Consider the following 72,089-nt stretch of genomic DNA (forward strand, 5'->3'; position numbering starts at 1 on the left):
TGCAAGGTTCCCCTCCCCAAAGGTCTCCCTTAGTCACCTCCCATGAAGTTTGGCCGTTTCTTGCTTATCTACTCCTGACCCACCAGTAAAATGAGTGCCCTCATTGCACTTCCATAGCTTTTGTTAGGTCCATATACACCCATCTTATTACATCCAGGAGTTTCTCTTGTTCGGTAGTTTCCAAACCCATTCAGCTAGCTTAACCCCAGGCCAAGACCTGGACAGTCATCAGCCTGCAGCCACAGCAAAGTGGGGATAGCCTGAATGACAAAAAATAGTCAGCAGAAGAGGGTATCTTTTGATACACACAGAACATCAGACCGAGTTTCAGAAAACTTGCTTAAGAAGGATGCAAATACCTGTTTTAACAAGTATGGCAATATATTTTTAGACCCTATCCTTGTTTTAAAAGAGTAAGAATCTCATTTGTACTATGCTCACGAGAACACTCCCCACTGATGGGATAAACAGCCTACAGAGGAATGATGCAGATGTCCTTGCTTACTGAAAGGTGAGGATAAAAGCAATGTGCTCCATTGCTTTATTCATGATGCATCACTGCCTTCACGAATAATAGTCTATGTGATTTAGTAATTAAATATCCTTTACTACTTCCCACCTTGTGTAATCAGATTTAGTTTTAGGACTATAGTGCTCAGGAAGACCTCCTGACCCATCAAATCCACCCAGCATGATTACAGACAGCCTTTTAATAAATATCTCATCTAGAAAGGGCCACACTGACATACCCTGCATCACAAAGCACTTTGGTGCCTTAGAAATTAAGATCTTTAGTGTAAAAGATCACAAAAGGAGGAGGGCAGGAACAATCAAGTGTATCAGCAATCCCCATGTCACTAGAATGGCAGATAACTTTTTTTAGGTGAATATGCTCTGATGAGCCTGGGTAACAGATGACACATGATGATACAGAGAAAGATAAAAATAACTTGGTCAACACAACAGTAAAAAATACAATCTCATCAGAATGATGAGCATTTCCATCAATTTTGTATCCATGTAGGTGACTACACAATGGTATAATAATACTGTGGAAAGTTATAGTATGTGCCCAAAAATGCAGAAGTAAAATTGTGTGAGGATTTTTAACTTACAAATTCTTTTCTTTTAAATTTACTACATGATCTTTTCACTGTTTCTTTTAGGTTTTACTTTTTCTTTAAAATTATGAAGTTCGGCTTTCTGTTGAAGGACATTAAACTCTTTAGTCCTCAGATATGGTATATTTATAAAGGTAAAAATTATTTCAGAAATCCTAACCCTTGTAGGGAAACATTGCAAACATTATTTGACAATATATTTGTGTTTTCAAAAGGAATCCAGGAGTTAGTTATTTGCAGTGTTTTTGAAGTACGTATAAAATATGGACACCAGCTAAACTATAAAAATATTATGTACTAATTTTTTCTAAATTTCTCTCACCTCTTCATAAAAACAATTTTTATTGGAAGCAATAGTTATGTTGTCATTATGCTTATAGAAGAGTTAGATTTGTATCAGTATGTCAGGCATATAGTGGAGGACAGTAGATGGTAACATCATAAAAGAGCATGAGAAAGGGGTATAGCTTTCTAAGAAATATGTTCTTTTTGATTGGATTTCAATGGTGCTTTGTTGCCTGCACATATCAGTTCAGGTTTATAAAGCAGTTGCTTTGCTGTAGATTGTAACTTAAAAGCACAAAGCAACAATTATTAATAATTAGGTTAATATAAATCATTAAATATAAATTGTTAGTTTCAGTAGTGTTTATTAAAATTACAAAACACCTTTCCAAATACTTATACATATCAGATCATTTCTTATCACAGTAGAAATACAATTCCTCCAAGTGGATTGTTAGGACCAGGAACTTTTCAATACTCAAAACCAGCAATGCAGTTTCTTAATAGTTTTGCAATAGATAGACAATAAATGTTAACCATAAGGAAGAGGATTATGGCATATTAATGTATAATGGTATTATATACTGTATATTGTTTAATGTTCCTTCAAGTAGATGCTTCTCTGGGCATTTCAGAGACTATCTTGCCACATCTCACTTTAATTATACATTTTAATTGCTCTGAAGAGTTTTCAATTAGATATATTTTGTGTAAAAAATTATTCAGCTCCCAATTTTCTCATGTAAGTATTCTGCAATTGTTTTCACCATTGTTTATCCTTATCTTGCAAATATTTACTTAGGCATGGGACCAACTGTATAGTGTCTGTTTCCTGAGTTTGTTGCTGAGGTTTTCTTCTCTTTTGGAATAGACTTCTAATGCTTTTTTTTGCTATTTAACTTTAAATGTTTTCAAATAACTCATTTAAGAATGACAGATGAATATCCTATTTATCTTTGAAATTATATAAAATAAATTATGAAAAATATTGTACAGAATTACTTGTAGTATTACTTGGTTGGCATCACTTTAATTTGAAATCCAGACCTATCATCTGCCTTTAGGAAAAGAAAAATTAAATGTTTAGTTCTGTGAGTTCATAGAATATATCCAAGTCTCTCACAAGTTTTCTGCAAAATATCTTAAGAAGCAAAATAAGAAGTATTCTACTGTACAGGTTTCCTCTCAGCCCCAAAAGGTGGGTTGAAATATCTGCAAATCCATGCAGTCACAGCTGATACAGTTAAAGAAAAAAATCAGAAGAATAAGCTAAAGAAATCTTAGTTGTGAATTTGAAGGTCAAGTTCATTACATCTGATGTAGCTTTAGAAACATACCAAACCTACCCATCCTGTTCAATCACAGTCTTCCAAATCTTTAATAACAAAAGCATGTAAAAGTCACCAAACATTATATTCAGAAGTGTCTGTGTTCTCTAAATCATGATTGTCTTTTAGCCATGGCAAAGTTTCTCGTAGACAGTCACACCTTGAGCATGATTCTCTGAGAATAATGATACCAGAAAGTGTAAGGGTTTATTTCTACATAGACATATTGGAAACTGGCAGTACAAACTGGCTATTGTAGCAAGGAATGACAAATTTTCTCAAGGGTCAGAAATCAGATAGTGAAGGTTTCCTGCAAATTGTGACTGGATCAAGTGTTAGTTTATGCCTCCCAGCACAAGTTATATGCAGTACAAATATTTAGATTCCAGAGAACTATTAAGCTTAATTTCATCTTTTGAGGTATGCTTTTCAAGAACATCGTATCTTTGGTGTTTTAGGAAAATCAACAGCCATATGTAGGAGAAGACTATGTAGATATAGATGGTATATAGATACATTACTTAGTTATTTTGAGAAAGAAAAGAAAGAAAACATTATTTGGTAACAGTCAAACTTCTAAAAAATCTAAAAAAAAAAAAGTTTCAACAAAAAAGATTCAGTCACTGAATATTTGTATTTTTCTAAAAACAAGTCTGTGTGAATTATGAAAAGCAAGGAATGCATTTGAAATCTCATTTATTTTACGGGTTTTGTCTGCTTATATTTACTTGCAATTAAAGTTTGATACCAAAATATCAGCATAAGACATCACAGTAAGAAGAAAAACTGGACAATTAGCCCTGCTAGAAGCATCTGTTCTCTCTGATCACACAATACAGTTTAATTTCAGTTATAGATTTGGCCAAGTTTAAATGCTTATGATTACAACATAAACAACCCAGACATCTCCATAACAAGTTTTAGTTTTGGTAGGTTTGATCAAACTTTCACCACAAATAGAAAGAATGTGAAAATACTGCAACTTGTTCTTTCTAAATTATTTTCATTCAAATCACCAACATTTTTGAGAAGTGGACCAGGAAGCAAGGGATCACAGAAGCGTCCTTCATCTAGTATTAAAGAGGCAAATAACAAATGAACTCACTACTGTCATTTTATACAACTTGTATTACTATATGCTCTTGGTCCTTGATGAGGGTGTCTCTACAGACCTCTGCAAGTGTGGAATCCCAGTTACAACAACCTATAGAGCATCGATTCATTTTTAAGGTATTATTTAATGTAACTCTGATAATTCCTATGGCATCATATTAGCAAGATCTTTCTTAGCATGAAGAAAAACTTGAATTATTTCCCTCTCCCATCAAACCTTTTTGTCTCTCTGCCCAGATGTGAAACATTTTCAATATATCTTCTTTCTTGTCAAAATTCCATTCAGATCAAAAGAAGCTTTGGGAAAGTAAGAAGCCATATGAAGAGATGGTCTGTTTTCTCCTTTGATAAAGTTGTTTCTTAGCAGCAGTGAGCAAAAAGAAAGGATGAGAGGGTAGTAAAGTAAATGTATGAATGAGAAAGCCTGAACAGAAAAGACTATATCGACTTCCCTTTTTTAACAAAAGGAATTCTCTCAGAGGTGTATTTTAACTCAGCTATACAAATACACAGGCTTGAGAGCCAGAAAGCAGCAGACCAACACATACAATTTGAGCATCAACAGAGACTACGTTGGCCACAGAAAGGTGTCATTTAGAATACAAAGTAAGATGAGTTCTGTCTCACTTAGTGAGCCTGTTTTAGGTCCAAAATACTACGTGTGTGCATAGCATTTTTGCTCACAATCTGTAAAAAGTTGGGAATTTTAACTTCACTAAAAATGTCAGGCTGTAATCCATACCTGGTTGTATTATCAAATACATTCAAAAACAGAGCAGAGAGAGGCATGAGGAAAACCCTCCCAGCTAATGATATGAAAAGCTGCTGGCCATATGATTATAGGATAACTCAGATGATTGGAAAGGACCTCAGAAGATTTCCAGTACAAGCCCCTGCTCCAAGCAGGGTCAGCTGTGGTATCAGACTAGTCTACTCACAGCTTTTCCAGTTAGGTCTTGAAAGCATTTAGCTCTTGAAAGCGTTCAATGGTGGAGAGTGCATAGCCTTTCTGGGCAACCTGTTCCAGTCCTTGAAATTCTTTTCTGTTGTTTCAGGGTGGACCTTCTCTAGTTTCTGCTGTGTCCATGGTCTTGTGTTCTCCCATCACATGCTGCTGTAAAATGACTGACTGTAGAGGTATCTAGGAGAATGAGCAAAGAATGGTGCATCGCCAAAAAAAGATACGTGATGCTTTCATGCTATATCTTGGCTAACAACTGAAAGACATTTTCTTTTTCTTGGTAGTCTGAGCTTACTTTGAAACTTTCTGTTCAGGACTGAGCAGAGAAACCATCTGCCACAAGTACACTCAAAACAAAACATCTGCAGAAAAGCAGTTATTTTAAGACGTCTCTATATATTCTTTTGGAAGGCGAGTTGTAGGTTGTCCAAGGCTAGAAAGGTACAAACCTAAGTTATTTTCTTTCATAAAATGTGCTAACTTTATTAAGAAGTGTATTAAAGCGATATTAATTTTAATTTTTTGTTAGAAAGGACTTGATTAATAGGCACAGATAGTGCTTCTAAAGATTCTAGAGATTCTAAAACTCTTCAAGCTGATGCTCTGCAGTGGCTCTAACTTTTTCTTCTTTTCTTCTGAGGTTTATAAGTTTGCAAGAAATGTTGTGCCAAGCAAAACTTGGTGGAGATTCAGTTAATCCTTTTATCTGGGAGGAGAGAAGCACCATTCATTGGATCCAGTGAGGAACTTGCCTTTCTTGACCCTACCCAGCAGATCAGACTCTGACATAATTATTCCTTTTGGATTTTACTCTTCTGTCCAGTTTGGATCTCCAAAACTATTCATAACTTCTACTGCATTTGGCTTTTGCATGTTTTCAGTGCTATGGAGTGTGGAAGTGGACTGAGGACAGATTCCATTTGAGATTAGCCCTGCATGGACTGTCAGGAAGCAGCCAGTGTGAGGTTGCTCTGCAAGAAAATACAAAGGTGACAGCAGGGCAGGCAGAGGCAGGCTCCTCACGAACAAGGGGTATGGTCCCATAGTGCCTGAGCATGGTGAACAGAGCAGGTCTGATGGTAGTAACTGGTTTCATCCACGGTCCAGCGACCAGCAGACATGTCTGTAGTGACAAAAGAGGTCCAAGGTCAAGCCAGAACATTAAGAAGATTGGTGGTACAGTGCAACACTCATGCTCTGGAGATCAGGCAGGGACTAAGGCAGAGGGTCAGACATCACATGCAGCTCTCGGGCCATGGGGTGACAGTGTACCGGGGTAAAGTCCCCAGATGAGTCTGGTTGTGGTAACTGGAGCCTGTGGATGTGCTTACGGACCAGCAATTGACAAGGAATGTTTGATAATTACGTCACAATCTTTGTTACTAGTAGCTCATATACTTCATAAAAGATTCTTCTAAAAAAGTATTTTCGTAGTTTGCATCTAGGAATTTCATGCCATATGGTTCCATCAAAATATTACTGAAATGAAGTTAATCATATTTGCCGTTCCTTCCGTTCAAGTAAGCCAGTTATTCCTGCAAAGGAGGACATTGAGTCTCATCAAATTAATGCCTGACATTTATTATACTCTCATCTTTTACATATGAGCACCCCAATTACTTAATTAATGCTAATATCTTTGAAAGTTTGAAGCAAAATAGTCTCATACTTCCATTTTTATTTCCCCTGTTTGAAATATAGGTGCTGTACTGCAGACCTCTGCCTCGAGGTCAGGCCTATCTTCCTGTAACTCCTGAAATTAAACAGTAAAAATGTTTCTTTAACTGCCTCTTAAACACCTTACAGTAAACCCTGAAATCTGACCTGAAATCTGACTGATTTATCTAACTGCTTATTAAGCTATTCTTTCCCTGTTCTGTCACTGTTTCTATTCCCTTGTCACTACTAATTGTTTAAAATATTGGGTTGTGAATATTCTTCTTTATGTGAACAGTGAAGCAAAAAAAAAAAAGGCATTAAACTTTTTAAGAAAAAAAGTATTGGCCTTTATCATTGTGGGAAAAAACCAATACCTCATCGCTCTAATGAAAAGCTATCTATAATTCTGATTGATAGCTTCTGACAAAGGTTCTTAAATTAGAAACAATTCCCTCTTGGTCCAAAGTAACACCACATGAAGCATTACCAAATGAGATTTTAGCTTTACTATATTAATGAATTCAGTAGGTATATAAATTTTTAAATAAGTAACTTATACTGGTTTAAAGATGATCAAAAATAGCACCTGTTATATTTTCAATATACTATTAATTTTTCCAGTGTTTCCAGTAAGACACAATTCCTCCTGCTTTTATTGCAAATATATAAATCAGATGCAGGGACCTAATCTTTTGAAGGACTCCAAAGTAATCAAAACAAAAGGTGTTTGTAATGAGCTCTGAAATAAAACTGAAAATGTATCCTCATCCCTGGGAAGTGTGAATGGAAGAAAGTAGAAATCAAAACATTATTAACTGGGACTAAAGGACAGCGTGCATATAATCTGCATGCAAGTTAACACTGAACAGATGGAAAATGCAACACAGACTGAGATGTCTCCAAAACAACATAGAAGAGTTTGCATATGGCCATACTTAGACACGACTAAAATCACATACTGTCTCACTATAATATTAAGGGTTAATCAACTTAGTTAACAGTACTCCACTGTATACTATACAGCTTGCATTAAACCAGAGTAGTAATTTTCCATGTGAAATAAACTATCAGAATTGTACATAAAGCTAATTTTATTACTTCCCACTTATTCTTATGCATTAGCTAAATAAATATAAATATTAAGGAAAATGTTATAGCTAATAAGACATCTACAGGAAACAAATAAAATGTGCTCTACTCTGTGAACAATATTTAAAAGGATATCAGTTTCATAATGTGATCATTAAAAGAATAAAAGTCAAAAAGCAACATTTTGATGATACCAGGGTTTTTGTGGCTTAGAATTCCCAAGGTAATCTTTCAGTGGTTGCTTCAACAGAAGCATACACTGCAAATTAATTTTCAGCCTCTTGAAAAAGGGCAGAAACAGAGAAAGAAGAAAACCATTCTATTCTGAAACACTCTCTACAAATACATCCCGTTTTCTGACGGTTGCTGTACATCACTGAGGGTGTGGCAAAATTTAGATGTTCCAGAGCTACTCTCCTCCACATCTTTCATGGCTGGTATAAAAATGGCTAGTTGCCAAGATAATGTAAATTTCATGGAGATATCTAGTCTGACTTCCTTCTTTCTTTTTCATCATAGGAAAATGTAATTTGGGCCACAGAAAGAATATATATAAAAAAATCCTTTATCTTGCAGTAAATCCTGTTATCTAAGAATATGTGTTTTTTTGAAAATGTAAAATAAATACACTTTCAGTTTATAAGAGAGTACAATTTCCTTTCTCGTAGTGGAAAGGAGCACATCCAATCCACCCTCTTACATATGACAATCTTTATTAGTTTTATTTTTCTAGTGAAGACCTAATTTACTGGGCCCTAAAGCTATAGATGCTCATGAAGCCCTCTCTATTTTGTTGGGTAGGCTGTGAACAAACAATTTTTTTCTGTGTGATTCTCTAACATAATTTCAACTAAAATAGTTTCAAGACTCAGCAAGCAAGCAAACTGTCTCAATAGAAAACCAAGTCTATAATTCTAACACAAACAGTTGCAGATTTGGATAAATAGACATGTAAGCAGTTATCAGAGCACTCCCAATAATACATTTTTAATACTCTAAAAATAGATTGCAGAAAGGAATCAACATAGTCCCTCAGGCTATAAAAAGCTTCAAGTGACTTTTATCTTACATCCTGTTAGACTATTAAAAATTTGCAATTGTAACTATATTAATATTTCAAGGCTTCTCACCTTACACAAACCCTCAAACACGTCGATACATGAGGAAAATACATAATAATCATAAAGAAGAGTGAAAATGTTAAATTCTCTCTGTGACTTTCTGATCATCTATTTTTTGTAGTCTATTTTTAAATAGAGAAATAGTTATGATTTTATGGCATTTTTTACAGTGTTTAAGTATGGAAGACACATTGTAAAATCTGTTGATGTGAATTTAGTGCAAACATTAGCAAGATAGGTAAGCATTTAAAACTTATCAGCATTGCTTGGATGGTTTTATGTTTGTGAATTCATTTTGGAAGTATCAATGGAGGTATGAGGTAATATGACAAATATGCTGTTCTTAATTCTGTGCAAGGATGTGACAAATTGGGTAACAAGATGAGCCACACTTAAAACCTGATATTCTGTGTGTGACATCAATAATTTTGAAGTCTTGTACATATCAAGCTATCCTTGTCACTGCTCAAAGTTTCTCGCATGTAGTGAGTGCTGCAATACACAACATGCTATGCAGACAAGTAATTCTTCATTGTCACTAATGTCTTAACACTCTCCTAGACTGTCAGAAATGAATAGGAATCCAACGTCAGCTAAAATTAGTGTTTCCTGATGGCTTGGAGGAGAGGGAAACTGCAAAAGATTAGTCCTGTCTCTGCAAATGGAATGAAAATCTGATGTTAACTCAACTGCTGGAGCCAAATTCCCTTAATTCAGAAGAAACGTATTTGACTACAGTAAAATCCAAAGTCAGGGATGTCTTTAGTTCTGAACCCCAAGAGAAAGAAATTGCATATATGAAGGGGCAGATTTTTTGAATGGTTGAGGTTTTCTTTACATATCCAAATGAATGATCAGATTGCAGAACAGACTAGTACATCAGGTGCTAAATTATTTTGAAAAATCTGACATGGTGGTCTTAATGGGTGCTGAGTAGTAGGAAAATTGACTGTATTTAACTGTCTGAAAGTTTTGCTGAGCTTTTAAAAAATCTGCTTCGGCCGTGAGCCTTTAACAGTCTGGAAACAAAGCATTGTTTGATCCATATTGCACTTTGTCCCTGAATTAAAAACGTAACAAATGTTTGTATAAAAGCTAAATTATTTATCCCTCTTTTAAGAATATTTTAAAATACCGATGAGGTTCTTGTGAAGAACAAATAGACATTCCTAAAGAATAGCTTACTGAAAAAAAACCTAATTCAAATAAATTAAAAATAAATGTGAAAATCAAACATTTTCAAATCCCACAAGAACTTATCATATTGAATTCACAGTTTGCCTTATACTTGACAGTTGTGTATAGGAATAAAAGGGACTTCCATTCACTTTTAATCATGTGGAAGATGTGAGAAGTACAGTGTAAAGTATAGCTAGAATGACTTTGCAATTTAAAAAACAATAAGTGAAAATTTAGTATATTTGGAGTGATGGCTTAATGCAAATCAGAGCAGCGCCACTGTTATTACCACCAAATACTAAGATAAAACAGAATATGCCTTTGGCACCATTGATTTCTTGTCTTTCTTACAGTTCTTGGCTATCCAAATCTCATACTGGTTGCACTGAGAATTTTAAGTTTGTAATGAGTATGTCTTTATCCAATTTGTAATCTTATTAAATTCTGATTCTGCTGGCATACAAGAGAAAATACAGTAACATAAATATTTACTGTTAATGTATATTAGAAAATAAGCTTTTTATCGAAGGTGCATACAAAACAAACCATACATTTTTTCTTGTATGTTTATTAAAACACTAGTTGTTTCTTATGCAAAACAGCAGCATAAACCTAACTACATAAATAAAAATCTGTATAGAAAGAAAGGAAGTTAAAGGTAAAATGTTGAATTTCTTCACAAGATGTTTTCCAGAATTAATGAATTTAAGAAGAAAATTTTGCATTGTTTATTCCTGTATGTAATCTCTAAGCTAGAGATGGAAAACCAAGGTGGCCCTCTTTTCTTCAGAGTGAATTTAAACTGATAACCTCTTTATCATGCTACTGTTGCTGCTGTAGTAACAACGTAAGGATACGGGCAAGGCAAAGCTCACAAGCAGCAGTGACGCTTCTTTTGTTACGTTCACTGTTATAGCCAGAGAAAATCAGACAAGGGTTCAGGCAAACAAATCCTTCTTCAGGTCAGTGAAAAGAAGAAACAAACGTAAAAATGAAAAGCAAATTTGGAAAAACCAATTGGAATTTAATTAGGTATGTATCAGACTATTTCTGAAAGATAAGGCAGCTGGTACCTGTGAAGTGGAAAACATTTTTTTTGGGGGGTGACCTCTGTTTCTGAAAGAATCCATTTCTGAGAGCTGATAATGTATCAACCTCCTAGGGGAAGGAGAGACACAAGTAGTTTATGGCCTTTACAACATAGAGAAGAGCAGGGAGGAGGGAAAGATCGCAACATATCATAAAACTAGTATCTATAATCTAGTTTTAGACATTAAGTGAAACTATGGAACTTAACACTTGAGGGACAAGTTTGTACAGCAGAAGGCTGCCAACTATATGGTCCTAATTACTAATATTTTTCAATGACTTGTTGTTCTTAAATCCTGGTCTACTTTCACATTTCATAATGCAACTACTGATTGTAGGACATTCCATATTAGGTACCTATAATCCAGGTAGACCTTGAGTCTTAATGCAAAGGACTTTCAGAAAAAATCGTTGACAAAATACTTCATAAAAGGCTTTTAAAGAAATGTGTGAAAGGATTAAAAGTACCAGTATGTCCAACAATTATTTATAGAGTAGAAAACAGGAAATTAAATGAAGTATTCAGCCCTCAGAACAAAGGGTGGTCAGCAGTGGAGTTCTGCAGGGAATTGTGCTAGTTAGTATAATCTTAAATATCCATGAAGAGAGCAAGCAGTAAGGTACAAAAATCTGTTAATACCACCAGGTTATTCAGGACATGAAATGCAAAGGTTGTTTGTAAAATTGCAGGAGGGAAATTGAGAGGCAATATGATGTCAGCTGAAACTCTGTAGACGCATATAAAGGAAAGCGGTGTGAAAGAGTAAATGGGAAGCTGAAATACTGGGGCATACACTAATTTCTCACTATATGGCCATATGCCTCCTTCCCAAGGCAGAGACATATCCTCAGTGAGTTTTGGGATTGGGAGCCCTGATGAATGACCATGGAGAGGTCTCTCTTGCCAAGAGGGAGACCAACTCCTAGGCTTTGCCAGAATGGCCATGCTGAGGAGTCAATTGGGATGATTGTTTTGGGGGAAGGTGTCCCCACAATGTCAGACACATGTCTTTATTAGTAATTGTGCGTGTTCATTTGGGTGCATATTGGTTGCCCAGTTTCACTAGCTACTATGGTAGTATGATGGCACCTAGTACACCAGATGAAGCATATTAAGTGACTTCTAGTCCAAAACTGCCCAGTAATATAATTTGAAGTGGGTAGAAAAGAATAATGGAAAAAAGCAAATGATAACGTGCCATTAAAATCAGGGTCTTGGTAACTTTTAAAGTTCCTGTTGGGTAAAAAAGTAGACAAATTCTTGTGATTAGCAATATGTCTTCTGATATGTACGGTCATTGTGGTGGGTTGACCCTGGCCAGCAGCTCAGTTGTTGGCTTATTCCCTGCTCAGTGGGATGGGGAAAAAGAATTGGAAGAGCAAAAGCAAGAAAAGTTGTGGATCAAGATAAAAAACAGTTTAGTAGGTGAAGCAAAGCTCATATGCAAGCAAAGCAGAATATGGAATTTACTCGCTCCTTCCCATTGGCAGGCAGATGTTCAGCTACCTCCAAGAAAGCAGGCTTCATCATGTGACAGTTACTTGGGAAAACAATATTCTAAAGTCCCTCGCTCCTTTCTCCCAGCTATTATTGCTGAGCATGATATTGTATGGTATGGAGTTTCCCTTTGTTAAGATCAGGTCAGCTGGCCCAGCCATGTCCACTCCCCATTTTTTGCACACCCCCAGCCTGCTTGCTAAGGGAACAGAGTGGGAAAAAGAGAAATCCTCAATATTGTGTTAGCACTGCTCAGCAACAGGCAACACACTGCTGTGTTATCACCACTAGGTTCATCACAAATCCAACCCAGACCCAGTAGAGCCAGTAAAAACAGTGAGTACAAGATAATGAATAATAATCAGAAGCCTATTTTTAAAGATGCTTTTACTAAAAATATTATAAAGCAAACAAAACATATCAAGAAAAGGTTTTCCAACTAAGACTAGTAAAAAAGTAATTTTTGAGAAACGTACCATGGAATAAACTCCTTTGTATTACAGTTTCGAAGGTAACAAAGGGACCTAACAGTGAAATTCTAATCTTCATGAACTCCTTTCCATTTTCTTTTCTGGTTCTGCACACAGTGATAGTTCTTGAATGTTCTTTGTTGCCACACAGAAGGAGGAAATAAACTGTCCCCGTTTCACTGTAAAGAAAATGCAGAAAATAGTATGGACCTTTAATTGCAGGAAGACATAGGATTTTGATTAGATGTAAAGAAAACTTTAAAGTTAACTGTACTTAAAGATTGGCAAATTGTCTGAGAAAAGTGTTCAATGACTATCATTGCAAATTTTTAAGGTAGGGATGGACAATCATCTGTTAAAAAGAGATGGTATGATTGTGCCGGCCCTAGGTCATTTGCTCTTTCCTCTGTGCTCTTAGATTCACTTACTTTTTATTGTTCATGTTTTTACTACTAGTGCTCTACAGGACTGCTTCTCCCCTTAGTTCAGATAAAGGACTATCACTGCCAGGAGGTAAAACCAAGACAAACACACCAAAAAAAAAAAAAAAAGAAAAAAGATTTCCACTATCTTTGAAGTACATAGTTAAAAAATAGAATAAGTAATCAAACACAAAGCTGCCTAAGTTTGACACATGTTATTTCACTGTATTTCATGCTGTTTACTTTTAGGTTTTTATTCCTACATTTCGTGTTCCATGTTACTTCAAATAGCTGTCATTTTCCTTTTGTGCCATATTTCCAAGGTCTATCAGTGGTTTAATTTATCCATTGAGAGGATAACAAGTGAGCTTTTTCAGATCACAACAGTAATGTAAACACACTTTCTCGACTTTCAAATAGGTGTTTGATTTGCAAGTGTCAAGAAAAAGGTAAAAAGATCACAAACAGTGTAATCCTTGCAATGGGAGGTCATGAACAATGTGTTCAATAAATCAATACAAATGCATTTGTGAGTAATTAAGGTCTGGAACCTTGGTTTCCTTAGTCTGTTTTCCAGTGCTGTGTTGACAGATGTAAAGTTGAGCATAACAATGACATGGCTATGTCAACTGGTCAGTTCTACTAAGGTTCATAAAGAATTTCAGAGGCATCTACTCACATCAAAACAGAAACTGCTAAAGTTGTGACATTAGCTGTAACAGTGCAGTATGCTGTATATTTTTTTAAGTACGAGGTTGAAGACCTTAGCTGGAGTAACAGAAAAGTGTTAATAGATTATTACTTCACTTGTCGCCTTTTAAATTTCTCTTCTCCTGTGCTGAAATCCTTTACTAACCCATGCTCTTGACATATGTTTCCTTTTTGCTGCCCGGTGGAGATACTATCTCTATATCCAAGAAGCAGGGGCAAAACAGAATACAGAGTGGCAGAGAGGAGGAAACAGTTATTACCGCTGCAGTTTTTTGAGCAGACCAGAGGTACAGCAGTTATCATGGGACAGCAAGGGTGCACAGAAAATGCATTCAAGATCACGTGAGGCTGCTTGCAAACTGTCCAACCATGGTTTCAGGATGCTGAGGGTACACATTTTGGTACTGACTGGTACAAATGTCATTGATGCTTTGGAAGTCTCTTTCCCAACAGAGGTCCATGGGAGAGGTACTGCTGTCCAGGTGTGGGGCTGTAGGGAACACCTGGTGCTGGTAACCTCTGATGTGGGAGATGTGCTTTGACTGAAGCACCGAGTCACTCACTGAAGGAACTGAAGAGGTGAGCAGGCTGTGTGTCATTGTGGAGAATGAAGAGGAGACTGACTGGGTCTTCAGAAAACTGGCAGAGATGACAGCCTGAGCCATACAAAGCAACAAAGGAGTAAGTCAGAGGCCATGGTCAAACAAGCAGTGGAGGTACACTCTCAAGATGGAGAAAGCTGGAATCTTCTGACTTCTGGCTCCTGCTTCACCTGCAGATCTGCATCTTCAGAACAGATACTGCTAAGGACAAGCAAGACCCATCAGAAGATGCATCTGAGCCAGCTTAGGCAGCCCAGTGTCCATATGAAGAGGAAAATTTGAAATATATTTATAGGAGAGTCTCTGCTGTGGTGGATGGAAGGACCTCTGCTGATCTGACCTGAGAGCTCAGGAGGTTTGTTACTTGCTGAGGCCAAGATCTGGAATGGCCTGCCTTTGGAGTCTTTCCCTTTGCTTCTAAGTGTGGGAAACAACGATGTTGCGAGGGATAACTTGGAGCATACCAAGAGTGATTACAGAGCTCTGGGGGCAAGGTGAAAGGGTGCTAAAGGGGAGGAAGGTGGTGTCTTCTCAGTCCTCACAGTGAGGAGGAAATGCTTGGACAGAAGTGGAGCTGTCAGAGCAAGACCTTGCTGAATGCCATGTGTTGCAAATAGGACTTCAGCTTCTTGTGATGATGGGACCCTGTTTGAAAAGCAAGGACTACTGAGCTGTGCTAGGGTAGATCTGATCAAAGGGGCAAGACTACTTTTACAAACAGGCTTGCTAACGTAGTGAGGAGGGCTTTAATGTAGATTGAGGGAGGGTTACCATAACTTGAAGAGTAGTGAGGACCCAAGGGGCAGAGCAGATATGTCCAGGGGAGACCATGCTAGAAGAGGCTTTCATACTCCCACTGTGAAAGCAGCATGACTTAAAAGATTATCATAAATGCCTCTACACAGGATGGGGAACAAACAAGAGGAAGTAGAGATGTGTGTGGAGCTGCAGAGTTTTGACTTCATTGCGATTATAGAAGCATGGTAGGATAGCTCTCATGATTGGAGTACTACAAAGGGGAATACAGGTTTTTCCAGCAAGATAGGGTGGAAAGCAAGGGAGAGGTGTGCAAAAGGATTTTGACTTTGCTCTGTGCAAAGGATTGACTTGCATACATGGAACAAGTGAAGAAACAGTAGAGAGCTTGTGTGTAAAGAGCAGAGAACAGACCAGGAAAGTTATGCTGTAGTAAGTGTCTGCTACAGACCTCCTGACCAAGAAGAGAAGGTAAGTGAAGCCTTTTATAAGCAGCTGGAGAAAGCCTCACAATCATAGGTCTTGATACTCATGAGTCACTTTAACCACCCCAATATTTTCTAGAAGAGCAATACAGCAGAGTGCAAGAAATGTAGATTTCTGGAATGTACAGAAGACAGTTTTTGATGTAGGTAATCAGTGAACCAGAAAACAAATACTTTGTTGGAGTAGTTACTCGCAAACAAGGAATAACTGGCTGAAGACATTAGCATTGAGGACAACCTTGGCTGCAGTGACTGTGAGACTATGAAGTTTAAGATAGAGAGAAGTAAGTAACGCATACAGCTGAATTACAGCCTTGGACTTGAGAAAAGCAGATGTTCACCTCTTCATGAGCCTGCTTAGTAAGATCCCCTGGGGAAACCTGCCTGGAGGTCAAAGGTCCCAGGAAAGCTGTGACAGCTTCCTCAGAGGAGGCTTCAGGGAATGCTTCAATGACAGCCTTTTTAGAGTGCAAGAATGGTCCATTCCAATCAGCAGAAGGTTGAGCAAGCACAGAAGGCAGCCATCATGGATGAACATGAAACATCTAACTGAAGTCAGACACAAAAAAGGAAATACATAGAGGGTGGAAGCAGAGACAGCCTGCTTACAAGGAATAAAAAAGGTATTACCTGCACATGTAGTAATGCAGCTAAAAAAGCTAAAGCTCAGCTGGAGTTGAAAACAGTGAGGGAGGTGAAGGACAACAAGATATTATTTTGTATAAACATTTGTAGTTTAAAGGAAGGCTAAGAAGGAATTGTTCAATGGGGCAGGGGATCAGGGGACCTAGTGACTAGGGATATGGAGTACATCACCTTTGCCCCAGGTTTCATTGGTAATGAGATACCATTTGAGTTAAGATAGGCCACAAACATTGCAATAAACCCATATCAATTAGTTGTCAACAGCTCACCTCTCACAGTGTCCATTATGGGTCACAAGTTCTCCCACTTGTCTCAGCTATGATGGGCACTAGTTGTTGTAGCCAGAGTCCAACTCAGTCAGCCTCACACAGAGCACCAATTGTTGCAGCACAAACTAGCCAGCTGCTACAAGGCTTTAACTGTTGCTCAGATTCTACGGTCTGTGCTATATCTCCTTCCTCCAGAAGTCAGACCACACTGCTGCCCCTCCACCCAACCACCTCTTCCCCAATCCTCAGGGCTATTTAACCACTTAGCAGGAACGAGCTACAGCTGCACATCATCCATGTCAATCAACCCACTGCTGTCGAGGCAAGGACATAGCTGCATGTTAGCAGTGCTGATCAACTCACTGCCTTCATTCTTCTACAGTATTTAACTATATATACTGTATATAAACTGTATATAAACTGTATATAAACTATACAGTTTACCAGTGAAATATTAACATATTTACTCAGGCATCCCAGATCCTTGAACCCACTAGCAGAGTCCATACGAGTGAAGCAGAACTCATAGTAGAGGAAGAGTCTGGGATCACTTAAGCCAGCTAGAAATTCAAGAGTCCTTGAAACTGGATGGGGTGCCTGCCACGGTGCTGAAAGGGCTGGCTGATAGCATTGCAAGGGTGCTCTCTATCACCTTCTCATGGTCACAACAGTTGAGAGAAGTGCTTAGTGACTGGAAAAAGACAAGTGTCATGCCCATCTTAAAGACAGGCAAGCAGGAAGGTCCAGTTAGAAGGCTGATAAGCCTCACCTCAGTCCCTGGGAAGATTATGGAGCAAGTCCTCTTAGAAGCCATTTCCAAATATGTGAAGGACCAGAGTGTGATTAGCATCAGCAAGCACAGGTTTACAAAGGGCAAATCATGCTTGAACAGCCTTGTGGCTTTTTGTGATAAGATGCCTAGTATGACTGACAAAAGGATGGTAGTGGATGTTGTATACTTTGATTCTATTTAGCAAAGCCTTTGACACAGTCTCCTATAGTGTCCTTGTCACCAAACTGGCGAGATATGGGGTGGCTTGGTTAGATGGTTAGATGGGTAGAAAATAGGCTGAGAACTGCCAGTCTCAAACTATGATCATTGCCAAGTCCATCTGATAGCCAGTAACTAGTGGCATCATCAGGGATTAATAAGGGGACCAACACTGTTTAAAATCACTGGTAAAGCCTGAATGATGGGACAAAGTGCATTTGCAGCAAATTTATGGATGACACCAAACTGTGGGGAGTCGTAACTATGCTGGAGAACACAGAGACCTGGGCAGACTGGAGAAATGGCCTGATAAAAATCTCATGCAGTGCAGTGAAAGAAAATGCAATCTTACATCCAGAGTGGAATAATCCCATGCAACAGTACAAGCTGGGGGCCAACTAGCAAGCAGCTCTGCACAAAAGGATCTGAGGGCTGTGTTGAATAACAAGATGAACATGAATCAGCAATGCACCCTTGCAGAAAAAGTCCAGCAGCTCCTGGGCTGTATTAGTAAGAGTGTAGCCAGCAGGTCCAGGAAAGTGGTGCCTCCACTATATTCAGCACCTATCAGACTATATCTGGAGTTCTGTGTCTAGTTTTGGGCTCACCAGTACAAGGAAGACACTGACATCCTAAAGTGAATCCCGTGTGGGCCACCAAGATGGTTAGGGGGTTGGAGCACATGATGCGTGAGGGCAGGCTGACAAAATAGTGTTTTTTCCTCCTGGAGATGAGAAGGCTGAAGTCTAAAGACCTTAGTGCTGTCTAAAGCTACTTGTGAGGATACAGAGAAAATGAAGGGAGACTCTTCTCAGACAGTGATAGGGCATGAGGAAACAGGCACAAGTTGGAACATGGAAAATTCTGATTAGATACAAGGATTATTTTTTGTTTTCCACAAGGTGGGTAGGATGAAGGAACAGGCTGTCCAGGGAGGCTGCAGTAACTGTCACTGGAGTTGTTCAAGACTCGACTAGGCATGGCCTTGACCAACATGATCTAATGAGACTTGCTTTGAGCAGTGGGTTTGGTGAGACTGCTCTCTGGGCCTCCCTTCCAACCAAGATAATTGCATGATTCTACAGTCCTGTGAAAAGCAGATGAAAGCAAGAAACTCTCTTCAGTTGCCTTTTATAGGGGAAGAAGTAACATATAACAAAAGCACAAAAAGAAGAGAATGGAACAGTGTAAGTGAAATAGGCAGTAAGGTTAGTACCAGGCGGGAGTTGTTAACTGATGGTCTTCCCATTCTTTGCATTGCAATATATGCATGTGATGGATATAATTCAAGGCACTTGGACCTACAGGAAAATATTTAAGCCATGGACTGGTTTCTTGCAAAATGGCAGTATAAAGCAGGATTTAACATTCCAGATGACTGGGGGGTGGTAATGTGCTACTTCTTAAATAAAAGTGCACTGCAGAAAGAGCGAGCTCCGTGGGAAAGTGAGAGAAGGTAAATACCTGTCAGGTATCATGATTCTAACATTTCATCCTTGCTTATGCTTAAATGGTATCCTGATTTGGCTTTCAGTTTCAAGCAATTTTTGTTGCTTCATTGTTTTAGCTTTGCTTGTATTTTTCTCATGCCTTTGTATTTTAAAGAAGGAATAAATACAGAATTCAATTACAAAATTGGCATCCTAAGTATTCAGTTCCAATTATCTAAAGTCTGATCTTCTTCAGTAAGGAACAATATTTTTCCTTAGCTTTCGCTCTGCAAGTTTGTTCTGGAACCTCAGCGTCAAGTCCTATCCTTTCTTGAACCTTAAACCTTGTCAGTGATTTAAAGAAGCTGTTCCTCCATTTACTCTGTGACCATTGAATGCATTTGCAGAATAAGTGGTTCTGTCCATTACTGGAATTTACTAAGATATCCCCTTGATGCAAAGAGGGAGCTGAATTCATATCACCACCTCTCAGCCTCAAGGTATAAGAGTCAACAGATAAGAGGTCTGTCAGTCTGGCTAGCTATTCATTTTACACATAGTTTTTCACATTGTGCTACAGTGTTGAAAAGCACTCATCAGGGCTAATGCAAACAAACAGCCAGCAGTGAGAATAGCAAAAAATGGATGAGTAGCTATCCCAGGTCAGACCAAGCATTTTTCTAGCCAAATAGTCTATCTCCATCAGTCATCAGAAACAGATGACAAGGAAAAAAAGCTAAAACCAAGATAGGCACATAGTACAACTTCCCCTCAGCGCAGAAACTGCTGAAGACAGTGTGTGAGTCAGGGACTTCCTGAGCCAAAGCCAGAACTTTAATTGGTAAGCTTTAGGAAGGAGTAAACAATATTAAAAACCTATCCTGCTTTCATCAGAGGACACAGAGAGACCTGGTGCAGTGATCCTTCACATGACAGCCTGTTTAGTCAGACAAACAACTACAATGTAATTAAGAAAAGTTAGAACTAGTGTAAAAGTCATAATTTTTTAAAAAAGGAAACTTTCACTTCTTCCTGAGATGTTTTTGTTGAATTATTGAAATATATATGAAGCTGAACACCTGACTAATTTGTCTAGTGCTAAAACCTCAGTGAAACTTGTTTGCAAGTAGTACCCTAAATAGACAATCCCTTTCATTTAATTACAGAGAATTATGACTTTTATACCATTAAGCTTTCTACATAACAAAGGTCCCTTTCTTATTTGCTTTCTTCCTTTAAAGGTATTTCTGTCTTGGTTTTTCTTTGACTTTTCTTCCTTTCTCATATATATTGTGGTTATTCAGAAAAAGAGTAAAAATAGATTTTGTAACAGAATAAAAATAAATTCTGTAGGGTGTTTACAACCACAGAGCAAATCTAAAGAACTCGCTACCAGTCGGCAAATGTGATCTCAGTGCCAGCCAAGGAATATTTCAAACACTTTCACAGTGCAAGTCAAATTGTTCAGCTTGTTCTGATAACGCTGCCAGTTGGGGTTTTTTTTTTGATTTTAAGTCTGAGTGTAAATGCTACTTTGTGGTACCTTTTGCTGATTGATTGCAGGTTACCACAAGACTCTTATTTTTGTCTTTGTGTAAGGTTTCTGTTCTATAAAGCTGTGCACTGAAAATCTTAAGTTTCTCACACTATCGTTACAGGCTATTTTGCCCATCCTGAAGATTAGGTTAGTTCTTTAAGCTTAAATGGCTCAGCACCAGTTGCTCACCAAGCCAGTCTTCCCCCGCTCCAGGTTTTAAGGGGAAGGAAAAAAAGGGAAAAGATTCCAAAGTTACTGTGGATGGCAAGTTTGTTTTCAGACTGGTAGTGTAACTTCCCCGTTGTTTCTAATCACTGCACTGTCACCAGAATCGTCTGTTGTAATGGGCTTAGTCAAAACAGTGCATGCTTCCCTGGCGTTATTCAGTTACCCTCTCTCGGCTTGCCCTCACCATCGTACATGTGGCCACTGAATATGTTGTTTAAGACTGCTGCTTTGTTCCAACTGGACAGGTTTCTAAAAGTTGAAATTGGTTTTTGAAAGTCTCTATTTCAGTATTACATTTTCTTCTTCTCATACGTTTACACTGGTAAAGTGTACTCCATATTGACTTCATTCTATAAATTGTATGCATTGATGTTCCTGTTTTAGACTTTATACCAACTTGTTTTATATTTGCCACTGGGTTAAAAAAAAATATTTTACTCAGTTTTGATTTAGACATTAATTTAAACTTATGATTTAGCTAGCACATGTAATAGCTTTAGAAGTCTGGAAATATATTTATATATATACAATAGATTTATTAATCCTACATCATATTTTATAATCCTCCCCTAGGCTTATAAATCTTACCTTCTATATGTAATTCCTATGATTAATTTACAAATCATCCCAATAAATCCTAAATTAAAATGAATAGATTTGTAAATCCTTTCTTTGTAAGAAGGGAACAAGTAGATGATTTGTAAGTGAGGTCTTCAAAGCTTGACAGTTACAATTAAATCTGTATCCAGTCTTATTCATCTTTCTTCTCTGCCTTCCCAACTTTGCCTGTAAATCCTGATCATCTGTGTCTTTCATGAAATTAAGCTTTATTTAAACAAGACAGATATTCTGTAAGCCTTCACATGCTTCGATTGACTTAACCACATCACTGTAATCACACCAGCTTCAAGACCTCCAAACCTGAAATGTACTGAAGAAAACAGATTGAACCAGAGACCCAAGAGAGCACGCAGGATGTTTCAGGAAGTGGTGCTGGAAATTTAGTTGACAGCATTTTCTTTGGAAAAACAGCAACTGCAGCATGCTCCATCATGATGTTTGATTATTCAATGACATTCCAGGATTCTTTTTTAATGGCTCCTCAGAGTATTATTCCTCAAAAACTTAAGAGCTTTTGTGCCAGCAATTCTGGCTTTACAGGCAGTTAAGAGTCGCTTTATTTCTAAACTCAAAAGCAAATGTCTTACTTCTGCTGTAAGTTACAAAGTAGATGAGAAACAGGGAAGACAGTCTCTGTTCGTGTCTCTGAAAGCCTCAAATGTATTATCCGTATTACTTTAATAGGTTCTTTGGGTCCATACACTTGTATAATATTGCCTAAGCACGTAGAAAATCCCCCAGTATGCAACTAACAGACCTGCACAGCTCCAAAGCAAATGAAACAAGTTTATTTGAAACCCTGTCTGTTGGTTTTTTTGTTTTTGTTTTTGTTTTTGTTTTTTTAATATGTATTTTAAATATGTATTAAGTGGCAAAGACCCCTTTCTTATTTTGTCAACATTTTTGCAGTCAAGGTTGTGTTTGAGTCTTTCAGCTTGTCATGCAGGGAGTGGGAACATTAATATTTCAATGGTTCTCTTAAATCCTCCTTCCAGCCAATATAACAAATGTGGTTGCTAAACAACTTCTCCCAAGAAGGGTTGTCCATTACATTTTTCTCTACAAGTGCATAGCATTATTAAGCATTTTAAGACTTTCATTCAGCCCTTACTCCCCTCAAAATTCAACCAATACCCTGCCCATCCCACATCCAAGTTTCACTTTCACCTTTTGTAAACGGCTCCTTGTAGTACCACTGCCGGACTGCAGGGAGACGGGTGAAATTCCACTTTTTCTTCTTGCAAGGCCACACACACCTATAGTCTGCCCCACACAGATCCCTATATATCCCCTCATATGGTTTTTTTGCCTGCATCCCTGATTTCTGAGACTCTGTGAGAAGCAATGTGAGGAGCTGAAGGAGGCAGGGTAGTAGCTAACGTTCTGGAGAAAAAGAGTTTAGTGGGTTAAGGACTTCCCTTGCAGAAATGAAAGACTATGAGAAAGGTGTAACTTCTGTTTATTAACTTCTTTTGAGGGAGAGATAAATTTCAGTTCAGAAATGCCTGTATTTGTGCTTATACGTGAATTCATGTGTAGGAGGTATGTCAGGGAAGTCTGCGGAGTGCCTCCACTTGAAGAACCTCCCCAGTCTGAAGTCCATTACCTATTAAGCCAAAGTAATTAATTTTTCAATATTTGACAGTAACAATTTGACTAAAAACTGTTCTAGAAACTTCAGCTGGCTACAGAAGGACAAGGAAGTCTAAATACCAGTGTCTTGAAAATTAAGCATACAAAAAGATTATTTCACTCCTGCCTTAACCAACAGGTAGCTTTGAAGTCTTCTGGGTATCTCCATAATTCCTAATTTCTCAATAATGAGCAATAGAAACCTTAATTTTCAGACTGAGAATTCAGGTAAAGCAAATGGACATCTCTAAACTCGTACTGCAAGTACTGTCCGGCACTTTGGGAAAAGAAATAATTGAGGGCTGTTCCCTCCTGCCTCGCCTTTTACATTTAGATGTAGTCACTTTATTTCAGCAACAAGCTGCTGGTTCACCAGAGGCAGATCATGGACAAAGTTTCAATCAGAAGTGAGTTTTGAATAGGTGATGCCCTCAGCCATTCTGATACCTGGCAATGCAAAATAACTCTGTTGCTAGCTATACTTTCAAAGGCAAAGATGTGTGTATTATTTCTTTACATATATGCAAACACATGTCACAAGTACACATATTATATATTTATGTTAGTATGGGTTTTGTATGTATTTATGTATGTGTGTATATATACACATAATAACACATAAAAACGAATAGTATAGATTGTATTATACTGTACTAATATATATATAATAGTATGCACGTATATGAAAATATATATACTTATGCATGCCTATACATACTATTGCATACTGAAACTTGATTCTCCCACAACATTAGAGAGAGGCTATTATCTATTCATTGGTAACACTGGCTAGTCTTAACAGCTCATCAGGGAGATGGTATTTTCTCTGGGTCTTCATATGTTGAATACAAATGAGAGGAATGGCTAGACAATATGTTTTACCCAAATTGTACTGCTCTGTATTCTCCCTTGCCTTTCCTAATCAGTTTCGAATCTCCTGTATGACTTCTTAATTATACAGCTACACATTTCTATCCTCTCTCATACCTTCTCTTCCTCTTCTTGCTAAGCTGCCTTCAAAGATACTTGTGATGGGGGTGTTCTTTGTAAGTCTGCCTGTCTCTTTGCAGTCTGCAAGTAGGGATGGAATGAAGCTTTACCAGTAAGCCAGCTTCCCTGCGAAGGGGTTGGCAAAACCATGTCCAAAAAAAGGAAATAAAAAATGAAATCCTAGAGCTACAAACATAAGATTAAATCTATTTAAATGTTTTTGAAAGATAGAAGCAGCTAAAATAGAAACCAAGAACTAGGTTTAAAAGCTTGCCTGGAATTTCAGTAAAAAGCCTGTATTAGCCACAAGGAAAGAATTGCAGGCCAGGAGAAGAGTAATGGGTTCAAAGAAAAGAACACTTTGTTTCTTTTTACATAAAACAGAAAGAAAATATTTTATAGTCCACTTTTCCTAACAATGCCAAAGAAAAGCTAAAAGAATATATAAATTTAAGTATCGTGTAAAAATAAGTATTATTTTTTCAATACTTAATTACTTATATAACACCGACTGTCATCCACTGATGGCTACCTTAACATCTTGGCAATAGATAAGGGACAATATTTTTATTATGGTATAATTATAGCTCCAGACTAAACACAAGAAGTGCTGGATTTCTTATAGCACAATTCTCCTATCTTTTTTCTATCGTTTTGGTTAACACATTTGCAACTAGAAAAGCCTAAAAGCCCAATTCTGGCCTGAACAAAGATGGCATCTTTATCATCATGTCTGAAATTTTGTAGTAGCGGTTTGCCAGATCTTTTGGGTGCCATTACATTTACAAATGGTGCCCCAATTCAATGGCAAAAAGCTAAATTCATTTGAATCTTGTGAAGTACCTTATTTCTAATACTGCATGGTTTGCGCCAAAAGCATCCCAACCTTAACCTCTGTCCCCCAGAGCCACCAAAGCCACAGATATTGGCCCAGTTCAATTTTAAAATGAAATTACTGTTACTGTAACCACAACTCATAGCTTATTTTAAGGCTCTATGTCCCTGTCCTTGTTACTAAACTTTGTATTTTTTATAATTGTTTCAATTCGGCCTATAATATTAATGGTGAAGTGGGAGAGCCTAATTTCTCATATTCTAATGATTTTGTATCTGCTTTGACAGCGGACAGATATGCACTTTGCTAAGAGAAAAGATAATACATAAACCCCCCCAGTCTGTTATGGAAAAGAATACAGCTGACAGAAGAATATTTTTACAATACATTTGAAAATCTAGCCCTCTTTCTCCATCTTCTAGCTCTCAGTATTTTGCTTTTATACAAAATCAGGAATTAAAAAATGATATCAACCATCCTAAACTTTTTTTTTTTTTTTAATTTTCAGTCTGGCAAATATTAGTGCAGTAGAAGTAAGCTCTGCACTAAGCATTACAGAAAACAATATTTGAAAACATTCCAAGGAAATGAAAGACATTCATTAGCCTATACAATTTATAGACACAAGTTCAAAAGTTCATTGTAAACAGTAGCAAACAAGGAGTAGTTAAATAAACACTTGCAAAAAACCATATTTTTAAATTAAACCGGGTGGAAAATAAGCAGGAAATAATTAATTTGCTAGAAACAGAAAGCAGATTGGAATTCTTCAGGGTTTTTTTGAGGAGAGTGGGAGCACCGTTGGCAGCAATAGGGGTTTTCTGACATTATTTTGATACAATGAGGAACTGAATTCAGCTGCTGTTGCCTGTTCCACAATAATGTGTAGCTCTGAGGTAACTATCAGGGCCCTGGGCTCAACCTCCCTCCTGTGGATTTGGCTGCTGGAGCTTAGGGCCAGCAAAAAGGCAGTGCAGCTGAGGGCTGCCCTCTTCCTGATCATCTCCGGGGAGAGTGTTTCCAACCCTATTGAGCTTCCCAGATGCTCCTGACCTGTTCCCAGGGAGGTGCCTGATGTGAGGAGTTGGAGCTGCCTGTGGTGCCCCCCACGGCCTGCATTGCTCTTTGACTGGGATGGAGGGATGGGATGGTGGGACAGATCCTGACCATGCCCCTGCCAGGGGAGCCCCTGGCCCATACAACACTCTGACATGCTCCTGCTCTTGTGTAGCATCACTTCATGACCTTGGGTAAAACTGCTACACACTTTAAAGGGAAGAGAGGTTAAAGCTAAAAGTAAACAAAGGTTATGTCTTAATAGAAACCACTGTTGTGTGTGAAGGAATTTCCATCTTTTGTACCAATCATTTGAAACAGGCTTCCTTCAATTAAATGTATAACCTCGTTAAAGTGTCAAACATTATCTTCCCCAGAATGAATAAACTGCTTAATACCTCTATACAGGCAAAATTCTGATCTTTGCAAAAAAATTCACTTGCAGGTACTGCTCTGCTTCTCTGGGATGCTCGATCAGAAATGTGCTGGGGGAACCAAGAGAGAGAGATCTGGGGAGAGGGTTAACACAACCAGAAACAAAGCAATGAAGCCTTCCTTGAAACCTGGAATGAGGCCATGAAGCTCCTGAACCATTTGGTTTCTCCTGCACTCTTTTTAACAGCCTCTTTCTGAATACTTGTATGAAGAAAGGAAAAGTGCATTGAGAACCATATGGAGCCTGCATTTCCCCAGCCATTTTCAGCTCAGTTAGGCACTTTATCTGCTTAGTCCTTTCGTATCTCATTAATCTCAATCCATTCCTAAATCTGCTTCCACCCTGCTCGCTGCTAGAGCAGTCTTACCACTTTTATGTTGGCTGCTCTGGATACCCTTTATAAATACTTCTGCGTTTTGTGTTCTCCATGTTGATTGTTGGCTTGTTTTCTGTATGTATCTACTAATGTCAGTGAAGCAAAAGAAAGGTGTTTAAAGAAGCAAACTGAGATGGTAGTTCCCTGTTGCTTTCCTCAGAAACTAAAATATTCTGCTTGTCTTACTGAGCAGCAGGGCAGACTAGACATATTTTCAGGTGGAGAACCTTTGATAACAAAGAAAAGGTGTCACACTACATTTATAGAAATTTACATACACTGAAGTGAAAACTGTCATTTTGTTGTGGCACAAAACCCTAACACTGTCTTTATGAATCCTTCTGTCACAGGCAGGAGTTTGTATTACTTCAGAATATTATTAATAAATTCAAATTTAAACTGCCCAGTAATAAATCACAATTCTTAAAAGTCTCAGGAGTATTTGCAATTATCTTTCAAATCAAGCAGACCTTCAGACTACTTTACACCACTGCTTAGCTTACAAAATTGAGTGTTCCATAAAAAATATAGCACTTCAGCATTTCATTCAACCGTGAATCCATGAGACACAATTGTAGTGTATATTTATATTCTCATATAAAAATAAAATGGAGAATCCATTCAGTGCTTTAAAGCTCCAGTCACAAATGAATAAAAGAGGAATAAAAGTAACTAGAGAGCAAAACACTAAACTCACCTCATTTTCTCAGGAAGGCAGTTTCCTAAAAATGGGAACATATAGATAAACAAGAATGATTACTATTACACCTACAGCTATGCTGGACATCATGTACCAGTCTCTGTCTAGGAAGTTTAAAGTCCTGGCACTAGCCAAGGAACTGTGGTTTAACTGATTTGTCAAGTATTAAACCACAAAGACCAAATGAGTGGAAAGACTTCACTTTATTACATTCTTACTGCTGAGGTGGCAGCAAGCCGTGAAGCAACCTGACTGGCTGAATCTAAGGTTTTGTTATTGTAAATAGGAAAATAGTTGGGTCACGTTCTAATTACCTCCTTTTAATATACCCAGAGATGGCACTTTCCTTTCCTATGATGATTCTTTAATTCCTGCCATTTCTTAAAAAAAAACCCAGAAAACTGGTCTGTTTGTCACCAAAAAAAAAAAAAAAAAAAAAAAAAAAATCACAACACAGATCCATCCCTGTTCCTACTGTTGCTGGCAATGATGTGGACAAAACAGAAATCTGTAAAATGAGCTTGGCTGTGGCATGCTATTATAGTAATAAATGTGATGTAAGTGAGAGTACTTTATCCTTCATTTGTAGTAAAAATGCTTCTAAGAAATAGTTAAGGGAGACATAAATCAACATGATTCTAAACTATACCTATGAAAAACTTCTAATCAGCTTAAAAAAAAACCCACACACTAAAATAATCCTTATCAGCCAACCTGTTTGTTAAACTCATTTGTTAGATTGTGTACCTTGGTGAATTACCTGTGGATTCCTCAGGAAAGTTCTGTTTATTCTTCTGGTTTATCTCATTTAGAGTATTAAAAGAAAGAAAAAAAACCACTCAGCAAACAAAGACAGAACTTACAAAAAGTTTAGAGTTCTCCAGCTAGCAAAGATGCTACAGCTATTGTAGTTGAAAGGCTTGTTAAATAACAGACCCAAATGTTTACTTGAGCTTTTGCTTTATATAGCCAACATGATTAGAAAAATAAAACCCAAGACTATCTTAATCATGTCACACGTGGTTACTTGGTTTGCATTTGTTTTTCCTTCCATTCGAACATTAATTACTCCAGAGAAAATGTAGCTTCCAGTACAAGGTAGAACAGTTCAATTATTTAATAGCATTGCTGATACTGACACAAGGACCAGAAGATATAATTTTTTTGTATTTCTTTAAATTATTACCTAACCTTGATAGAACTGTGTGTATTAGGGTTCAAACAGAGAATAAATTTTGATTGTCAAGTGCATTTAATTTGAATCTTGATTTGAAGTTCTGAGGTGTTTTTTTTTCTTGGATTTCTGGTGAATACAGCAGAAAAAGTTGCTGTGATGGAGAGAGGGAAGGAGGGTTTTTTCAATTTGTTTTTGAATTTTGGTTTTATAGTATTTTCAGGGACCTAGCAAGACATTTCCACAATCGTCTTGAGCAATGCCTTACTATGACTAAAACAAATGTTTCTTTTAAAAACCAATTCTGTTAAAGCCTATGGACCCCATGAATACTCAGTATCCCTGTTTTCACCAAAATTTACACAAATAATTGTCAAGTAATTAACAGTAACTATGCAATAAAACTTTCATATTCTATAAATTGGACAAAAGCAATCACTGAATATTGGATACTGTTGATATTCAGGTCATTTATAGCTGTATACATGAAAAATAAAAGAAACTCACAGGATTATTTTGCACTGTCAAGACACTACCAGGACTATTTTTTAACACAGCATATATTCCAGAATCATGGAAGGACTGAGTCTGGAAGGGACCTCTGGGGGTCATCTGGTCCAACCATCTTGCTAAACAGGGCCACCTAGAGATGGTTGCCCTGGATCATGTTCAGGCAGCTTTTGAATTTCTCTGAAGATGGAGATGTCACAAACTGTCTGGGCAACCTGTGTCAGTGCTTGGTCGCCCCCACAGTGAAAAATTGTTTCCTAATATTCAAGTGGAACCTCCTGTGTTTCAGTTTGTGCCCATTGCCTCTGGTCCTGTCACTGGGCACCACTGAAAACAGCCTGGCCCCCTCTTCTTTGCAACCTCCTTTCAGGTATTTATATACACTGATGAGATCCCCCTGAGCCTTCTCTTCTCTAGGCCTTACTCATAGTAGAGATGCTCCGATCCCTTCATCATCTTTGTGACTCTTCACTGATCTCTTTCTAGTGGCTCCTTAGCTCTCTTGCACTGGGGAACCCAGAACTGGCTGCATTGTTATTCAGGGCATACGTCATAGAAATCATACAAAAAAATTAATTTGGAAGGGATTATTCAAGTTTGAAAAGCAGGACTAGCTTCAGAACTAGATTAGTTTGCTCAGAACCTTGTCCAATGTTGTTTTGAAAATCTCTAAGGACAGAGATTTCACAGCCTCTGCAGTTCATTTGTTTCAGTGCTTGACCACTACATTTGTTTGTTAAGAAAATTTTCCTTGTGTTCAATTGGAATTCCTTTGTTGCAGCCTACGAATATGGCCTCTCATGCTTTCATTGTGTAGTTCTGAGATTATCTTGGGTCCCCCTTTTGCATAACTCCCCCTTAATGCCTGGCTGCAGTTAGATACTCCCAATTCTTCTCTCATCCATGTTCAGTAAACCCAATTCCCTCAGTATCTTTATATATCTGATACTAGCCATTTATTGATACTTCAATGGACTCTTTCCAGTCTGTTACTCAATACTTTATACTTAATAATAATATTAATATACTTAATACTTTAATCAGTTCATTTTGGCATTACATTATGTTAGGCCTGAGCTTGGATAAATTGTATATTGGATAAATGGATAAATTCTATCAATGCTTTCTTCTTGAGTTTTGCACCAGTTTGAGGAATGTCAGTCTCCAAGCAATGAAAAATATGACACAGGTTGACGACTGGTCTGAACTCAAAATTTGAACCTTACAAGCAGTATGGATGTAACCAGCTCACGCTGTCTGGCCCAGAGCCCGTATCTGTGCAGAGCTAACAAATCACAGCAGGCTTAGTAAGACCAGCTGTGGGGCCTATCTTTTGAGATTCTGGGTGTAAAGAGAAAAGCAAAAATAGTACATGAGATCACCTCCACCACACTATTTAAAAAAAATATTTAGACAGCAGGTCATTAGTTGTCCAACTAAGAAAAATGCATTCCGAAAGGTATCTGCTAAGGTTTTCTCAGCTAGAGTTCTATAAATGTCTGATATCTGAAGATGCTATTGTAATTGCAGGTGATAACACTACCTGCAGAAAACATAGCATAGTTCTTTCCCTGATAAGACATTGTTTACAGTGGGTTACAACATGGCTGAACTCAAGGTTTTAGGGTTAACATTTTTATTTCATGTGTTTCCCTCTGTCTTTTATTTTTATGTATTTGCTTTCATTAGATTCCTGAGATTCCTGCAGCTGAGCAAAGCAAGGAAGTATGCAATTCTATAGGAGTAATTTCCAAGAAGAAAAAGTATGCTATCCTCAGCTGTTTTGTTACCAGACTAAACCTCAGCCTCAGGTCTTACACTGCTTCACGAAATGTTATCAAGTTGTAGGACTCTTGCAAGACCTAGTTTCCTCAAACCTTGAAGAACTTCTTAGTGTTTGGCAACTAAATTTTTATGCAACCCCATCTGCAATGGGAATGTGCTCTATGCTTCTAACTAGTATTGATGACAAGGTGTTATTTAAACTTCCTGACTTTCACTGAAAAAAGTTGATATATATTAAAAAAGACTCACTTCTTAGGACAAAAGGGCTGAACAAGTGATTCAGTCTTTTGGTATGTTTTGAGTTCTGTAAATACAGGACAAACTTTTCCTTCTGACAAAAAGAAATGTGATATTTCTTGCAGGGTCTACTGAGACTTAAGCATTTCCATGGGTATTTGCTTAGCGGTTGTAGCTATCCTTTCTGAAGGAAATGACTCACTATGTTTGCCACATTTTGCACAGTTATGGTACAGTCAGAAACTTCTATCAGCTGATTACCTTCCTCAAATAAAGTGGATATTCTTTGTGTTCATTTACCTTGAATGGTAAAAAAGAAATCCGTGATAAAGAACATTGGAGCTTCTACCTCATATTTAAACAAAGATATAACATATTCACCTCATATTTGGCAGTAATCACTGGACGGGAACAAACTGCTAAAAGGTAGTTTTGAAGGAAAATTTCAGATGCACTAAGATTATAATAAAATATTGCTTAAAGATAAGAAGTAGTTGTTTTTTGTGATAAAAGGAAAGTTCATTACCATACCAGCTACTACTGCTGGTTTTCAAGTCTCACATGGCCTAGTTAAAGCTTCAGTAGATAGTGGCATTTTGCTCCTTAACCTAGACAAAATTAAACCCACAAAACAAAACAAAATAAAATCAATCATAATTAAAAAAATGCAGATTTGGTCCATCTCCCAGTAAGGATAATCCCCAAGATTAAATCAAATCCAGTATTTCCTAAACTGAAATAAAAAGGTATCTTGAGAAGCAAGATCTTTCTAGCATACCTCCTTCAACTTTCACAACACACTGTGTTTCTGTAAACTAGGCTGATAAAGTCTGGGGACTTGACAAGTTTTTGCTACCTCACTGACAGGCTTTGTCATTATTCCTTTATGGGTAATGTCCTGAAAAAACATGGATACTACCTAGTTAAATAGAGATGTAATCATACAGTTCTGTGGTTTGATAGAAGAAATTAATAGTCTGGTCAACTATTAAGGTCCAAATAAGTATGTGATCCTGTTTGTGATAACATTATTCACAACACTGGTACCAGAAATATTTTATTCTTTTTTAAAAAAACTTAAATTATAAAAGCACAATCAAGTGAAAATTAGCTGTCATTTCTGCTTTATACAGTGACAAAAAGCATATTCCTTAGCCACAAAATAATCATTCTGTTTGGATCTGGTTCCAATTTGCTGTATGACATGGTAGATTTGTTTCCTGTTAAAGTGTGCAATACCTTACAGGATTCTTGGTACTGAATTCATAGTAATTTTTAGATCTCTTAGATCATTAGAATGCAATATATGCTATTATTAATTTTAATTTCTTATCACAGTACTGAAATAGCATTGAATAAGCATTCGATAGCAACATTTTCTAGTTTTAGCCAAGATTTACATTCATTGCCTAAATAAAACTCCAATCCCTGTATACAGAACAGAAACCAGCTGCTAGTTCAGAAATGACTGTTACAAGAAATGCTATTTTTTGGTTAAATTGCAAGGGGTGATTTCACTTATAAATAGGGGAATTCAGAAAGTTAACATTAACAAAAGCTAGCAAAATGAAATTTGTAAGAGTGGGTGGATGGCGTACTGTAGTACAGAAGCTCTATTTATTTGTGAATTATTTAAATGCAGAATAATTGAATTGGTACAGCTTATAAAAAACCTGAATAAATTCTCATTTTTCTATATTCCTGGATGTGAGTAATCAATACCGAATGTGACAAATGCTATAGGATCATAGAATAGCACAAGGCTACTGTGTTAGGGCTATAAATGATACACAGGGAGCCAGGAATTCAGTCAGAAGCAAGCCAAAAAAGAAGCTGGTGAACTAAGGGATGGTGAACTAAAGAGTCTGGGAAAGGTTAGGAGCCAGTAGGATCACAATCTTATGGTGAAACTATGCAAGTGAAAAGTGTTTAAAGTGCCACTGCCCAAATCTTCCCCCTACTAGAAGGAATACTTGAAATAGTTAGACCTAGTCAGAGACGAAGATAAGGAATTAAGACTTAAAACTCTCAAAATTGGCAGTCATGGCCTGAAGAAATGCTGTTTGCAAATGACTAGCCGGGTACTGTAGCAAGTATAAGAAGCACCAGGGGCAGTGTCTTGGTTCATTTGAATCTTTCAAATTTACAGGACAATACACTCTGTAAATTAAACTTTACTGTATGAACTCATTAGGAAGGAAAACAAATACACGCATCAAATATGGGCTCTGTCTCCTTTGTACAGGGAGTCTAATGAGAATTCACTCATTCATCACCTCAGTAATTCACGACTCACAAGTTCTCTAATTTGTAACTCATGCACCAACAAGCAGAACCCTTACCTTGCAAAGGATGGGAGAGCTCCTTCTTCCTCCATCTCAGAGCCGGTGTCTCCTGAATCGCATGGGGAAGCACCAAACCTCCGACAGTCCAGCTGCTCTTGGATCCACTTCAAAATCTTTTTGGGCAAACTGATGTGTTTATACCTCCCAGCTTGGAAGTTTGGTCTATGCCATTTCCATAAATTAATGGATACTGAAGAAACTTTGGGCAATTGATATGCAAGGATCCAAAAGACAATGGCTGCAGGAGGCAGCAAGCAGCAGGTGATAACAGCTGCATAATGACCTTTATCCCTCCCTGTCCATCCTGTCCTGCCTACATCTTCCTCTTGTGCTGACCTAATGACGCTGCTCCCAGCATACATCAGGCCTTAGCATGAGCTGTGTGTTAGGCCAGAACCTGGGCAGGAGTTGAGCGAACAGTCACAGGGAAGACATTTAGATTTGTATTTCCTTTGGGATAAAAATAGACGACTCCTAAGCAAGACAGGCATTTATACCGCTTTTTCATTGTAATGCTGCTGTCCTGAGTAAACTGCTTTTCTTGGTGAGGGCTAACAGATTATTAATTGAACTTATGACTCTTCTGGCAAAGGAAGAGTGCAAATACCAATCTGAAGTCACATCTGTTGAAACGATTACAGAACACTGCAAGAGAAAAATAAACCAGACAATTCCTTCTTTTCTCCGGCTAAGGCTGACCCCAGCTACAGAGCAAAATGTAACTCCAACTCAGAACCAGAAAGCCCATTACAACCTTTTTTTTTTTTTTTTTTTTTTTTTTTTACATTTCTATGTTATTGCATCATAGTGCTCTGGGTTTTTCTGATGAATGCTGATGAAAGCAGCACATGTAGCCATCAGCCTTTCTGGCTGTCAGACTCCAGGGAGCTACCCAGGGCATCCCTGCTCTGCACCTGCACCCCAAAGACTGTTTCAATGTGTGGAGCTTGGTTGGAAGAAATCAGACAAGTTTTTTTTTTTACAAAGTAGGCTTTCAATTTGTGCATTTTAGCCACAGCTTTAACTTAACTTAAAGTATTTGACTAATTGCAAAAACAACTAAATACTCCTGCCATGAAAAAGATCCTGCAGCCAAGTAACGTAACTATGGACAAGCAGGCCCAGCTCTGCAGACAGAGTCTAAGCAACAGCAGCTTAAGAGAGATCTTGTCCAGTAAACAATAATTACTATGTCATCTGCTGTATTATAGAGTATGTTACAGTACCAATGTCTGTCCTTACTTTTGAGGCTTGATGGCATGATAAATCAGATCTCAGCATTGTCTACCTGCTGGCTGAATAATGGAGCATTAATGTCTAATATGTCCTTAACGCACGTTCTACCTCTTTCATCCAAATTTCAATGAAGTGCTTTCTCTAGGAAGTCCTATTTTTTTCTCTAGTAAATTGCCCAGAACATGTACCATTTTCATTACTTGCATTACTAGCAATGGCAGTACTTTGCAGTATTGGTACTCTGTAGTAATGTCCAGTGATCATGATTGCTAATCTTTGAATTTTCAAATTTTTTCAATATGTTTACATTTCAGGTGTGCAGACGCTGTGAGGACTGGGGAGTTGTAGTATATATATTTTCTAAAAAATTCCTCTCCTGTTACAGTAAATCTTTACATATATATATTACACTCTGTTAATTTTTGTTATCCTAACTGGTCCTACATGTCAGTTCACCTAGGCTAGGTTCAAACTGAATACAAATCTATCAACAGAGGATGTTTTAACAAAATACCAGACATAAGTAATTCATTAGTATTCTCCTCATTCTAACTGAATGAGCATGCTGGTAATCTTTTGCCCCCTAAAGGGCCTCCTAAAAAGCCACCTACACACATTCAGAAGTGATTCCTACATGTTGTCTAGCAACCAATTTTAACATTTATTTGAACTTAGAAATTTGATGGTGGTAGGAGTTTGAGGAAAAAAGTATGGAATATTTTGGAAAGCATAGTCCTGTATTTTTCAGAAATTCAAAAGACTTCTCACAAAGTTCCTTAATAGCCCACCCCATCCTGAACCTAGTAAACATTCCAGAATGTGGTTATCTGACTAAGTAAAAAATGGGAAAAAAGTTGCAAAGCCCCAATTCACAAAAAAACCAGCTTATGCTTCACTACATTGTCGAGAGGTGGGGGGTGGGGGAATGGGGGTGGTGGTGGGGTGGATGGCAGAGAGCCAGAGGGAAGCAGGGAGGCAATAATTAACTATTCTTTTGTCTGGTTTCATTATTTAAAAGAAGTTGCTTAAAACAGCCTCTTGTAGATAAAGCCTGAAAAAGAACCCAGTCCATACAATCCACCAAACAGTAGCACTACTAGTGGAACACTAGAAAATAAAATACATTAAAATTAAAGCTTCACATTTTTGGCAGTACATGCTACTTGTGGGTAGCAAAGGTTATTTTGGTGTGTGATGTGGTGAGGAAACCAGCTGACTCAAAGAAATTTGATTTTGGGAGCAAGAAGAAAAAAATTGGGTGGAAGAGAGAATAAGATAGGACAGGACACAAGAAGAAGCTAAGAAGAATTTTGAGAACAAACTGAGTAGAAAATAATAAATTCAAGAGGAAGATATAGACATGCAGTAGGTGTGGAAGAAAAGTATTACTATATAGAGTGGTGCTGAAAATAAGGCAAGAGGCTGGGATTTGGGTAGCTTGATCTTATTCCTTCCTGTTCCATAGTGGAGTTTTTATCCATTCAGGCTGTGCATGCCACCGATATAGGTATTCTAGGCCTCATTCATAACTCATTTAGTTGTTAAAATCACTGTCTATGTACCCTTCTGCAGTAATCTTTTGTGGTACAGTCTGAAAAGAAAAAGGGATGCCTTTGGATAATGCAGGGCTCAACAGCAGAATGCCAGGCCATGAAGCGAAAGCACAAGATAGGAAAAGGAATTTGATGGAAGAACACAAAAAGAGGAGCAAAAAATAGAGTGATAAGAAGAGAAAGAACATTGGCAAGCAAAGATACTAAGAAGTAATATTAAAGTTATGAAATACTAAAAATACTCTTCCAACTAATGATCGGCTTCCAGGAAGTCAACAAGAAGTATTGATTGTTGAGAAGAAATAAAAACTGTTATAAAACATTTGCATTTGTGAGGTGAAAGGAGGTGTCATTTCCAAAGCAATGCTTTTGTCATCTATCAATAGAGAACTTCTTTAGACAGAGAAGCCAGACCAGGAAAAAGTTTGAATTTCATGTGCAGGCAAGATGCAGAACAGGATTTGCACATAACCCCTGTGTCTCCTTTGCTTTAGCATAAGCACAGAATTTGTGCCAGCTTATCCTAAGCTTTTTTTTGGTGTCAATTAAATACACATCTTATTTAATTGTTGGGTTTAGTTATTAAAGCATTTAAACAGGATAGCTGAAAGAAAGATATGCTAACTGCATCTAATTTGTCTCACAGGGATAGCAGATCCTTTATTCAGAGGTTGATGTATATGGTGGGTATATAGGTAACATTACAGTCAAATCTATTTATTTAAGCTCTCACTGACAGCCTTGTGAAATAAGCATTTTGACCAGATCCTCTGCTTTTAGGAAATGAATATGTTTCATAAAAATGCCTTGTTGTTTATGAACTGAACACAGGTGTTATTCTTTTCCTTTAGGGATCCTGGAGAACAGCAGTTATACAATACTGCAACATTTATTTGTATGGAACAAACCAAATTAACCTTATCCATTCAGCTTCTGGAAGACAAAATAAGTAGCTCTCATTTAAAGCAACTTGAAATTATAAAACTTTAAAATATATATAAGTGCATATATATGCCCAGACAGATCCCACACAGATTTTACTCATAAAGACTATTGCATAAACACTCAGAAACCGTCACAGCCTGACAGTTTAAGGAAAGAAACCACCATGAGCTGACCTTAACACCCTGTCCCTGCCCTTGCTCTGTCCATATCTTTGCTGAAGGGGCTGAAGATAAACTGCAGCGGTAACAAGGGTGGGAGGAGAGGATTCAAGAGTGAAGGAGTAAAGATGAGCCTGGGAAACAGGGAAGGAAAGGTGTTGTTTAAGTGTTGGCCTTTTGGCTTCCCACTACTCATTTATATATTTATATTTAATTAGTAATTAAATATTACTTTATTTGGCAATAAATTAAGTTAATTTTCCCTGAATTGAGTCTGTTTTGCCCACGATGGCAATTGGTAAGCAATCTTCCAGGCTTTATCTTGACCCATAATCTCTCTCATTCCTGTTCTTCCAGTTTTTGTTTTATGTTCCACTGGGAGTGAATGAACAGCTGGCTGGGTGTTTGGCTGTCAGCTGGGCCAAATCTACCAGGCTAGTAAATCTCAGGAAGGTTAGATAGCCTTTTTTGTAGAATAAATATTGAAACTCCAAGAAGCTTTCATGGCACCCAGCTTTCACACAAATAATTTATGAAAAACATTCTAACTATGTTAATTCTTTTTGTGTAAAATGTTCTCAGTCTCAGATGCTTTAAGGAGAGATTCTGATATGTGTGTTTGACAAAAAGAATGAGACAGGTCTAGGTAGCCTCTGAGACAGGAATGAGAAAGTTAAACCTCCCGTCTGGTATTTTTAAATGGCTAACAATATGCTCTTTTTCATCCTGGTCACTGAATTATGGTACACTTATTATGATGTAGTGTTTCATGTCTTTGTGTCTAGAGTAATCTATCTTTTTTTAAGGGACACTGTGAAGGACAATGCTTTGACAAGTACACCTGTGCCAGTGACTGAATTAAAAATGAAGGTACACAGCAGATCTCTCTAAGCTACCCTGCCCTGGGCCATGCCCAAATAACATCACTAGCCTCATGGCTGGCTACATGCCGATTGCCCAACAGATTCATCCTTGGATTTCTTGAGCCTCTCATTGCTACCAGTCTGTGGGCAACATTGGGTGCTAAGAGACAGGCAGAGCACACAGGCTGCTGCCACTGCTGCCACTGCTCCCACAGCACACTGGCCTGGCGGAATGACTGGCTCTGGAGCCTGAGGCTATGTGGCAACAGCAGGAAAGACCTGATCAATCAGCACCTGCATGACCTGGCCTTGCTTCCCTGGGTGTGGGAGCATAGCTGAGACCTTGCAAAGGAGGTCAGAGGTACTCACTATCGATTTAGTTCATTATCTCTCCACTCCTGCAGTAACAAAAAGCTTCTGTCTGCAATAATTCTAACAGGCTGCTTACTTTATTCCTGGAGGGGTTTAATTCTTGTGTTTTACTGCACTGTACAAAAAAAAACAAAATTCAGAGAGCACAATTGAAAAAAAAAAAAAAAATTGTTTCAATATTCTTAACAGTTTGCTTTTAGTAAGCAGTGTACTTACTGTGGCACTCAGCTATTCAGAACCCTTGGTAGCTCTCACTTATTTAGAAATCACAGTTATCCAAGCAGGAAAGGAAGGAAAGATGTACTCCATACTTGATTTTCTCTTCACTTTGTTTTGCAAAACACTTAATAGGTGCAGGAAATCCCAGTCCTTTCAATAACAGGGAGATGCAGCTTGTACAATGGCTCACAAATTTTTTAGGTTTAAGGCTTTTAAGGCTGAGCACCCATTATTCTGTACTGCGTTATACCTTTCCTGCCTCTACAAAACAGGTTTGAAATTCCCAAAAAAATAAAATCATTAAAAATATTCAGATTTTCCATGTACCGATCTGGCATTTGCTGGGACAGATGTTTGCCTTCACAGTACACAACACACTAAGACATGCAAAAATAAGCGCAGAGATTGCTTTACTAGTTCCCAGTGCTTCCTGTTTTCCAAGGCTTGAATGGAATTACAGACCAATGCTAATACCATTCAGGATGATTAATCTCTCTTTCCAAACATATCACACTCTGCTTTTCAACAGGAAAACATTGCTCTGTGGCAACTTTCCTACGGCTGATGCTTTATGACATGAATGTGCTAGAAGTGCAATGGAGAGAGTTCACACTCCAGGACCTGCACTGCTTCTTTCAGTTTTAATTGAGTATGTAAGTTTCATGCTAGTGGCCACACTGGTTACCAGCCATTGAAGCTCTGTTACCTAGCGTGTTTTAACTGTTAGCAGACCAAACAGGCTTGGTTGAATTTAACGTTTGATTTTAGAGTGCATTTTTATGTATTAAATACATGCATTGTGAAGGTATTCCATATCTGAGAGCAGGTGTGATTTTTCTCCTTTTTCACAGATGTAGATCTGAAGTTCCTTTGCCACATGGGATATCATTGAAGGCGGACTTCAAACATCCAAATATCTAAAAAGCAGAGGACATTCTTCTTTTGGAATTTTCTTGCAAACCATAATAAAGTTTCTGATCAGCTTTATGCCATGAAAAATAATATCTTTATGGAAAAAGGAAGCACAAGGGAATACGGCACTTCAAGCCCAGAGGGTTGTAATCATCAGCAGAGTCTAGCTGAAGACCTGTAGCTAGCAGGGTTCCCCAGGGGTCAGTACTGGGTCCAGTCCTGTTCAATTTTTTCAGCAATGACCTGGGTGAAGGGACAGGGTGTGCCCCCAGCAAGTTTGCTGATGATACAGAACTGGGAGGAGAGGCTGACACACCAGCAGGCTGCACTGCCATTCAGCCAGACCTGGGCAGGCTGGAGAGCTGGGCGGAGAGGAACCTCATGAAGCTTCACAAAGGCAAGTGTGGGGTCCTGCACCTGGGGAGGAACAACCCCATGTACCAGTACAGGTTAGCAGCTGACCTGCTGGGAGGAAGATCTGTGGAGGACTTGGTAGTTCTGGTGGTCCGCAAGTTGCCCATGAGCCAGCAGTGTGCCCTGGTGACCAAGAAGGCCAAGGGGATCCTGGGGTGCATTAGGAGGAGTGTGGCCAGCAGGTTGAAGGAGGTGATCCTCCCCCTCTGCTCTGCCCTGGTGAGGCTGCCTGGGGAGTGCTGTGTCCAGTCCTGGGCTCCCCAGTTCAAAAGAGACAGGGAACTGCTGGGAAGGGTCCAGCTGAGGGCTACAGAGATGGTTAGGGGACTGGATCATCTCCCTGATGAGGAAAGGCTGAGAGAGCTGGGCCTGTTTAGCCTGGAGAAGAGAAGAACGAGAGCGGATCTCATCACTGTCTGCAAATGTCTTAAGGGTGAATGTCAAGAGGATGGGGCCAGAATCTTTTCACTAGTGCCCAGCAAGGGGACAAGGGGGAACGGGCACAAACTGAACCACAAGAAGTTCCTTCTGAAAATGAGGAAGAACTTCTTTACTTTAAGGGTGACAGAGCACTGGGACAGGCTGCCCAGAGAGGCTGTGGAGTCTCTTTCTCTGGAGACATTCAAAACCTGTCTGGACACGACTCTGTGCAACCTGTTCTAGGAGAGCCTGCTTTAGCAGGGGGGTTGGACAGGTTGGACTAGATGATGTCCAGAGGTCCCTTCCATCTCCAACCATTCTGTGATTCTGTGATTCTGTGATTCTGTGATTCGGTGATAGCTAAAGAAGTCAGAAATTAGAGCAATAATCTATTAATTCAAAGAGGAGAATTCAGAGATTAATACCAAATCTATGAAGAGAAAACATTTAGTATGGGGTAATAAAAAACTAATGTATGAATACAGGTAAAATGTAGATGTACATTATTGTAAAAATGGAATTTGGTGGAAAACAGTAATGCAGTTAGAGAAGCTGGGAAAACAGAAGAGCATCCTGTTCTCATCTTTAGGTAAAAAATGTGAGACACTGAGGATTTTCAAGGTGTCAGAATGATTGATTTCACTCTAAATTAAGTCAGCTGAAGCTGGTCCATTTAACTACAGCATTAAGTTGCTTGTTTATACAAATCTTTTTAACTGCAGCCTGATATTTTCAAATTTTCTGGCAAATAAAAAATAACAAGCGAAGATGAAATGTATACTATAGAGCGGTGGAAAACAAAGCAAAGAGAAAAAATATTTAGAAGAAATGGCAAAGTAATTGCCTCACTGAGTGAATGAAAGCAGACAGCAAATCAGCAAAACCTAATTAAACACCCCCGCAGTTAAGCTGTAGGAAATTTGAGAAAAAAAATAATAAAAGGATTAAATCAGGTTTAACTATTCAAATATATATATATACATATAAATAAACAGCAAGACTAATGTTAAAACTTGCTTCTCTCACATCTTGTCTTCTCCATCAGCATTTGCTGAAGGTAGGGGTTTATAATGCTGTCCTGTGCTTTTTTAGAGAAGAAATCAAAAACTGCACAGATAAAAATCACATTCTGATGGATGCATTATGTGCTGAGAGAATGTGATGACTTATGCTTGTACCTGTCATTATCTTGATGTACTGCATCTTTAGTAGTGAGAAAACTCTTCTTTACTATGAAATCAAATATATTCCTAGGAAAATAATGAAATCAGAGAGGCAGAAATTGAAAATAGAGTCTAACTTGCACATATTATGTAAAACATGAACTAGTAGCTAAGCTATACTCAAATACAAACATTTTCAGCAGCTATGATTTTCAGATCTTTAAGGGGCATGCTCAGAATCAAGTATAGTCTTCAGTTTTTGTCCTAGGCCCACCGAACAAGTTTCTGATTTGAAACTCATTTCAAGCTCCACCCACAAAATCTAGTGTTTTCTTCACATGCATCTATATAAAATATTAGTCTAAAAAACTGTCATTATATTAAAAAGAGCAAAGAACACTTCACACTATTAAGCATTGCCTCTCATTTTTGTTACATTCCTCTTTGTAGTGACGTGCGGAATTAGACACTATAACTCGAAAGTTATAAAGTAGGTATGTTTATTGCGCGCAGATGCACGGGGGATCGCTCCTCCACAAGCGTGCATGCCCGAAGTGACGAACCATCTCACATTTATACAACGAAACAAATGAATATTCAATTAGCGCCTATACATATTTGTTACCTAAACCCCGCTTCGTATGTTAATTAGCTTATCAGTCCGTTTCCTGGAATGTGGTGGTCTTGCAGGTTTGTAGGTGATTCATGTTCTTGTGACCATCCGATCTTCTTCGGCAAGGAGACTTAGCACTCCCTCCCTCTAGATAGCATTTGAATGTCTCTCATCTTTTCTCATTCTCTTTTAAATAGCCCCTTTGTTAGAGAAAGAAGGGCAGGCGTCTCCCCGTCTCCCCTTTGTTAGAGGAAGAGGGGCAGGCGTCTCCTCAAAAACTGTAGTTGTCTCCTCAGAGCTGTGTGCCTATGTGACCAGACACTGCACCCATAACTAGTCACCATACCCACATTCCTGAGCAGACATATACAATCACAATCGATGTCCATTGTCCCGATTTCACACTGTTCCTCCATATCAATAGGAGTTCATTATAGAATAAAACTGTCCCTGTCACAGTAAGTCCTGAGGAGTTCAGAGCTATACTGCTCCATAACTATTAAGATCAGGCCTCTAACTGCAGCCTGACTTCAGCATTTAGGAATTGATGGTTAAAAGTTAAGACTTGTTCATGCCTAGCATTTAACATATAGTGAATCCTAACAATTAATAAACACAAGAGTTCACTGAATAGAACAACAACAAAAAAATTATCTAGTTTGTGTACTACTAAAGGTAGCCTTATTTTCTTAAGTATATGGAAATGGCTATAGCACACTGAAGATAAGACACTTCATTGTAACTCAGAACATATAACTAGACACCTCATATTTTATACAACTCTGCACAAAGGCCTTCTGTCAGCACTGAAGCTGTCAGCACTGAAGCTGTCACCACTGAAGTGAAAATTTATATCCAGAATAGGTCTTTTCTCCAAAAATATCATTGTATATATTCAGTGCTTTACTATTTAGACCCTGCTCATTTCCTACAGGGTTAAGTAAATATTGGTTTACTCCGTGGTGCAGTAAACATTGGTTTACAGGGCATTGAGTCTAGGCTGCCTTATCCCAAAACATGAGTGATGGTGAGCAGAGAATGTAATCGATCATGTAAGGGTGAACTGAGATGTTTTTATGAATTTTTAGAGGTAATTGCTATTATTCTATATTATAATAATTATTCTGAATAAATTCTAAATCTAAATAAAATATTATTCTATGTTATCATAATTACTATACTAATGCTATTATTATAGTAAGACTATCATTTATACAGAACAGGTTTCTCCATTTCTCGTGGCTAATTTTCAGAATAGCAGCAAAGTGTATAACTAAGCCCACTGCAGAACATCTCCTAACAGCTCTGGGGCTTTTTTCCCCTCTATTGCTCGGAGTACCAGATAAAACAGTCACAGAAGCAAGAAAAGCCAGCCAAGTAAATTAAGATAAATCAAAAGACTGTTAATAAAATGATAAATTAAATTATCACTGACGATTGATATAAAGCTAAACTACAACATCTTAGTAGGACAATGTATTAACTTCTCTTTCATTTGAGAAGAACAAAAACTTCAATGAAAATGGCATGTTTTTCTCTGTGGAGACTGTTGCCATAATCCATGGAAATAGTGTTGCATTTCTGATAGTTGCTTGTTATTATAGTGTTGGGAAAAAAGGAGTTTCCCTGTTTGATTGTTTTATGGACAGAAATTAAGCTTATTAAGAATATTTGACAAAAAATGTTATGCCACAATCAAGTTATTTGAAGCTTGGCAATCTGTCTTTACTAATAATTCCAACTTAACTTTCAGAGATGTTTGTCATGAATGACTGAAAATAATAATTTGTTTTCAACTATCTTTTTGTGCAAAATAGGTAAATAAATTCCAGGCAAGTCATCATTCAGAGGTTCATTTAATGATCGCTAGAAAGAGTTGGAGATTGGGAGAGCGTTTCTGTTATTTCTTCGTTTCCGTCAAACTCAAATATATTTTCAAAATTTCTGGAAATGCTGCCTTTGTCTGCCTGACCACAATGGCGTTTTGAAGCACATCCAGTACCAGAGTGTTATCTTGATATCCTGAGATGTAAAGGCCTTAGAAATAGTTTCCTACTTCTTGAAACTATTTTTACATAGTAACCTGAAATCAACAAACCCAACTGCATTTTTTAAATGCTGCATATTGTACAGGTATAAGGAAAAGATGCTGGCAAATGAAAATATGGCTATTTTTTAAAAATGCCAATGTTTTTTTCACATTCTGGTTTTAAATTAATATCCAATCCATGTTTGCATGTTGAGGTTTATGATGCAATTCAATAAATAGCAAAGATCTTTATTACTGGTATCAATATTAAGACTGAAATATTCAAATCATCATCCCAGTTCAGTTACTTCCTTTGCAGGAAGGTGCTGACCTTTCAGGAAAACACAAATCTAGTTTAAAATTTGGAGTTCAACAACAACAGAAGTGTACAAAAACTGTGTGCAGAAGAGTATGTACTTACAGGATTAGTAGCATGAGCATGCCATTTGAAAAACCTTGCACAGACTAATTTTTTCCTAATCATATCTAAGTTCTTTTGCCTCTAATTATTGCACAAAAAATAATGCCAATTTGTATTTTAAATATAAGGCAGAAAGGAATGGTTTGTTTCGTTGAAGAGATTTATGTAGCTGAGAGTTTTGATATGACAACTGTTTCTATGACTGAGTTCACAAAACATGAAATGTTTATCTGTGGAAAAGAGAGAAATTTGAAAGAAATTTGAAAGAAAAAGAAATGCTTTACTAAAATAAAATAGTATTCCTTTCAGAAATGCTGAAAATTAATCCAAACCTTTGTGGTTTGTTTTTTTATTATCCTTTGTTTCCTTCAGGAAAGACGGCTATCATAAAACATTATCACTGTTCTCTTTAGCTTTATCTTACAGACATCCTTCTGTGAGGACAAAAGATCAAAAACCCGTATGTGAAGATGCATGTAAGTATTGAGGTCAGGAGAAGATTTTGCTGTCTGGGAAGAGCAGTTTGAGAGGAAGGTTAACAAGGGTGAAGGAATATACAGGGTATGTTGCAAGGAGCTCTTCCCTCATGCAGCATTTCTGTGATTCATGAATGACTTCACTGATACGTTTTTATTCAGTCTGAAGCCTATTCTAATTTCGCAAGCAAGTGAGGTGGTCAGGTAAGCTCTGTAACCCAGGACAGGCTGGCTTGCAACACACTCTGCTAATGACATCTTCCAAGCCTGGCTCAGCTTTTCCTCTTCCCTAGACCCTCACTCTGCTTATTCCAGCAGAAAAGGGCTATCACATCCAAAACAATTCTCCCTAAATTAAGTAGTTCTATGTAACTAAACAATCACTAGAAAATGACAAGGAATGATCTATGTATTAGTACTTAAAATTAATTAGTATTTTTGAGGTTTAAACATAGCTTCTGGCTGCTAGAAATTATCATCAGTTCAGATCCTATATAGAGAAATATTTTAATCCAAACAATAGCAAAGTTTGGGTAGATATGATGTTTTAGGAGACTGTGAGAATAATAACAAAGGATAGAAAAGATTATCCTTGCTGTTGACTCTCCACTTAAAAAGAAAGATTAGAAAGATCTACCAGAAACAAAAAATTACTTCAAAGGTTACTTGTTTGAAATAGATGTCTGATATAGTACCTTGTGTAGAAAAACCCATATCTCTATCTGTTCAGAGGAAATAACATGCTGAGTCTATTGAAAATGAACAAAGCCAATCTTAAAAAAAAAGGAAATGAAGAGTCTTACTTGCTCATGTTAAAAGGCAGAAAGACAGAATCTATGCTATTGTTGATTTGGGGTTAGTAAAAGCAGGGAATGGCTGCAAAAAACCCCACTATTAAGAACTGCTTCATTTGAGGATATTTTTTGGCCTTGCAAAAAATCTTAAAAGATCCCTAAATCTAGATTATCAATGTTAAAATCTGAATGCTTTTGTAGTGCTAGAGGGTCTCAAGAACTTTAAAACAAGTTATTTCATGATGATCTGGCTGTAGCACAACATAGGGTTTTCACACAGGCTGAGAAGAAAGAAGAAATCTAAAAGAATTCTAAACACACTTGCCTCAAAGGGACCTCAGGAGGTCCACCCAGTCTGTCCTATATGAAAGAAAATACATACAGCGGAACCCATATCCTGAAAGCTGTTTAGCTACCTCCTTTTTACAAAAATCTTCAGTGAAAAAGATTTCATAAACTCCACAAGAATAAATTTTTCCTGTTTATAATTAGCCTTGCAGGCAGAAAACTTTTCTTAACAAATGATCACCTATGATAATTACACTTTACGAGGCCTCTCACTAAACAAATTAACCAACCAACAAACACAGAGAAGGACTGACTGGCCATTTTTATTAAGCTTGTCTTCTAGGGGAAAATTGTGTTCTCTTTTAGTGTCTTTTTTTTTTTTTTCTGGAACAGGTAAAACTTACTCTTTTGACTCAGTCTTTACAGGCCAGTATACCAAATAGCTTACTCCACTTACTCTCTTTTTAATTCCCTCTGCTGTCAGTCTCTACATTCTTACCAACCTAGACAAAGTATTTTGGCAAGGTTTCAGTATTGACAAGTAGAGCAAACCAACTATTCAGCACTGTAACAATTATTCTGTTAATACTTTCTGGAAGTCCAAGTGTAATTCCCCCCCCCCCCCCCCCCCCCCCCCCCTTTTCTTCTCATGTTGATCTAACAGTTGGGTATATGGGGCAGTGCAGTCTGCGCATTCTCCAGTTTCATCTCCACATGTCCCAAGTGTCTGACAAGATCTTGAAGAAAATATGAAGAAGGATAAATAATAAATGTGTTTGTGGATAAAATATCTTTAAAATTTACAGTTACTGTTCTCCTTTGAATGCTTGTCTGTGTATGGATTCACAGCATGGGTGATTTTCCCTCCCCTTTTTAATTTTTTTTATTTTAAGAAGCATTCTTCAGAAAAGATATTAATGGAGATACTACTCAGCAAGGCACCTGCAATAATATTGGCTCTGGTGAAACATACTTTGATCAATGAAGGAAGATCCACATGGGCATAAGATATTTTAACACAGCCCCTGATCCAGTTTCTCTTTGTGCAGAGATCTCTAACTATTGATCCAAACTGCCACTGAGGTTTTTAGGTCACCTCCTTTGCAGTGGGAAGCAATTCCTGATATTTAATACCTGTAATCAGGCACAAACCCTTTGCTGACAAAGGAAGAGTAGACTACGTACTGTCTACCAAAGCAGAGGTTTATATGAAAAAAAAAATCCAGATCTGGCAGTGGAGAGGCTGTAGGTTTTTGCTCAGTTGTTGCCTACATCAGATGGCTAAGCGATCTTTGGATGGCTGGGCTTTATGGGACTCTTTTCTTACAGCCTTTTCTTGATGCATTTCAGGCAAATCTCAAGAATGTTGCTTATGCTCCTTAATTAAGAAACTTCCCTGCATTACAAGTACATGCACTAATCCTCTTTAGTAAGCTATATTCTGCCCTATTGAGCTTATCTGGAAAATTCATGGAATATACTATTGGACATAAATTGTAATCTTATCACTCAGCCCAAACAGCATGAGAAAAAACTCAGTCTTATTTCTGTTCTGAAAAAAAACCAGTGTCTTAAGTTGCTTTCTCACTTCACATAAGTTCAGTTTTGGCACAAGCCTTTTCAGTGTCAGACACTCAAAAAATAAGTTAGAAATTTATTGCAATGAAACTGAAGATCGAGCCTATCAGAAAAAAAAAAAAAAACAAAACCCTCAGAAATCTAAAACTAAGGGGGAAAAAAAAGTCTGGATTCCATCAGATTTTGATTAGTACCAAGTCAGTTATTTCACCTTAAGTAGAACCCGAGATAAATTGTGGCAGAGGTCTTATCCATAAAGGAAACAATGTAAGAGGGATTGTTTACCACTGTGTGAATCTCCTGCTTCCTATCAGAAAAAACAGCCTCTAGAAAAAACTGTCTTCACAGGCAGGAAGGGTAATGAACAATTTCCAATTGTGTAGAGCATCAGGTTTAATTCCATGGAGAAATAAGGTTTCCTGTTAGCAGGAATAGCTTCACAAATCTCTAATAATCCATTAAGAATAGCAATGAAATGAAATGGAGAGGAAAGAAAGGAGAAGGAAATGGCTGACACAGGAAAAAGAATTTAAGACTCTTACCCCAAACTTAATTTTAGCACCTGAAGGCAGATGTCTGTGGCAATCACTGGGCCACACCAGCTAATAGGTATTAATAAAACCAGTGGTAGTGATCTTCCCCCTAGCTGGTCCAGGGGCCAGCTATTGCAGTTAGGATTTAGAGGATCTAAATTGGTATTGTGGCCTGGTTTATGGCACCAAGGACAGAACCTCTGGAAATCATGGTGGCGTGTTATCATCAACAGAGTAAAGAACTGAATCAAATCTATAGTTACGCAGCTCTGCCTCTGAGCCAAATTGACCATTTTAGTTGGCAGCCAAGATCCTTGCAAGAAAAACCCCTGTGCTCTGTAACAATTGTTGCAGCTGTAAGAAACTGCACTTGCTCTATTTATTGTCTTTTCAGAAAAACAGAGACAGGTAACAACTACATTATGTTGTTCTCTCTTCAGTGCAAAACAGACACTAAAATCAAACAGGTCCATGCTTGTAATTGCTCTCACTACAATATTTATAGCTAACAACTAATTTGGATCTTACTCTGCAGTGGTTAAGAAGGGATGGATCTCACACCCGAAAACTCCAGTCTTCCAGGGCCTTTCTCCAGCCTCTTACTGCCCTGTGGCCTTTTTATTTACCTGTGTTGTTATGAAAGCGGTAAAGGCCAGGTGTAAAAAGAAACATACATTCTGCCTGCAAAAGGTGTAATACTTCCTGCTCACTCTTCCTGCTATTCTGGGAGTCTGGGTTTGTTAGATGCTGAACGCTAGATTCTTAACCACTTTGTTAATGAAGAGGATTATTTTACCTCCAATAAAAAAGTGAAGGACAGCCATGTCAGTGAGTTGGCTCTGTAACTTACTCTCTTTCCTAAGGTTGGAGTTGTCTTTGAGTAATTTTGCAATGCTTGGAACTGTTTCTTTCCAGATAATGGGCACTGAGTTTTCAACCCCATGTGGTGCTAGTAAACAGCACAAACAGTCCCTTTCTAGGGGGAAAGTATGAAAACTGGAAACCTGTCAAATAGTACCCACAGATGTCCGGTTTCTATTCTACAATTAGAGGCCAGAGCCCAGATGTGGCTGTATTGTGACAGTGGAAGGGTGGGGTTTTTCCACATGAACCTGTCTCAGCCAAACAGCATTTTGCCTTGAAATCTGCCTTCCTTGAGGTCACAAACAACAACAGCAAATGTACTTGCCTTTGCAGTGGGAGAGGAATTCTAACAGACTCTAAAGACAGCTTTCTTGCTAGACACAACTCTGGAAAGGAAGGTGAGCTTCTACAACTCAGAAAGACATAGCAGGAGTCAATGAACTTGGTGTCTTGTACTGGAGGGGTGAGCTTTTGATAGCTCAGAATCAACAAAGGAGTAAGATTTTCATTTAGGCTTCCCACTTTTGATTTTTCTAAAGGAGTCACCATCACAGCAGCTTGGGTTGTCACTGGGGTCATTGGCAGAGTCATCCTCCTCATTGGCAGGGATGTGTTTTTGCTCTTTGCATTGATGGAGGTCCCCAAGTGCAGAAATTTGCAGAGCTCACTGCCAGCTGCAGAGCATACTGTTCTGTCTTTGATGGATTGTCTGATGCTTCATTTCTAGCAAAGTACTTGTTGCTTTTCATTTATTTTTGTCTTCTGAATATCAGATGTATTTTGAATTATCATCTTGTTCTTTGAACTAGTGATTCCTCTTAGACTGGCATTTGCTGCAAATGTTACAAACATATGCTTGATCCTTACTTTCAATCCATTAATGAAAATACCAATTAGAATTTGGCCCAAGCCAGATCCCTATAGGTATCCATCTGAAATATCTTCTCAGCTCATCAGTGAACGATTACTTTCTACTGTAAGAGTACACACTGCTTTGGGAATTTGACTTACGGCCATAGTATCTAACCTGATCTTCCTAATGTTACAAATGTCACGTGGGCTAGTGGCAGAAAGCTTACTGAGCTCAAAATATATCACAAGTATTGCTTCAACCTTATCTTCTACCTGTCTTCTAGTTATATTGTCAAAAAGGATTTGCAATGATCAGAAACAGTGTATGTTCTTTACTGTTGTCATTCAGTTGCTTATGAATTGATTACTCAATGACTTGAGAGGGGAAGTTGAAGCAATAAATCTATAATTCATGATCTACAGTTTCCCTTGGGAGGGTAAACTTCCTGAAAAATCACACCCTAACCATTTCTTCAAGAATAATTGTGAGATGGTCTCAATTACTTATCAGGTTCTCCAGGATGAATTTTACATTCTCTGCGCATTTGAACTTTTCAACTTACCCTATCCAAAGTCACCCTCCATACATTTTGTAGGACTGTGCCCTACATACTGTTTTCCAATAAATAATTAGGTACTTAGTCCCACATTGCTGTCATCTGGTTGCTGCTGTTGCCTGTTCAAAAATTTCATCTACAGTTTCTTTTTCATAAGGACATTTCTTTTGTTCTTTCTCCTTTTATTTTAACCCAAAGAAATGCAACAAATTTGCCTCTCACCTCTTTTTCAGCTTCAGAGAGTGACTTCAAAGCATTCTTGATCTACAGTGTAGTATTGGTTTCCTTTTTTCCTGTACATGTTTCCTGTATAAACTATTTCTCTTTTACCAGTCTTCCAATTCTATTGATTTGTTTCACCAGCTTTCTGTGATCTTGATTAACCAAGTTTTTTGGTTGTAAAGCAAGATTTAAGATCCTTTCTCTTCAGTTTCTGTGCTGTTTTAAGTTAATGTATAAGTTATGTGTTCAAACTGACTCTTCTTGGTTTAAAGAAGGCAGAAGGAAATATCTTTATACCTCAATACAAGATCAATGTAATGTAATAAGCCCTATCTCCTCCATGGGGCTGCATGATCAGTAATACTGAGATGTAACATTAGGAAACTTCACATGACTAAGCTACCTTTTTTGAAGGTTCACAATAAGAAGGCGCTCACCTTCTCCTTGGGGGCGATATTTCAGGCTGGCAGATGGCCAGATGTTTGTCTTCTAGAAGGGTGATCATGAAAACTGCTATCATTGCCTTTAGATGGTGATTTTGAATGCCTTAGTGTGGTGGGTTGACCTTGGTTGGATGCCAGCTACCCACCAAAAGTGGTTCTGCCGCTGTCCCTCCTCAGTTGGACAGAGGAGAGAAAATATAACAAAAAGCTTGTGGGCTGAGATAAGGACAGGGAAAGATCATTCACTAGTTACTATCATGGGCAAAACAGACTTGACTTGGGGAAATCAGTTTAATTTACTACCGATGAAAGATTAGGACAGTGAGAAATAAAACCAAAACCTAAAAACACCTTTCCCCTGCCTGTCTTTTCTTCCTGGGATAACTTTACCTCCTGATTTTGTCTACCTTGTCCCCACAGTGGTGCAGGTGGAAGGGGAATGATGATTTGGGTCAGTTCATCACATGTTGTTTCTGCTGCTCCTTCCTTCTCAGTTGGAGAACTCCTTGTCATGTTGTGAATGAGTCTGATGCTTGGCCAGGGAATGAAAAGACCGCCTGTTGAGTCGTGAGGTTTGGAAAGGATCCCCTTGCTTTCAAAACTCCTTCTCAGAGAGGAGTCTAGGTGTGGCTACAACTGATTCTAGTCTCAGACTAGGTCAACACTTTAAGTCTAAAGGATAGGGCCACACATCAGAGTCTATGTTTGCCTGTCAGAGCCCTCTCAAGGACTTCCACTGAAACAGTTTTGCAAAATTGAAAAAATTGGATGATTTATTAAGGTAACAAATATAACAAATTCAGAATTGCCACTGATAAATGCACTTACTGCAAACATTGAGCTTGAGTTCAGTGCTTTTGTTAACAGTACTTTCCCTGGTGGTATCCAACACAGTTAGAGGTGCAAGTCTTACCAAAAAGGTGTCCCTGCTTGGGGAGGAGAGAGGTCCAAGCCCATTGACTCATGCAGTGGTTGGAGTTCTCATCCTCAAAACAGAGAATTCTAAACGCCAGATTTATACTCACGGGGAGTTGTGACTAAGTCAATTATTGTGTGTTGATTGGCCTTTAGCAGGGATTGTCAGTTCTAGAAGGTCAGTGGGGCCTGATGGTTCAGTATGAGGCAGGGGATTTTCTGCAGATTTATGGGGGTCTTCCTGGATTTTACTGAAGCAACACTGGGCTGTGAGGCATGAGGCCTCCACCTCACCCCTGGCATGACTCAAGTTGTGCTCATTGTTAGACTGCATCTGTTACCTGTTTTGTGAGCAAAGCATGTTACCCAAGTCAAATCCCCAAATCCACATCAAGTTGAATACAGCCATCACAACCAGATGTATCTAAAATGTGGGGCAGTGATGGGGGTGGGGGTGTGTGGGCACACCACCACAATCCTCACACTCTTCCCCTGCTCCAGCATGGGAACCCTCCCATAGGAAGCAGTCCTCCAAGAATTTATCCAATATGAGTCCTTCCTATGCACTGCAATTCTTCACAAATTGCTCCAGTGTGGGTCCCCTATGGGGTCACAAGTCCTGCCAGCAAATCTGCTCCAGCGTGGGATCCTGTCTCCACAGGGTCACAGGTCCTTCCAGGAACCTGCTCCAGTGCAGGTTTCCCACAGGGTCACAACCTCCTCCAGGCATCCACCTGCTCTAGTGTAGGATCCTCTGCAGGCTGTAGGTGGATATCTGCTCCGTGGACCTCCATGGGCTGCAGGGGGAAAAGCCTGCCTCACCATAGTCTTATCTATGAGCTGCAGGGGAATCTCTGCTCCAGCATCTGGACCACCTCCTCCCCTTGCTTCTTCACTGACCTTTGTGTCTGCAGCATTGTTTCTTTCACATATTCTCACTCCTCTCTCCCACTGCAGTTGTGCAGTTTGTTGTTTTTTCTGCCCCCCCGCTCCTTAAATACATTATCTTAGAGGTGCTATCACCATCACTGATGGGCACAGTCTTGATCAGCAGCAGATCCATCTCAGAGCCAGGTGGCATTGGCTTTATTTGACATAGGGGAAGCTTCTAGCAGCGCCTCACAGAAGCCACCCCTGTAAGTCCTCCACTACCAAAACCTTGCCAGGCAAACCCAATGCCGGCTTTAGAGAAATGTCATTATTAGGTGTTCCTTCACTTTTCAGACTCAGAATGGTATGATAATTTTGCGGCAGCAGGGAGAGGACATTATGAGTAAGTTCTTGTAGATCTGATAGTTTCACTGTAGTACTCTTGGGCCAGCTGACCTCTACCATCTTTTTTACTAATTCCTGCTGATTTACTGAGTCCTATCATTCTTCTCATTGAAATGATCTGCTCCAACAGTTCAGTGTAGCTTCCTGAGAGAATCCTAGTGCAAACCTTTTTTAAACATCTGGTATGTCCTACCTGAATTCCTTCTGTTGGCTAGTTCACCAAAACCTGACAAAGTTCACATTAGTTTCCTTGAGCATGGTATTCACTCAGCCAGTAACAATGCTGGAAATACTTTCATTGTACTCAAAATCCTGTTACAGTCAAAAGGGAACATGTCACACATATGAAGCCATGGATTCATTGATAGACTAATTGATAGTCTAATCAAAATATCTCAAACATTTATCATTAGGCCAGTTAACAGCACTGCTGACATGTATAGTCCAAATTAATATGGCAAACCCTCATTAAGACGTTTATCCCTAAAACAGTTACAATAGAAAATCTCCAAATAGCTGCTCCTTTGGTATTGTGTTTACACTTGCAATGTCCTAGTGGGTACTAACATCAATAGTGACCACTTTCCTCAAAGAGAGAAACCATGGGTGACACAGTGAGCAGTTGTCATCCCAAAATCTTCACCACAGGGCACACAATGTTTATAGGTGGGATCCCTTCCTCTTCAGCCTCAAAGTCAACTAAGAGATACTTTTATGTATTGTCTTTTCACAGTGTCCTTCTTCCTCACTGCTTCCCAGGAAAATTAGAGCCACATACTATACTTTCTACAGTGCAGTTGCTCTAGAGGAGCTGTTTGTCCCCCAGTGACTACATGTACCCCTGCAGTGGCTACTCTTCCTCCAGCCCTCAGCCTCAGGCACCCTGAGTGAAGCCAATGCAGGGACACCAAAGGCATGTGGACACCAGGCAATTGCTGCTATGGCTAAAACCAGCTCCTGCCATGACAGGCAGACAAGTCTTGAGACCCTGCACTGTCTGCTCAGAACCAAGCTTCTGCTTATAAGTAATGATAAAGACTTATTTAATAGGCTTTTTATTATTCATCGCAGTCTGCCAATAGAGATTCTGATCAGAGCACTGGAAATCTGCTTTACTGTTTTTAATCTGCTAAAAGTTATCCAGACAACTCCTACTTCAGCCCATCAGGAAGGAGTGTGCTTCAACTTAAATGTCACATCTAATATGTTCTATCTTTAACATAGTTTTGATGCTTTCATTGAGTACTGGTGTTTATAATGATGGATCTCATTCTGCTGCCCTTACCTATATGCCTAAGTCAAAACTTAAAGATACAAATGAAATCCAAACTGGTGATGAGTCTAAGGAAAGATACATTTGTAAGATGTTTGTAAGATCCGGATCAAATTTTACCAAGGAGCTAATAACTTCAAATGTACAGGTGTAATCTTATGGTCATCTAAAAATGACACAATTGTTGAAGTCTTTAGTACAATACCATGAATCAGTGAGTGCCCTTAACCCTCCTACTAAAATAATGAGGGCTAAGTGTATTAAACATTTTACTGTATCAGGTCTTTAACCGTTTGTTTTGGTGATTTCACAGGCTGTGTTTTTTTTGAGAGATTCTACTACATTTTTTAACTTTTATAAAATATGAGTTTGAAAGTTTTATTTGCAATTGAAGGTGATGACTCAGGATACAGAAATCTGTGTATAACTCAGTTAAAACTCAAAATATGATTTGTAAGTCCCTAACTTCTGAAGGATTGACACCAGAATACACCTATCACAGATGAAACTCTGCTTTTAAATGTCCAAGCCTGCAACTGTGATGCTAGTATTGTGCTTGTTTCAAGCATATTACATATCAGGGTGTTGTGTCATCACTGTGGGAACATGGATCCCAATTTGAAATTCTCTGTACTGTACATAGCAATTTTAAGAACTCCTTTGACCTCTGAGATTCTTGTAGCATACCTCATACCATAAATCTAAATGAAGTGATATAATTTCTTTTAGGCCTAAATGGAACATAACTTTAAAACTTTACAGTGGCAGTCTTTGGTGCCAGAACAGAAGCAGAAAAACTAGCATGCCTCAACCAGATGGAGTTATCCATCAAATGGTTTAAATATTTATACTGAAATACATGTAAGATCAGTGTGTATTTTAGAAAACAGTAGTTAGGCAGTGCAGTTTTCATTTAAGAGCTGTGAAAGGCAGAGGTTCAGGTTTATGATTTCTTTTTGACTAATGAGTTGTTTTCATATCATGCGGCTTTTCTGAGTTGCATAGTCTTGAAAAAAAAACCCCAACAACCTTGAAAGATGAATATACCTCTATCAATACTCTCATACATTTCAAGCTGATTCTTTTCAGGTCTCACTTTCAAGAAGTTTTACTCAGGTAAACAGCAGTTAAGGTTATTCGTAACTGTCTGCAAGATCAAGGTTTGATAAGACTGTGTGTGAATCCTAGCCTGCCCTGTGGCAAAGGCACATATCCCTCTTTATAGCAAAAGCAATTTTTTTAAAAAAAATCATCTTAGATAGAGTAAAGAAACTCACATGTAAACCATGGTTTAGATATGATACCCCAAACCACCTCTCCCCAGACGTGCTTCAGCTTGCTTTGAAAGTTTACTGTATTGGTTTTTCTAATTCTGCACAATGCTTGGGATGGTTTGCTACCTCCTCTCCCTTCTCAACCACATGGAAAAGAAAACAGAGGCCCAGTGAGGCATGCACAATGAGTTGAACCACAGCAGTTTTGGCACAAGCCCACAGGAAGATTTAAATAATAGCATCATAGGATCATTTAGGTCAGAAAAGACCTTTGAGATCATCAGGTCCAACCATTAACCCAGGACGGCCAAGTCCACCTCTGAACCAATGTCCTAAGCACCATATCTATGCAGTTTTTAAACACTTCCAAGGATGGTGATTCCACCACCTCCTTTGGCAGCCCATTCCAATGCTTGACCACTCTTTCAGTGAGGATTTTTTTCCTAATATCCAGCCTAAACCTCCCCTGGTGCAACTTGAGGCCATTTCTACTTGTTGCCTGTTGCTCATTGTCTGGCAGAAGAGACCTACCCCCACCTGCCTACAATCTCCTTTCAGGTAGTTGTAGAGAGCAATAAGGTCCCCGAAGACCCTCCTCTACTCCAGACTAAACAGCCCCAGTTCCCTCAGCCTCTCCTCACAAGACTTGTGGTCCAGACCCTTCACCAGCTTCATTGCCCATCTCTGGACATGCTCTGGCACCTCAGTGTCCCTCTTGCAGTGAGGGACCCAAAACTGAACATAGTATTTGAGGCGTGGTCTCACCAGTGCCAAGTACAGGGGGACAATCACTTCCCTTGTCCTCCTGGCCACACTGTTTCTGATACAAGCCAGGGTGCTGTTTACATTTTTGGCCATCTGGGCACACAGCTGGCTCATGTTCAGCCAGCTGTGAACCAGCACACCCAGGTCCTTTTCCTCCAGGCAGCTTTCCAGCTGCTCTTCCCAAAGCCTGTAGCATTGCATGGGGTTGTTGCAGCCAGCAGTTCTCCTTGTGGAACTTCATAGAACTGGCCTCAGCCCATTGATCCAGTCCATCCAGATCCCTCTGAGGAGCCATCCTACCCTCAAGCAGATCAATACTCCCCACCAACTTGGTGTCACCTGCAAACTTACTGGCAGTGCACTGAATCCCCTCATCCAGATCATCGATAACGATACTAAACAGGACTGGCCCCAGCACTGAGCCCTGGGGAACACCACTTGTGACTGGCCACCAACTGGATGTAACTCCATTCACCATCACTCCTTGGGTCTGGCCATCCAGCCAGCTTTTAACCCAGCATAGAGTACACTTGCCCAAGCCAGTTTCTCCAGGAGAATGCTGTGGGAGATGGTGTCAAAGGCTTTACTAAGGTCCAGATAGACACCATCCACAGCCTTTCCCTCATCCACTAGGTGCGCCACCTTGTCACAGAAGGAAATCAGGTTAGTCAAGCAGGACCTGCCTTTCATAAACCCATGCTGGCTGGGCCTGATCCCCTGGCTGTCCTGCATGTGCTGTGTGATGGCACTCAGGGTGATCTCCTCCAGAACCTTCCCTGGCACTGATGTCAGGCTGACAAGCCTGTAGTTCCCAAGATCCTCCTTCCTGCCCTTCTTGTAGATGGATATCACATTGTCTAACCTCTAGTCTTCTGGGAGGTCTCCAGCTTGCCAGGACCATTGATAAATGATGGAGAGCATCTCAGCCAGCTCCCTCAGTACCCTTGGGTGGATCCCACCTGGCCCATAAACTTGTGCACATCTAAGTGGAGCAGCAGATCACTAATAATTTCCTCCTGGACTGTAGGGACTTCATCCTGCTCCTCATCCCTGTCTTCCTGCTCAGTGGGCTGAGTACCCAGGGGGAAGCTGGTCTTACTATTAAAGACTGAGGTAAAGAAAACATTAAATAGCTCAGAATTTTCTTAATCCTTTGTGGCAATGTTCCCCGCCACATCCAATGAAGGATGGAGAATATCCTTGGCTTTCCTTTTGTTTCTAAGGTGTTTGTAAAAACAATTCTTGTTTTATGGCAGCAGCCAGCTGGATCTCAAGCTGGAATTTTATCTTTCTGATTTCCTCCCTGTATAACTTTGCGACATCCTTATAGTCCTCCAGAATTTCCTGCCCCTTCTTCCAAAGGTGTTAAAATTCTCCTTTTTCCCCTTAGTTAAAGCCAAAGGTCTCTGTTCAGCCAGGCTGGTCTTCTTCCCTGCTGGCTTGTATTTTGGCACACGGGGACAGCCTGCTCCTTTTCCCACTAGATTTCATTGCAACAATGCCTTTTAAAAATGCTCAAGAAAATACCATCATGGCTATAGCACTTGCCCTAGGGCTCATGTTACCTGAGTTGGAACAAGTTTGAGCTCACACTTCCCAAGACAAGTTCCTGTGGTTCTGGAGAGCTCTAAACGGTCAGGCTGCTTCACAATAGCAGCTGTGCTACTGCTGGGGAAAGTGCATGAAAGACTTTTCAAGATTCATGGCATCAGGCAGAATAATGGTCATGAGAGCCTGCATCTGTAATCTAGTAATGAAGCAGCTGCTTTTGCAATTTTCATTAAGTAGTTCCTGAATAAAAATGAAAGTAAATTAGGGAACGCTCCTGAGATACATGAGCTGATATCTGATTTGAATCCTGGGTGGTTCATAAGTGGGAGTGTTCTAACGGTGCTATGAAGGATAGGCAGAGGTAATCAGCCTTTCTTTGGATGCTTTTTAAGAAAAAAATGTTAATACTCTTCAGTTATGTTTTCCAGGTCAGGAGCTTTAACACCACTGTGTTCTAAATTCCACCCTAGGATTTAAGCGTAAGGTGCTACAACTCATAGTTTGCAAGAGTATGGAAGTTTTTCTTTGCAAATGATATTATGTTTGTACCAAATATTACCAAACAGCTCTGTATCCTATGCATAAATTACCTTATTATGGAATAATGGCACAATACGTTATTGCTATTAACATGAACCAGCAGTAAGCCCAGGTGGCCAAAAAGGCCAACAATATCCTGGCTTGTATCCAAAACAGTGTGGTCAGCTGTATAAAGGAAGTTATTTCCCCCTGTACTTTGCACTGGTGAGGCCGCACCTCGAACACTGCATTCAGTTTTGGACCTCTCACTACAAGAAAGACATTGAGGTGCTGGAGCGTGTCCAGAGAAGGGCAACAGAGCTGGCTGAAGGGTCCGGAGCACAACTTGATATGTTTATGGAAGTATTCATATATATATAAATAGGGGGGTGTCTGTGTGCGCGTGTGAGATATATATATATGTATATGGTATATATATGCGCACACATATATATCTCAGCTAAAAAAAATCATGATGTAACTGTTTGTGAGTGGAAAATCAGGCCAGCCTTCAACTGTAAAAATAAACATTTTCTCAATTTGTTCATTAGTAACACATTTATTGATGGTCAGATTTTAATATTAATCATCACTAATACACATGGAAAATTCTTTGCCTTTTGACAGTCACATTCTAAATTAACTGTGAGTATATAATACCATGAGGCAGACGCCATATAGTTGGTACTGACGGGTACAGTCTTGTGTGGTTCTTAATTGCAGAGATCCCACTGATCAGGCTTGAGAGTTCGTGAACATGAGAAGTCAGAACTGAAGTGAGCGTGTCTTCCTTCGGTTCCTCCAGTTCTCCAGTTGTTACTTGTGCTTGATGTGTTTATCTTAGTGTCCTCCCACCAAAAGAGGAAGGGGGTCTTCCTTTACTCCCATACTGTTTATCATGTTCTCTTTGTCTTGCCAGTCATCCCTGTGTATTTGGAAGGATGTCCCTTGTGCTTATCTTGTTCTGTGTCTGGCAGTTTTAGTTGTCTGGATGCCTTTCATGTGCAACTAGGCCTAGCTTTTTTTGCCTCTTAGGTGGTTATGTTACTCACATATTTAAGTAAAATTGTATCTGGCTATGCCATCACAGTGTTATAAATACATACAACTGTTAATGATACCATTTAATAGTTTAACAGTTATAGTTAATTGTATCTTGATTAGTCCATTTATAATTTACCGGTGTCACAGGCCTCTGCTTTGGCTACATCTTATTTGTTTTCAGTTTGCTGTGAAAAAAACATGGCACAAATCTTTCAGAATGAGAGAGCTTTTATGGAGGGAGACCTTTGCCTTCTGATTGTCTGCGGAGATGACTCAGACTCTTTTACCCAGTGAGCCTGCCACTGGTGTGGAGACCAGCGATGTGTGGCATTCTTCAGGGATTGGTATTAGGACCAGCACTGTTCAAAACCTTTGTCAGCAACATGGATACCGGGATTGGGAGCACCTTCAGCAAGTTTACCACCAACACAATGGAGGGAGGGGATGGCATCCGGAAGGACCTTGACAGGCTTGAGGAGTGGGTCCTCCTCACACTCATGAAGTTCAACAAGGCCAAGTGTAAGGTCCTGCACATGCGTCAGGGCAATCCCAAGCACAGTTATAGGCTGGGCAGAGAATGGACTGAGACCAGCCCTGAGGAGAAAGAATTGAGGATATCGGTGGATGAGAAACTCAACATGACACAGCAATGTGCACTTGCAGCCCAGAAAGCCAACTGTATCCTAAGCTACATCAGAAGAAGCTTGAACAGCAGGTTGAGGGAGGTGATTTACCTCCTCTACTCTGCTCTCATGAGACCCCTCCTGGAGTACTGCATTCAGCTCTGGGGTCCCCAACATAAAAAGATGTGGACCTGTTGGAAAGAATCTAAAAGAGAGCCACAACGATGATCAGAGGGCTGGAATACCTCTCCCTGAAGACAGGCTGAGAGAGTTGGCGTTGTTCAGCCTGGAGACAGGAACGCTCTGGGCCTTATAGTGGCTTTCAAGTACCTAAAGGGAGCCTACAAGAAAGCTGGAGAGGGACTTTTCACAAGGACATGTAGTGATAGGACAAGGGGGAGTGGCTTTAAACGGGAAGAGTGCAGATTTCAATTAGATATTAGGAAGAAATTATTTACTGTGAGAGTGCTGAGGCACTGGAAGAAGTTATGCAGAGTAGTTGCAGACACCTCACCCCTGGAAGTGTTCAAGGCCAGGCTGGATGGGGCTTTGAGCAACCTGGTCTAGTGGCAGGTGTCCCTGCCCATGGCAGAGGGATTGGACTAGATGCTCTTTAAGGTCCATTCCAACACAAACCATTCTATGATTTTATGAAAACAGCTTTGCTTTTGCTGTCATTAGTTACAGTGTGACACTCACAAGACAAAGATGCCATTTCCCCTACACTAAGTGATTGTTTCACTGTCTGTATGGAAGGAAGTATTAATTTCTCACCAGGATCAGCATGTGGGATATTAATGCCTCTAATGCTGAAGTGGTTTACTTCTTTCTTTAATCAAACACCCATGAGAAAACATAATTATATAGTACAAGTCTGAATGGCAAATTAATCAAACCTATTTAAAATTCTTATTTTGCAATTGGAATATTGCCTGCTCTAGTGTAAAAGCATTTTGCCAAGTACTTAAGGTGCTCAAAATTTACAGACCAGGAAGCACGGGCATTTTCTTGGCAAATGTTCTCTGGGTCTGCTTCAGCTATGCTTTTCTTAACTGTCACTCCAGAGTAACAGTGCTTTAATTGTTCTCAAACTGTGTATTTTGCTACCAGAGGAGAAGAAATGCAGTCAATTATTTCTTGGTCCATATGTATTTCTTACTGACAGGTTCTGAGTTGTTAAATTGTGAATAGTGAAGTTGTTAAAGTAGTGAATAGTGAAGCTTATTGTAAGCAATGACTTGGTAAAAATTGAGAAGTAAACAAAAGTTTGCTTCAGTTTTATAAACAGTTACTCAGTGAGAACCAGGAAAGCAATCTATTTCATAAATATTACCCAGTTATTCAAGTGCAGCTTTCTTACACATCACTGTGATCATGGCACACAGACTACCTAAGGAAAAAGCTGTTGCTGAGCCATTGATCATGTGTATGTTATGTTAACCCAAAAGCATTTATATGGACTTTACCTAGTTTGCTGCAACAGAAATTCTACCTTGGGAAAGAATGAGTGCCTCTGAGGAGACTTTTAAACATGAGCCCTGAATGACGTTTTTGCCAAAGCAAACCAAGTGAATGCCCATGAAGTAATTCAGCCTGGGAACAACCCACCATCCAGTTCTTCCCTGACCCTGTGTTAAGGTGGGAAAGTGAGTGTGTCTGCCCCAAAGAGGAATTAGCTTGCCTTGAGGTTGTGGCCATATTTTTAAATTCTCAATAGTTAGCTGACTTGGACAGCTACCCATCGCTGCCTGCAGAGTGAGACAGCAGGTGTCTACCCTCTTCTCCTTTCCCTCTCCCTCTGTCCCTCATCGCACTCAGTGTTCAGGCTAAAAGAGAGAATCTATTGACCACAAAACTTTTCAGAAGACTTGCTACAGTCATCTTCTTTATTTTGGTATTGCTCTTTTTCTTGGTTTGTCTGTGCACAAGGACAGACAGAAGAAATTAATAGCAAACCCAGCCTAAATGAACATTAATTTGAATGAACATTATTCGTGCTTTCATTACACTGTAAGAAAATAATACAAATTGAGAATATGAAATCTGTTATGTAAAGTGGTTTGTTTAATCAGCCCTTACAGAGATACCTCAAGATTTTTTTCTGCTTTTAGCTCTATCTGTGCAGAAAAAATGACAGAAAATACTTGGAAAGTGTGCATTAGTAATTTTATTTTATTAAAAACATATATCATTTAACAGGGGCCAGCAACTTGCAAAGGCTAACACCAAAGCACTGAAAAATTAGAGCAATTAGTAAGCTAATAATATTAAAATGAAAATTTGGATGAAAAATATCCTTAACATTCCTCTGCAAAACAAGATTTGGACAATATGATTTCTATTAGTCTCAAGCAAAGAGTTTCTGGAAATGAGTATTTCACATAAATGAGCTTCATACAGATGCATGAAGTTAGATTGAACTCGACAGGTACCCTATTGCATTACAAATCTTGTATCTCATGCTGGGTTGGAAGAAAAGATGGGACATGAACAACATACATTAACTTTTCCCAGAAAAGCAGAATCTTCACCAGTTATTTCAAGAAAAAAAAAGTCAACAAGGAAAGACATCCATAACTTTCCCAAATGACTAGATGCTCCATAGTTACTCACACCATAGAGCTCAGGAGTTCAGCAGGGAGGGGGGCCATGTGGAAATGTCACCTGCACATAAACATTCTCAATTATTTGGAGACAGGGTGTTTCTTTAGTTTTGGCAATTAGGAAAAAAAAAAAAAAAAAAAAAAAAAAAAAAAAAAAAAAAAAAAAAAAAGAGAGAGAGAGAGAGAGAGAAAGATAGAGAGAGCCTAACAAGCCCTCAGATCAAATGACACTCATATTATCTAGTTCAAATCCTTACCAGTTCTGCAAAAAAACAATGATAACAGAAATTATACCTCCAGTAATACATTCACAGGGACATGCTCACTGTACCTTTGATAATCAAACATCAAACATGAGTTTTTCAGTTACTCTTCAGCACACATGCACAACCAGTCACGCACTAACAAGGGATCTTTTGAATTGAGACAGATACAAAGCACAAACAGCACAGGACCTCCATGAGGCAATAAAAACACCTATTCACTCATGTGATGGTGAAAATTTAATGACCAGCACAGACTATCTGGAAACTTACAGAAACACAACAATTACAGAAATAATTCAAAGAGTACAGCATTTTAGAAAGTGGTAAGAAAATCAATCAAAGAGAAAAACACACATGTAATTATTGCAAAACATTGCTGGCCCTTTTGAAAGAAAGTGGTACGTTGGAAGAAATCAATAAATTACACTTTCTGCTGCATTAGCAACAAAGCCTAAACCAACTGAAATATGAACTGGAATCAACTCCTATCACTAGTGTCCAGCTTCACAAAAATTGACATTATGTGCTATGGAGAATGACTTGCATGAAAGATGGTATCTGTAGACATTAACAGAAAGCCGAACCCCAAAAAGTTAGTAAGATAGCTAAGCTTGCCCCCCCAATATATGCCTATTTTCTCAAGCCAGGAAATTCTGAAGTGCTTCTGGACTGAAAAAAATATTTTAAATCATTTTATGATTGGAGTGACTAGTGACAGAATGATCATTACATTATATCAAGGCCCCAAAATGGCAATCATCCTTGCTTGTAAGATGTCAAGAATAGGAAGAAAACCACATTCACCTCTGCAGCGATGGACACTCTTCCACAGAGCTATGGGGACTTACTCCTGTTTTATCAGGGGTAAGAAACAATGTTAAAAACTGCGAGACTTAGAAAAAATTCAGAATCTCTGTTCAGATGGGTTGTGCCTTGCCCTGCTGTCATAGGTCAAAACATATGACCAAGATGTGAAAAGAGTTCTGTAAAGAAACATGTGCCTTATCCCTTCCTCATTTTGTGATCCTGTTCTAGAACATCTGAATGGGAAACAGCAATATCACCCCTGTATACTCTCTGCCACCTTGCTTAATTGTGTACTCATTTCAGTAAGACAGCTATGCTTCACAGGCTTGCTGCAGTTCTACAACAAAGAAAACAAGTCACTTTAAACTTTGCTCTCTAACCTCCATTTTTTTCTACTCAACTATAACATACAGTGTTCGGCAAAAATAATTTTGCCTAGAGTGAAAACTGATGGAACAGGACAGCAAACCTTTTGTGCAGTGCTTGCAAATCTGGCACAGTGCCTAGCTTTTCTTTCTGCACTACATTTGTCACTGCAAAGACATATACTGCTGAGGTGAAACAAAACTAGGTCTCCTTATCACCTTTTGCAATCTCATTGAAATAAACACAATACCTTCCACAAAAGTTAGATTAATTCTTTTAGTCAGGCAGCACAATGTAATATTCATGTAATGAAAACTATCTTAGTCTACTCATCAAATACATAACTGTGGTAGGGAAACAGACTTTTAATTATTTACATAACACCAAAGACATTAATTTGTGTCTTTCATTTATCTATTATACTCTACTAATGAATAAAAGACTAAATTGAATACCTCATTCTCTAATTGCAATTAAAGAGAAAGGAAGTCATCACTCAGGGATACTACCAGAATTAACCTTCATCTTTGGTTAAACACTTGCAGTACAAATACTCTTACTTGAAGGAGCTGGACAGCTCAGAAACATTCATTCTCTTTACCAGAAAAGCTTTTGAGTTACAAATAAGCAAATGTGCATGTTTATCTCAGGCTCTGCTAACAAGTTAAATTGGGAACTTGTAGGTCTCTCACATTTTACTACTATGTTTCTTTTCTATTTCTTCAGTCAACAGCAAAGGGTAATAAATACACTGACCTTACACACAGGGAGGCTCACACAAAATTGGCTTTAACCTAAAAGAGAAATTTATTTTTAAATTAAAAAATTCTATTAGTATATGTAATAAAGTATTGTTAAAATAACAGAAGCAAAAGTAGTTTTTTTTTTTTTTTTTTTTTTTTGTTTTGTTTTGTTTTGTTTTTTTCTAGATGTGTTTCAGCTCATATTCCAACCCCTACACAGTTCATCTTGTTCTTAGTCTAGCTTACTACACAGTAAAGGTCCTGGGTGTCATGGTTTGGATTTATATTCAAAGCAAAAGCTCTAATCGCTCAAATTATGAGTAAACCAAGGGACTGCTGCTATCCACCTTCTATTTTGAATCAGTTTATTTAAGAAATGTCTTAGGCCCAATTAAGATCAGAGGAAGACCTGTGGCGCCCATTAATTTAAATCACTTACCGCATCAATTACAAGAGGTGCCTGGGAGTAGGGAGCAAGGCTGAGGCTCTCTTCCCCAAGTGAACACTTTAACAGGTAAGATACATTATAATGTAGGGATTTGGCTTTCCCGAGCATGAACTTCTCATCTCTGCCTGGTTTGATGAATGAGATTCTTCGCCCTGCTGTGGTAGAGCAGAGCTCTAGCAGAAGCAGAGGAGATGCCTGGTGCAGGCTGCTGGCCACGCACCCGCTCCAGCAGCGGGAGGGAGGGGGGAGGCACGCTGCTGAAATGGAGTTAGAGCTTGATGAAGAGGGATGACAGTGAGACCTCTTCTATTAGCTCAGCACTGACACACGCTGACTTCAAGTGCTCACAGAACTGTTGTGAAGTATGTCAAAACGGTTTTATGGGGCTTGAGTTTCTGTCATCTGCTCGGCTAAGGTTTTGACATTGCTGCGCTAGTCAAAATACTGTTTCCCAGTAACACATATTCCTTGTTGTTTTCTTCAAGTGATCTGCTTTGGTTTATGTGGTTGCTTTTCAGTTTTGACATATTTTTTATTTGTTTCTTTTTAACCGCCAATGCTTATTGCTTAATGTATAGCACTTGATAATATACTTAACAAATTTAACCTGTCTGGCAATGTATCTTCCTTTATCCACTACTGTGTCTTTCACATTCAAAGATGAGCCGTGATTGGAGCTTTAATCCCCTAGAAATCAATCGGTTTATTATCAGACACAATACATTTGAGAGTGATGCAGCATCCTAAAGCAAGAAAGCTTCTCAAAATTTCATTCTTTTCCTATTAGCAAGTATCTTGAACTCTCACATGTTTTCTCTACACCATAACCTCCACATTGCATATATTGAGTTTGCGTTCAGGACATGCTTCAGGCTGGAATATGGACTGGCATCAAGTTAATATAAACAAATTACAATTTCAGTGGATTCAGAATTTCTCCAAGTGAATGAAAAGATTCCTGCTGATATACAGCAAACTAATAATTGCCCCCACAACTTACAGGTTAGATCTTTATTCCGACAAAAATGTAGCATAATGTCTACTGATGTCCAAATGAACAAGTTTTCTAACTCTCAGTGAAGCTTTAATGCTTTCATGCAAGATAAAATCCACATATTTTTTAATTCCAAACTAGAATTCTGGAGGTTTTGACTGTAGACTTTGTAAGAACAATTTGAAATTAACAAATTGCATAGCACTCCTTTAGTCATCCTTACAGACAGTAAGGAAAATAGAAGTATTTATGATTCATCAAAGGCAGAGCACAACCCAGCACTTAACAATGACAGCAAGAGCTTTAATCTTTCCATTCTGTGTTTCTCTATCACCTGCTGTCTGCTTGAGTGCAAAATTACATACGTGACACATAACATCAACAGGAATAAGTGACAAAAGCAATTTGAAAGAAAAAAGATTGCTGTGATAATCTTAATTTTAGCATTTTAATAATTGATTGTTTAAAGAATATAGATAAACCAGTACTGTAGCTTACTTTTCACCAATGGGCTTCATCATATTTGAACTCTGATGCTAAAATCTAATCTAATATCCCTAACCTGGAAAGAGTGCATTATCAGCAATATTTTTGCAGACCTGTATCTTACATGCATATTACAGTTTGAAGAATATAAATTATGTGATAAGATAAACAATTTCTTTGAACAAATGATTTCTCACATTCAGTCACCCAGGGTCTATACTTATTATCTGGAAAATACTCAATTTTATTTCCTTTTTTTTTGCATTTCTGGCTATGCCATGATCTTTTTTAATTACACTTTAAACAGGGGATGTGGAATAAATCTGCAAGATTTGAAGCTCTGCAGGAACAAAGAATGAAGACTGTGCTGCACTGAATAGTGAAATGAGACTACTGTATGGTCAGAATGATACATTTCAGACCCAGTTCTGAATTTCATCACACCTTTAGATTGTGACATAATTTGTATTTTGGAATGAGGGCATTCCTTTGTTTTGAGGAGTGGGCATGTTAGTGAGTAAATAAGAATGAGATCCATCAAACCAAAACTACTCTTTCTAAGCTAAAGCAGAGTATTTAGTTTTCTATGGAGATGTAGTGACTCTTACAGTGCTTCTTACAGGAGCAGCCTGATGGGAGCCTTGCCTCTTCTTAAGAACTAATATGTCTGAGACTAAGAAATTCCATCCTCAGTTTATATCTTTTTTTTTTTTTTTTTTAATTGTCATTTTGTTCTTTAAGAATCTAAGTATGCAGGGAACCTTGGGAAGGGAGTAACGGTGGCAGAGAAGGAAGATATTTGTACTTCTAAACAACTAGAGGATCAGAAGGGCAACAGAACTGGCTTGGGTCGCTATCATACCAGACTTTACATCGCATGGACAAGGAAAGGTACTGGAAACTTAGTTTGCACTGATATATCTTGGACTTAAAGAGCTGTGACACCCTTACACCCTAACATCAGAAGACTGGGGTCAAATGGGAATGAACAGCAAGGGCTGTACACATAGGACAGGTGTCCCATCAAGGCACAAAGACAGGCCATAACAAGCCATTTGTTGTGCTTCCCAGTGTTTTCAGAAACTCCCAGAACAAAAAAACAAAGGTCAGCTGTACAATTCAGTTTTGTTTTGTAGGAGCAGAGACTGCTACAGCATCCTCTCTTAGACTGCAAAATCATGTGAAATGGATGCACAATCTCCTAAGCAAAAACTTGATGCAGGGACCTTTCCAATTCTTCAAGTGTTCAAAACTAAATGTCCCAGTATGCTATTATAGTATGTTTAAAAAAAGTCCTTTAGTCCAAAAGTATCCCTAATATGTACTGTTCCGAGGAGTTTAATAGAGCTTGCTGAGAATTAAAACACATCTAAAGGTAAAAGGTGCCTTTAAAGATACTCAGTTTTTCTGTCTGTTGGCATACATTGTCTAATAGGTAATACAAAGGGTCACCCATGATCAATATGACCTGGAAAGACATTGCTACTGGTCTGTTGACAGAGCTGAAGTTTGCATTTAATCTTGGAATTCAATCACAGAATACTGACTCTAAAATTAAATCTCTTATAGTGTATATATAAAATACTTATCATATTAAGATTAATTTTAATTTTTTAATGACTATCAGCCATATTTTAGTTAGGCCCCGTAAGAAAGATATGGCCTGTTGTTGAAACACTTTTTTGTGAATGATAATACCTGAACACTAGAGACAATGTGAAACTTGTTACACAGAGTTGTGTAATGAAGCAATTAAAAAAAAGTTCATTCAAAAGAGGAAAGAGATAAATAATTATTGGGAAAAATCAAATTTTTGTAAAAACTATGGTTTTTTTCTGGAAAGAAAGAATTCTGAAAATGGTTGGGGTTTTTTTCATTTTTGTTAAACTATTCTGAATAACTATATAACAACTCTGAATAACGATATGTTAATACATACACATATGCTAACATGCAGTAAAAGTTTAAGTTATTGACTAACTATTCTGAATAGCTTAGCTAATTAAGATGGCATAATAAACAGTTAAGGATGAGATTTTTAAACATTAAAATGTTTCCCAAAGGGCTTTTGCCTATTATTATTGCATTTTCCTACATATCCATTCAAAAAGAACTTGTAAAATGTTTGGATGACCAGTGACGATTTTTTGACTAAAAGAAAACCTTTCACTCCTTTCCAGATAAATTTAATTCACTTCTCATGTGCTAGCTACAGCTGGCAGCTTGATTTTTTTGAGTTGGTTTTGGTGGGGGTGTTTTTGGAAAAGGAGTAGGGGGTATATAACTTTATTTTATAAAAACAGTGAACAGTAAATTTTCAATACATGATAAAGGATTATTCTTGGTTCCTTTGTTTTAGTTTATATTTTGCACTTTCATTTTAATGTAGAAAATGTCATAAGGACAAGAAAAGTCTCTTCAAAAGTTGATGTATAAAGCCTCGAGTAACAACTGCCTGGCAGTTTACAGCAATGTAAGTTGGAACTAGTGCAATGTCATGCTCAGTTTTTCCTCTTTCTGCCCCATATGTTCCCATTCCTGTCACTATACATTGCTTTTCTCTCCATTATACTAATACTTGTAATTACAAGATCAAAGTTGTGCAGGGATTTTGTTTTATTAAAAAAATTAATTTTTCCAGGTACTTTTAGTTGCATTGCTTGAACTGGTTCATCTTCTGAACATACGGCAGAGAGGACAGGATTTTATACCACATTTCTGAGAAAAACATTTTATCTGCTGTGAAACAGCATCCTAAATTTAGTCAGCTGCAACAATTTTTTGAGCACAGTATGTTGAACTTCTCTTAGTAATGCCCGTATACCAGCTCAAAATTACACAGGAAGCTTGCTGCACATAAACTTTTGCTGATAAATACAGTACAGTGTAAATTCCATTCAATATTCATACACTTAGAAGAGTCATTGATGATATCACCAAAATATGTGTCCCTTTCAGGCAGTTCCTGAAAACAAAGCAAGCAGTATATACTTACACTCATTCTGTATAGCATGGTTCATGCATTCTAATGTTACAATAGTCATACAAAAGTTTGAGAAGCTTTTAAACCTAATTCCTACTTAAGACTTTCACAGCAGTATGAAGTGTTCTGTAAATGATGTTTCTTAAAACTAGATTCCTATGGTAATTGTTCTAAGTTGTTACACCAAAACAGTTTTAATCTACTTTCCTTTGTATAATGAACATTTAAGGGTTAATATTAGTGAAATAGAAGTTCAATAATCAATACATATATGTGTACAATTTGTATATGTGTATGTATAAGGTTTATATATATTAAAATTCAAATTATTTTGACATATGTTTCACCTCAACATGTTTTTATATTGCTTCAAATAAGCAGCTCAGATTTTAAGTAATTTCAAAAAAAGTGTGTCCTGCTAGCATTAAATTTATTTCTTTTGGAAATTCTAGAATTTATGTATTGAAAATTCCTTTAATTACAGAAATCCCTTTAACATTCTCCACCACAAAAATTCAGACCCTGAGAGATCCAAAAAAGTACAAACTTCATTCCTATAGAATATTTTACCAGCTAAACCACAATTTTTTCTTAGCTGTTCCTCATCAAGCTCTGCTTGCATTATTTCTTGTAACAGGAATACCTAAATAATACTTGTAAAGGAAGCCTGTAAAAAACACCTATGGATAAAAAAAATCCATGTTATGAAAATCTGAAAATTGTTACTATTTATCTAAGGCAAGTAGACATAGTGACAATATTCTTATGTTTTATTGTTTGATTTTGCACTCAATTTTTTCCATGAAGTAATAAAATAGAAAAGCCAACAAATAGTTTAATGATATAAATACTTGGAAAAAAAAAAGTACAAAGTAGTTAGAAAGATGAAAAATAAACTTAATTTTAAATTCAATGTTTCAACACTGTTTAAACTTGTTCCTCATATTTCTTTTGAAATTCAGTTACAATAAAATTTATCTGAGTGAGGGAAGAAGGAAGGATAGATTGAGTAAACTACAACAGGCCTTTATTGAGGCCTTTATTATCTTCACCCATCTTCTGTACTTCTTTTGGCACAGTTCAATTGGATTACTCACTTCCTCCTGAATTCCCCTTGTAAAGAAACAAGTTAATTCTTGGCTAACCTTCCTGCTTGGCAGGTTTAGCAGGTTTTCCAGACCACTTTACTGCCTTTTTCCAGCCCCCTTCTATCAGAACAAAATGAATCCTGTGCTGTGGCACTCATCTTCTTTACTCTACAGTTCATTTATTAATTTCGTATTTGAAAGGTGAAATGAAATAAGCGGTGACTTTGATAAAGACAGGGCTTCCAGGAGTAAGCCTGAATTCAGCTAGAACATCGTCTTTAAACAACACTGAGGAAAATCATGAAGTCATATTATACTTCAAAGTTTTTTTCGTTTCTTCCAAACTTGATGCAGTCCTAAAAACGTCTCTGTAACCAATATTTAAATTGTTTTATTGTATTATTTACCTAATAACTCCAGTTTTCTGCTCCCCCCCCCCCCCCAAAAAAAAAAAA

Source organism: Falco punctatus (genome assembly GCF_963210335.1).
Source record: "Falco punctatus genome assembly, chromosome: 3".
Taxonomy (NCBI): Eukaryota; Metazoa; Chordata; class Aves; order Falconiformes; family Falconidae; genus Falco; species Falco punctatus.